Here is a 61419-nt window from a genome sequence, read left to right on the forward strand (position 1 = left end):
CTACCGGTAAGAGTATTCTTGTGGAATCCATACTTGCGAAACACCTCCCGCAACTTTCTCCGATAGTAATGAAAATTGGATTTAAGAGCCTTACTAGGAATTGGACCAGTCTATTTGGGCTTTTAAAAACCCCAACCCAGCATAACACTAACGACAATGATAACCTCAGCTCTACGGACGGAAAATAATATGTAAAAGGTGCATCAATATTCGAGAAAAATATATAAATATTTGTGAAAATGTATTAAAATCTACAAGATATGTATTAATATCCGAACTTATTTAGCATTATCTGCATATTATATTATGCCTACTAGACGGAGATTAGCAAGACCCCAAAACACTAAATATAATAGTGAGCCCGTTTTTGGGGGACCCTAGACAATGGCCTCGTGGGCCAGCCAGGCTGAGCCTAGAGTGAGTGAAAGTGGGAGCAAGAGCATGAAAGCACTTTTTGAAAACATTTCAAACTACTAAAATTTCTAAGAGCTAAGATTAGGGGTGATAAACGAGCCAAAACGAGTTGAGCAGGTTGATCAAGTTTGGTTTGAAAATTTAACGAGTTTCAAAATTATGTTTGAGCTTAGCTTGTTTATGAGATGAGCCGATCTCAAACGAGCTTTAATCAGGCCAAACAGGAGCCGATCTCAAGTAACGTGAATTTTTTTATACATAATAAGATGAGTAGTAGTTTGTTCAAGTTTGGCTTGAAATCTTGACGAGCTTCAAAAAATGTTCAAGCTCATTAACAAACCACTCTTTAAACAAGCTTTCAACAGATGAACACGAGTTTAGACTCGAGTAGCTTGGTTCGTTTAGCAACCCTAACTAGAATTGAGAGCGGAAATGTAGAGCGATATATGGTCAGGAATGGGGGAGTCCCACCAAGACCTAGGTCATGGCTAATGATAATGAGCATGGCAATTATACAAAACTTTTGGCAAAACCCAATCCAATTATTGAGACTAAGGAAAAACCTTTAGTGGACTTTGAATGGTACCTGATGGACTTTCGACTCCTCCATTATCACTTTGGATGAAATCAGTGTCTGTATGATAATGTGTTTGAATTCATAAGTCTCTACTTAGCTTAAATTTGATTTTCTTGATTATTGAACGCAAAATGTATATAGGCATTGTAAGAAAATAATATGGGGATTTGTAGGTTGAGAATAGTCCACAAATGCGAGCTAAAAACGAATAACCCATTATCGATCATAGCCACTATTGCTCATACTCACTTGATAGATTGGAGAAGGAAACAAGTACATATCATAAACGGTAAAACATTCAGCCATTTTGTGTGATATTTAGGACTGCAAAATTAGCTGAGTCTAAGTTAAGTGGTAAGTTGGTTTTATTAAGATTTTAACTTGCAAAGTTAACCCGTTCTAAACTATTTGAAGACTGTACTTAAGTATGCATAAGTTCGAGCATTTTGGTTCTTTTTTATACGGTGTTAGTTTATAGAATCTTATTCAAACCAAGTTTAAAAAATCAACGAATTATTTTAAGGAATACAAATACTTACGAATGGTATATAGCATAACGAAAACTGAGCCGCGATCAGCATTTTTAGGCTTTTCTGTCCCTTATTTATTACTACTACTATTATAGGTACTTGAGGAGGCTTTCCTATACCTCGGGAGATACATAATGTTCCTCGTACTTGATCGAATGGGGCTATCTGTCTGATAACACCTTTCAAATTTATTACTTTTTTTTAAAATAGAGATGCCAGCACATAATTAAATGACGAAAAATAAACATTTATATATCGATGGACTGATGTAAGCTCATGGTATGCAGCGAATGGTTAAATTAATAAGATATTAATTGCGGTGTAGAAGAGATCGATCAAGTGTGCGCCATTTGGCAAATTAATTGGGTCCACTTTGAAATTAAGAGCCTAAACTAATCCATTAGTCAACATATATAGATTGTCCTCGTATATATTTTAATGATGATGACGTGTAACATGTCTTGGTAAGCTACACATTCACTATGTACTTTGAAAAGTTAATCCATGGATAAATTACCTTTTAAACTGCCACAGGGTTTAAGAAAATGGTCATGGTTAGGCTCATCTAGAGGTGGCAATTAGGATCCAGTAATGTGGTTTCACCAAAATTCATCTATTTATAGTTAGCCCAAATTCACGCATATTTAATAAACCCCATTCGATCAAGCATGATAGTGCCCAATGTTCTCTATCTATTTATAGTTGGGTCAATTTAATAAACCCATTGATTTTAAGGGTCTAGATGGATTGGTAATGGATTGAAAATGGGTCAAACTTAAAAAAGTTGATAGTGCCCAATGTTCTCTATCAATTCTCCATAGCACGTCCACGAGCCAAAACAATGGAGTAATAATAATCACGAGATCATAGTCAAAATCGAGGACTAGCAGCACAAATCTCGGTCAACAACAGAACAAAAATGGTCATTTTAAGGTCTGACCGCACATTCTAATACAACCCCGTTCTCTTCAACTTAACTTAAATTTAAAAATTTTGTTCTTATTTAATTTTTTTTTGCATTTGTTAGCTTTGCGCTAAATTTTTGTTGTCTATTGAATCGTCTCGACGAGAGGAATTGGGAGAATAAATTTTTTTAATGCTTTTACCTAAATATTTTGAGAATTAACCACTTTTTAGAGCAAAAATGTCAATTTTTTTTACTAAAAAGTAGTTATTTCTCAAAATATTTGGATAAAAGTGCTAAAATTTTACTTTTTCGATTCCTCTCGTCAAGACGAATCAATAACCCATAAAAGTTTGGCAAAAAATTAACATATGCGGAAAAAATTTAAATAAGGACAAGGTTTTCTTCTTCTTTTTTTGTCTTTGTTCAATTTTTTTTGCATTTGTTAGTTTTTAGTTATTTTTTTTTGTGAATTATCCTGTCTCATGGTGAGAGAAATTAAAAAATAAAAAGTTACGATCGAAATTTCAATTTTTTGTCTTTTTCCAAAAAAAAAAAAAAAGGTTTGGATCAGAATTTTTTACTTTTTCGATTCTTTTCGTTGGGTCAGACCAATAATTCACAAAAAATTGATGCGAAACTAAACTAAAGTCCAAAATTAATAGGGGCAAAACGTTTATCGCAAAACGAATCAATGAGAAAAAATTTGAATAAGAATAAAATGAAAAAGACTACAAAATGAAATACTCGGCAATTCCGTACTCTGGGGTTGGTTGGTTTGGCTTGTGTTGGGGCACGGGAGAAGTAATGTTTTGGTTTGGAATTGAGAGAGAGAGAGGAAGAGGGGTGGGGGTTGGATTATCATTATTTTTTTACACGCTGCACATGATTATTTTTCACCTAGTTCAGTGTGGGGGAGGGAAAATGGGTTGGGTCGGATTTGGTATGGCCTAACGCATATTCGATCAACCCCGTTTCAACCTGCCTTCCACTAACCCATATTTGACCCCCCACAATCAATCCACAACCCGTTTCAATCCATTCAAATCTGTCCATTTGTCACATCTGAGCTCATCTATTACATGATACACGTTGTTTTAAGTAAATATATATATACTACTAGCATTTACACCAACGGGCTTGTTCATTTTGAGTTTTGAATGAGGTTTGAGTGGAGAGAAATAGATAGAAAAAATGTATTGAAAATAGTGCGTAGAAACTTTAAAAGCCCTCAAACGAAGAAGCCAAGGCATGTGCGGCCGCTAATCTCACCTTATACTTTATAATAACGAATAAATGATCTCTTCAACGTATCGAGTCCTTGGGAAGTCGAATTCAGTTTGGTGTACGTGATTTGTAGTTTTAAGCCTAAAATATAAAAATATATGTTATACGAAACAAATGCAATGTTTACACTCTTCCTTCATGCAGGCACAGGAGAACTGATGTGAACCGAGGGTGCACCCTTTACATGATTATTCTCCACGTGTCGCGTGTATCGTGATTTTGACTAATTCATCAGCGCAATATAGTGAGGTAATATAATATGCTAATTAGACTGCAGAGTACAATCGGCGTTGTCATGATTGGAAAAAGTTGTAGCATACATATCACTGTGAAGTGTTTAAAGGATAACAGGCGTGGATGGGGCAAGCAGAGGCCACGTTAGCTTGGAATGACGGCTCACCTAAATTGGATGGAGTAACGGGCATTTGACTACAAAATTTAACCAGGAGATATTGTCATTTGAATGCGTTTATATATTCTTTTCATGTTAAAATTATATGTTGGTGCAAAAGTCGTCGTAGCCGATGAAAATGGATATCCATAGATGCTTCAAATCATGTTACTATGTCGTTGTCCTTAAGACGATATTCGCCCTTACCAATTCAAGAGAATTCGGTGTGCACCGGATTACAGCGAAGCCGCCTCCAAGATAAATTGAAACTCAGTCTCCAACTGTTATCTAACTGCGTTATGCACAAAGACCCGAATACTTTTGAATTTTGCAAGCCCACTAAGAACAAATGTAAGAGACAATTCTAGAGAGAAATAATAATCAGAATAGTTCTGATTATCTTCGCCCTTTCAATTGGTAGAACCATTTGCCTTTTATAGGCGTAGATCGTGACCGTTGGCCAAAGATTACACCTCTTTAATTAAATGCAATAGTCATGTCTATTTATGTAATAGTCATGTCTATTCATTCTACCCTAATGGTCACACCTTTTGATTTGGTAATGTCTATTCATTTAATTTGAATAGACACACATTTTGTGCCTACATGAATAAACGTGAACGTTTGATTTAATCAAAAGAGATGGGATTTTATGAGAAAATAAAACGGACGGGACTCTTCTCTTGCATTGTGAAGAACATGAAAAAGGGAACATGACAGACTTAGGAGAAGCAAAAGGGCTCGAGTTGCTAAGTCATTTGAGACTTCATAGTTTATCTAGTTGAAGGAACTAGAGAGACTGCAGATAATCATTTTATGATTTCACTTCATGTGGAATTGAATCCCTTGACCATCGGGGAGGCTATGAAATCACAAGATTATGCTTTCTGGAAAGAAGCAATCTAGGATGAAATGGATTCTATTATGGGTAATAATACCTGGGTTCTTGTTGATTTGCCTTCGGGTTCCAAAGCCATTGGCTGCAAATGGGTTTTCAAGAAGAAAATGAAGGTCGATGGTACAATCGACAAGTTCAAGGCACGGTTGGTTGCCAAGGGCTTTACGCAAAAAGAAGGTATTGATATTTCGATACCTATGCTCTAGTGGCAAGGATATCTACAATTAGAGTAGTACGTTGGCGTTGCGGTTAGCCAGGGCACTTCAAGAAGGACTGCAAGTCCAACAAGAAGAAGGATCCAGGGGCATCGGGTTCAAATAATAACTTTGTGGCTGTCATAACCGAGATTAATGTTCTCGAAGATGCTGGTAACTGGTGGATCGACTCAGGGGCAACAAAGCATGTGTGCAATGATAAGAGGTTCTTCACAATGGAACATGTTCAGAAGTGTAACGCCCCTAATTTTAGGTACGTTAAAAGGATAATTTATTACAAAACTTAAAGAGAGTCATTGCTCATTATTAAAACATAACTCTCGTAAAGAGTATTTTAAACACAAAATAGGAAACTAGAGTTCCTAACTACTGCTCCGCTTGATCTTTCATCCTAGCGAGTTCTTCGGCTCCGAACGCCTCCAAAGTGAAGAGTTCGCCCTGTTCATCTATCAGATCTGACATATTATACCGGCGTCGCCACCCATATAATATGTCAGGGTCACCAAAAGGTAACACCATGAGCTACAAAGGCTCAATAGTATAATTCTACTTACTAACCCTTAACTTAAGAACAAGAGGTCATAATAACAACGATTCTACATAAATCAATCATATTGACAAACAGTTAATCAAATCCACATTCCTTATTCAAGCTAACGTTAGTGTTGACTTTTCTGACTCATCGTAGACCGTGTCATTATTTCCACTTTTCTCTTCTTTCAAAACTTATTTTTAACTCACCCAACCTCGGTTCTGCCGTTCCGGGTTCCCGAGTATCCTCACAATGGTTCCGCCGCACCGGGTTCCCATTGGCACATGATTGCATTGGCTCCTCTCCACGAATAACCAAGCCACACACCCAATCTCGGTTCCGCCGCGCCGGGTTCCCATTGGCACACTCACACACATCTCACATAATGCTCTCGAAATGGTCATTATGTTGTTTCAAAAATATTTCCTTCCTCGGAAAAACACATTTTCTTCCTCGTTAACCTCACCCTAAGCGTCATGTCTCTAACTTTCTTGGTTTAAGTGTCTCGTTTTCATGCATAGACTTCCGCGGTAGGACTTTCCACATAAACAAGCATTCATCAAAAACTCAAAACTATTCTAACAAGATCATCCAACTCCAAACTACTTAGCATGCTTAAATCACCATGAGCGAACATAAATCATGCATTTCCAATATTTTAAGATAACCCTATCTACTTTAAAAAGAATGATCATGTAACGCCCCGAATTTTGGGAACGTTAAATAGACAATTTTATTAAAAACTTAAATAGAGTCTGGCTCAATATTACATCATAATCTTACAAAAGTACTTTTATTCAAATAAGGGAGGGAACTAGGGTTCCTATTTACTGCTCCGCTTCCTCCTCCATCCTGGCTAGCTCTTCGGCTCCAAAGGCTTCCAAGGTGTAGAGTTCACCCTGTTCATCTATAAGATCTGACACATTATACCGGCGTCGCCACCAATATAATATGTCAGGATCACCAAAAGTAACACCATGAGCTACAAAGGCTCAATAGATTAACTCATACCCACTAACCCTTAACTTACAAGTAATAGACCAACGATTCCCACATAAGACATGTCAATGTAATAAGACAGTTAACAATATCACATTCACATTCGCTATTCAAACTAACGTTGGTGTCCAAGATTTCAGAGTTTCTCCTACGCGACTCGTCGTAGACCGTGTCATCGTTTTCACTTTTCTTTTTCCAAATCAACATTTCCAAAATAGTTTTTAACACACCCATCCTCGGTTCCGCCGCTCCGGGTTCCCGAGTATCCGCACAATGGTTCCGCCGCTCCGGGTTCCCATTGGCACACAATTGCATTGGCACCTCTCCGCGTTAACCAAGCCACACACCCCACCTCGGTTCCGCCGCTCCGGGTTCCCATTGGCACACACACACACCCCCAACTCACATAATGCCACCAAAATTGGTCATTATGTAGTTTCAAAATATTTCCTTCTTCGAACACTTTTTCCTTGTTAACCACACTCTAGGTGCCATGTTTCTAACTTTCTTGATTTCGGTGTCTCGTTTTCATGCATAGATTCCGCGGTAGGACTTTCCATATAAGGAATCATAAAGCATTCATTGAAATCTTGAAACTAAACTAGCAAGATCATCCAACTCTATATTATTTAGCATGCTCAAAACATAAGTTGACGAGTTCAACATACTCCCCATCCTTTTCATTATTTTTAGAAAACACCTTTCAAGTATTTCATGAAATTCTAACATTTTAGGCAACAGATAACCTTATATACTTAGAGAAAACGGTTAAGATCTTTGAACTAAAGACATTCTACTTTCCAACATACGATTCTATACTATATGTAGAGTTAGTAGACTAGGGACTCTACCTTTCTTCTTGACGGTAGGGTGGCTATGAAAAGTACGTCAGGGGTCGGGCGGAGTAACTTCGTACGGAACGCTTATGGTAGCTTCGAAAGAGAAAGATTTCTCTCGAAACTAAGTCTTGACTATTACTACTACAACTTTTGGATCGAGAGGGTGGTCGGGTGGCGGTTTAGTGGCGGCCTTAGATGAGTTTCTTGAAGAACACAAGAAGAACTAAGCAAGAACAAAGGAAGAATACAAGTTTTTCTAGAGAGAGAAGTTGCTAGGTGAAGGTGTGAGTTGAATGACAAGAATGGAGTGCTATTTATAGTAAAAGTCTTGGTTATTACCTAATGAATAAAATTTTCCCTCGCAATTATTATCCAATGGGTAAAGATTTTCTTAGAAAAATAATAGGCCAAAAGGTACAAAGTACTAGATTTCCAAATCAAATATCCCATTAAAGTAATCTAATTATGCACATGTTCTTATTAAACTATTGGATCATGTACTTTAGGAAATTTAGGGATTTATATAATATGATATATATGTACTCATGTCCACATAGTTAAATATATAGGTATGTACTAAGTATCCAATAAAATGTAAGGCTAGGGTTCTCTTATTAATAAAATTCACAAGGTACTAGTACTAATTTATTTATTATAGTACTTAGCAATCTAGGATTTGGATACACTCCTTTTTTTTTATGCAAAAATAAGCACATGGAAAATCTAAGAAAATAATTTATTTAATGAACCCTAGTACTTGTTGAAAGATTTATCCTATTATCCAATGGATAATAAATCCCCTAGTAATTATTGACCAATGGACAAAAGTAATAAAGAAATTTTCATAATTAAATAACCAAAATGTCCTTTTAAGCATGTATAAAAATCTATATTTAACTATATAATAGTACTTAACCAAATCTAGCAATGAATATCTTTAATAGAAAATTTAGGGTTTCTATTGTCCAATGGATAAAAGTTTTCCTAACTTTTATTGACCAATGGATAAAAGGTAATATGTACTTGAATAATATTTTAAATAACCAAATGTCCTTTAGTCATGTGAATATGAGTACTTTATCAAATCTAGTACAAAATATTTTTGATGGAAAATCTAGGTAGCAAAACCATGGTACATTTATATACATATATAATCACATGGTGGATCTAGGAAAATATTTATTTAGTACATCTTAGTACTTGCTAGTAAGACTACTCTATTATCCAATGGGTAATATCTACTCTATTATCCAATGGGTAATATCTACCCTAGTAGTCATTGACCAATGGTTAAAGAAGTAAAGTAATATATATACTTGAATAATATATACATGTACTTTTAGGCATGTGTATATAAGACTATATATAACTATATATATGTACCTTTAACAAAATCTAGAATAGTACCTTAGGTGAAAAAAAATCTAGTTTTCCTATTGTCCAATGGACAAAAGTTTTCCTAACTTTTATTGTCCAATGGGTAAAGAAAAGAACTAAAATAATAAAAGAAAATATAAAATGATTTTCTTGTCCAGGGTTGGAAAGGTTCACAAGGCTCAAAGATGGTCAAAAAGGTCCATCTAGGGTTAGAGAATTGTAACTAGGTGAATTGAAAGTTTGGTTTCTTCAACTGGTCGGTTAGAAGCTAACTAGACTTGCTAAGTAGGGTTTCTAGCCAAAAAATATCATTTTTTAAAGATTTTATTTCACTCACTAGGAAAATATACAAGTGCTTTTACAAGCATACGTGTCTTTAGAAAAGGACCATATTGTCCGGGGTTAAAGATTCAATTTTTGTAAGACTCAAATCTAATTATGACGGATGATTAGAAATTAAAAAGAAATTTTAAAAGTAATACCAAATAATTTAAAATAAAATTTAAATATTTAACGAAATTTTTATTTACCGAAAATCAAGGCCGTTACAGATCAAAATTTACTTCTTAATGACGTTCTATTCTCCAACATACGATCTTATACAATACATAGAGTTGGTGGACTAGGATTCCTACCTTACTTCTTGGCGGTGGTCGGCTACGGAGAATTTGGTCGTCGGTTTTACGATTCGGCAGCATAACGACTCCGGATTGCTTCGAAAGGAAGAGAGATGAACTTTTCTCTTTCCTAGAAACAACTTACTAACTAAGCTAAGCTACTTTAGAGATCTAGAGGTGGTTTTGGAAGTCGTTTGGTGGTTTCTCTCAAGAACTATCAAGAAACTCAAGAAAATAAGAACTTTAGAACTAAGAACACTTAGAATTTCTAGAGAGAAGTTGGAGCAATGAGAAAAGGTGTGAGTTCAAGCTTGGAGTGAACTTGCTATTTATAGGCAAGACTCACCCTCTCCCTCTCAAGGCCGGCCCTCTCTCTCTCTCTCTCCATATCTCATTTTTTTTATTCCAAAAATCAATCTTTCTTGGAAGATCAAAGTCTAGTTTCTAGGCTTGCATGGCTAGGTTTAGTCCTTAGATTTGATCTTGGAAGATTTGTGTAAGAAAAGAGAGTTTGTACATAGTTTAAAATTGATAAATGTACAAAATAGGACAATGGAGGTTAGATTTTTGCTTGGAAGAATATACAACCAAGGATTTGAAAAGATGTAAGAAAATCATGGTGATCAAGTCAAAGTACAATCCAAATCTCTCCTCTTTCTTTTCCTCTCCCTCTCCCTCTCTCTCGGCCTCTCTCTCGGCCTCTCTCTCCTCCCCCTCTCTCTCCCTTGCACTAGTATAAACACACACACACATATATATATACATATAATGTACAAGAACACATAAAATAATAGGTACTTTTGGTACTTGAGTCAAGGAGATTTTAAAGGCTAAGATTTTCCTATTAAATAATTTAATTAACACATGTGTACTAAGTCAATTCTTTAGTCATCCAAGTACACATAATATATATACATAGGTACTTATGTAATCTAGGGAAATCAACTCCCCATTAAATTAATCCAATTGGGTACAAAACCCCAATATAAAAATAATACCAAGGTACCTAGTAGATCTTAGGCTTTAAATCCAATAAGTACATACATAATATAATATAGGTACAACATCACATGGGGATTTAGAAAATGACTTGTTTATTAAACCCTAGTACTTAGTTTGAAAGACTAACCTTATTACCCAATGGATAATAAATCCCCTAATATTTATTGTCCAATGGACAAAAGTAATAAGGAAATTTTTATAGTTAAATAATAAAAAATGTCCTTTTAAACAATTATAAAATTCTAATCTTTTATAAATATTAGTACTTAATCAAATCTTTCAATGAATACTTTTAATATAAAGAATAAGGTTTCTATTACCCAATGGATAAAAGTTTCCTTAACTTCTATCGTCCAATGGATAAAGAAGAAAACCAAAATAATAAAAGAAAATAAATAAATAATTTTCTAGTCTAGGATTGAAGAGGTTCACAAGGTTCAAAGATAGGCAAAAAGGTCCATTTATGGTTAGGGAAATGTAACTAGGTGACTTCCTAGTTTGGTTTCTTCAACTAGTCGGTTAGAAGTGAATTATACACACCAAGTAGGGCTTAAAGTCAAGAAACGAACTTTGAAGGGCAAAAGTGTAATTATGACAAATTACAAGAAAATAAAAGATAATTAAAGCAATCCAGGCAATTTTAAATAATAACTCGAATATAAAATAAAATTTTTTATTTATTAAAATTCAGAGTTATTACCAAAAGAGTCATGTTACGACGTAATGAGTCATGGTACAAAAACTGGAATCTTCAAAATCTGGAGCCTTTTGCAACTTGAACAATCTGATGGAAACCGCTTTGAGTCACGTTACGGCGTCGCTTTCCGAAAACAGTATTCGCCCCCCCCAATTGGTGTGCACTGGGTTACAGCGAATCTGTTCTGAGGATAAAATGAAGCCCGATCAATGATCTTCTGCCTGCTTCCGCACAAACGAAGGACAGACAGAATACCGAGCCTGAGAGAATCAATTGAACCAAGGATTGTTAATTCCATTTCTGTAGAATAACAGAATAACAGCACAGAAAACAACGAGTCAGAGAGAGGGAGAGTTTCTGGATATTTTTTGGTGTGTCGAATGACTTAACCAATGGCCTATTTATAGACTTATAGACACCCTTACGTGAAAGGTTGTGTCTTTAGTAAACACACATTAGAAAGGGTATGCCTTTTGAAGACAATTAATCAATAGAAAGGATCATGCCTTTTAGTAGGCACCCTTTCAAGAAAATAATTAATTAGAAAGGATCATGCCTCTTGGAGGCACCCCCATGTATCACATCTCTTCCTAACAATCACACCACATTCTAATAATCACACCCTAAGTTAATAGGTGTTATAACTATTCATATAAAGTCATACCCCTTGTGAAAAGGTGAGACACCTTTTCACAAATAACCTCCCGTAATCTTTTTTATTTTGAAAAATCTCTAACAATCCCTCACCATTTTTGAAATAAAGAAAAAATTTTCTTAGTTCCTTTGAAAAGACTTATGCATCAATGAAGGTGTCTCACGACTTGAACCATTTACCTAGTGAAAACACATCAAAGTTAGTCGGAAAGCATAGTAGACTTGTCTTTGAACTAGCGATCCTTAAATGACCAACCGGACATGTCTCACGCATGCATCTTGCCTGGCTCAGGTATTCAAATTTGCCGACACATGGTTTGGCCGTGTATCTTTATCTTGAATTTCATGAGCGCTCTAGATTCCTAACCTTTGAACCCATAGAAGGAGGCACCACATTCACACTCATATAGGTAGACTTTGAAAGTGCCCCTGGAACTACAACACTTGAAACCTAACAAACCGTTAGAAGCCTATTAAAAGCTAAGTAGCTTAACCTTCATGTTTACATTACAGCTACCAAGCATTTTACCATGGGATGGATAAAATCAAAAAATACTTGCAACCACAACTTATTGTGTACTTTGCTGTCGAGTTTCCACCAAGAGTGATTAGATTTCAATGGGCTTAAGTCCCATCCCCTGTGATGTTCTCCACACCAAATCCTTTACAAGACCTTTTGTTAAAGGATCAGCCAAGTTTGACTCAACACTTGAATAACTTCAAGTCTTGGGTTCAATAGATTTTACATAATCAATGGTTATCACTCCATCTGTAATCAAGTTCCTCACATAGCTATGTCGAAGTCCTATATGACTGGACTTTCCATTATACACCTGGCTATAAGCCCGTGATAGAGTCGGCTGACTATCACAATGCAAAGATATAGGTGGCATAGGTTTTGGCCACATGGGTATCTCCCACAACATACTTCTCAGCCACTCTGCCTCTTTGCTCCCTGCTGCTAGTGCTACAAACTCAGCTGTCATAGTTGAGTCTGTAATGAGACTTTGTTTCTTAGATTCCCAAGAAACTGCTCCTCCACCAAGTGTGAACATCCATTCACTTGTTGACAAGTGATCTTTATTCTTGACTATCCAACTAAAAAAAGATTTCTGGGTATAATCAATAGAGAACATGTTCTTTACTACCCCATAGGTTCTCCTAAGTCTAAAAAAGGACTCTTCTCTTGCTTCACCTTTCTTGCAAGGTTTGATGTCAAAAACATCAAAAGGGATGGGATTTTAGCCCAATTTGTTTGATCACTCTTGGTGGAAACTCGACTCAACGCATGACCATACCTCAAGTTTTGAGTTCAATGTGCAAAGTACACCATATGTCGTGATTGTAAGCACTTATTTTTAAAATTGATCCATCCCAAGGTAAAGTGCTTGGTACCTGTAATGTTGAAAAACAAGAAAGTGAACTACTTAGTTCTTAATAGGATTTTTGTGTTGTAATTACAGGAACACTGACAAATCCTACCTATATGACTGTGGAGGTGGAGCCGCTTTCTATAGGTCTCGGGGGTTTTTGACTTTAGAGCACTCACGAAACCAAGATATAGACCCAAGGCCAATACATGGGTCGGCTTTTATGAATTACCTAAGGAGAAGAAAATTTTGTGTGTGAGACGTGTCCGGTTAATCAACAAGGATTGCTAGTTCAAAGACAAGTCTACTATGCTCTTTCGACTAACTTTGATGTGTCTTCACTAAGTGAATGGTTCAAATCATAAGATACCTTCACTTATGCACAAATTTTCCGAGCTTAAACAAGTTTTATTTTCAGTAATTTGAAAATGGTGGGGGATTGTCGGAACATTTCCAAAATATTTAATGGATATTAAATGTGAATATTGGTGAACGGTTTTAATCCAAAAGGTATGTCTATTCAGGTTAGATGAATGGACATGGTTATTGAATTTAAAGGCAAAAGATGTATCTATTCAGGTTAAATGAATAGACATGATCTAATCAAAATGTATGACTATTGGGATTAAATCAAGAGATGTGATCTTTGGCTAACAGTCATGATCTATGCCTATAAAAGGAAAATGGTTCTACCAATTGAAAGAGAGGAGAGATAATCAGAAACATTCTGATTGTTGTTTCTCTCTAAAATTATCTCCTATGATTATACTTGAGGGGCTTGCAAAATTCAAAGGTATTCGGGTCTCTCTTCGTTTGTGCATAACGCAGTTAGATAACAGTTGGAGACTAGGCTTCAATTTATCTTGGAAGCGGTTTCGCTGTAACCCGGTGCACACCGAATTCTTTCGAATTGGTGGCGGTGAATATCTTCTTAAGGACAACGACATAGTAACGTGACTTAAAACATCTCTATTTATCCACTTTCATCGGCTACGACGACTTTTGCACCAACATTATGTGCTCTCTTTTCATCTTAATTTTTTACAAGTCTTGTGAACGTAATATAATAAACATCACTTTTTAATTGGTGAATTTTTTAATTAAGAGATTGAACATAGCTAATTATTTACAAACCTAGGCGATCTATGATGTTTTAGTTGTCCATTAGAGACTTGAAACTATGTCTACCAAGCCATCAAACGACTTAAGAATAAGCAAGTAATCTTAGATAAAAATAAGTTTTTTGTAAGACTATCATTTATCATCCTCAATTCTTGCTCTATGCTGTCATTTTTAATTAATATCGCTTTTATGATTCTTTAGTATATAACTTGAATTGTATTTCAAGAATGGTTTCACGCTTTTAATCTCACTTGCTCATGCGTATGATATGTCAACTTAACCCCACCCAACTAGGGTAACAGATGGACAACCATATGAATTGTTGGCAGAATAAACCTTTCAGTAGCCCCAAAGAATTATTAGCAGAAGAAACCTTTGATTATCGACCAATTATTGGGTAGCCACACGAAATATCGTGTGGCATTGTGATGTGATACTCTCTGCAACTAGTAAAGCTTCAATTTAACATGAAGCAAGTTTTCCCCAAATTATTCTTCGTCCTCCCCTCGGCTTCTTTCTCTAGCTTGGGGGTATTGGTATTGTCGTTACAGGGGCTAAAAGTGCTTTGGTGGATGATAGATACAAGATCATCACCGCACAATGTGGGTCATCCTTTGTTTCCAATCTATATTATAAACAGAGCAGGTTTTTGTTTAGGCACACAAACAAAGTAACATCCATGGTTGCCCAATCAAATTTTCACATTAAATTGTAGTTGTAGATCACTTTCTTTTTCCAAAGATATAGAAAATATCTTTAAGGCAATGCATCCCTATTTAAATGTTGTCTCTTATATATGATCAAATAGGAAAACTTATCAAGATAGTAACTCATGCTATGTGTAGATTACATTTGTCATTAGAGCATGTAATAATTTATTTTAGTTAGGACTATATTACGTTTTGACGTGCCTTTAGGTACGTGCATCCGGTAGTTATTTGACAAAAGTGAATGGTTATGTCTATATCTATTACATAATGTAAAGTGATTTTGGCACTATATATTTAGCTATTGACACTCCAATTTTTATCCTTATCCTATGTGAAATTATTAAAATACCTTTTATTTTGCTAGTGTTCATTCACTCTAAAAGATACCGTAGTAATTTTAAATAGAAAAAAGATAAAAAATTGAGTGCGAATGATTACAAGTTGAGTGTTAAAATCTTTTTTTTTTTAAATTTGTTACCACGTAAATGATTGGGCCTGCGTGGTATTCCGAGAATGCTGCATATTACTCTTGATGATCATCCCTAATTAATTTGCCTTCTCCCTATCCACCTCTGCATAAAGGACACGTTAATTATCCGTTGAGGGCCAAATAAGCATATCCTAGCTCCTAGGGTCCTTGTCATTATTATAAGTTGCCTTCCCCCTTTCCTTCTCACTAAGGCAAACCCCTTCCCCCCCTTTCCTCAGGCAACACGTCACCCACCCACATCCAACCACGTGTCGCCGACCCCCAATGGGTCCCACATGCCATCCCCATCACCATGGGAGATCTCCTCGTCAGTATCTATCTTACTGCTTTAAAATCACGCGCTGGTCACCTGACCACGATCCAAGAAGGTTCGACCCGCCAATCCCAACCCTCCACGTGTTTCCCACACGCGTCCTATAGATTATTCGCAGCAGTCAATAAAACTCCAATCCTGCAACCCTCCACGCTCGTGGGCGCCACGTGTCCCCCATAATCCAACGCCAAAAATCCCTTCTATAAATAACACCAGAAGCAGAGCAATATAAACAGATGAGATTAGTGGGGTAATTCAAACTGAATTCGATCACGATTATTATTATTATTATTATACCAATCCATGATTCAAAAACATGACCGCAGTGACCGCCGGTTTCTGACATTCCCGGCGGTTCATCCCTGCTCGGCCGTATCTCCGGCGACCCTTCTCGACTCTCTCATCTCTCTGTCTCGTAGCATATGCAGCTACCAATCCAAGTTCTTCCCGACCCAACGAAAGATCGCCCGCGAAGCGCTCCGCCAGGTCGCGATCCTCCTCATTTTCTTCGAGGAAATCCAAGAGCGCGGCCGGCCGAACTTGTCGGACTCCGCTGTGCTCTGTTTCTCCGAGCTCCACCTCGCCCTGCAGAAAGTCCTGTTCCTGCTCCAGGATTGCACCCGGGAGGGCGCCCGGCTACGGGCCCTGACGAAAGCCGGTTTCATTGCGACCCAGTTCCGGGTTTTGATTCGGACAGTCGCGACTGTTCTCGATGTCCTTCCACTCCGCACAATCGACGTGTCATGCGAAGTCAAGGAGCTAATCGAATTGGTTGCCAAGCAGGCGAGGAAGGCGAAATTGGAGATCGATCCGGAAGATGAAACAGCGATGAATCGAGTTACTTCGATATTGGATGGATTCGAGAACAGAATCAAGCCAGACAGGAGATCTGTCGAGCCAGTTCTCGATTACCTCGAGATTAGAAGTTGGAGCGAGTGTCAAAGTGAGATTAAATTCTTGGATGACGAAATTTGTTTACAATATCAAGATGGTAACGAGAGAGAGCTTCCTCTGTTGAGCAGTTTAGTTGGATTCATGTGCTACTGCAGGGGAGTCCTGTTCGATACAGGGGAGTACGGGACATTCGATCAAACAGATCGCATGTGTAATTTGGAAACGATTCCGTTTTTAAATCCGGAGGATTTCCGGTGCCCAATTTCCCTCGAGCTGATGAACGATCCGGTAACGGTATCCACCGGGCAGACTTACGACCGGGTTTCGATCCAAAAATGGTTACAAGCTGGAAACCGCCTCTGTCCCAAAACAGGGGAGATTTTATCAAACACAGAGTTGGTGCCCAATTCCGCTCTCCGGAAGCTAATCCAACAGTTCTGCGTCGATAACGGGGTTTCCCTCTCCAAATCGAGGAAGAAGAATCGCGACATAACGAGGACGATTGTCGCCGGAAGCCCCTCGGCAGCCGAAGCAATTAAGTTCCTCTCCGTGGTCATTTCCAACAGGATGTACTTCGGAACGGAGGAGCAGAAAAACAGGGCGGCTTATGAGACCCGATTGCTAGCAAAATCGAACACTTTTAATCGGTCTTGCTTAGTCGAATCGGGCACGGTGCCGCCTCTGTTAAACTTACTCAACTCAACCGATCCGTCGGTTCAAGAGAATTCGATTTCGGCGCTGCTGAAGCTCTCGAAGCATTCCAGTGGCAAGAAAGCGATCGTCGAAAACGGAGGGTTGAAGCCAATCCTGAGAGTTCTCAAGAACGGATTGAAGTTGGAAAATCGACAAATATCGGCCGCAACGTTTTTCTACCTCTCCTCGGTTCACGAATACCGCAAATTGATCGGTTCGACGCCCGGTGCTATACAAGCTCTGGCGGATTTGATCAAAGACGGTACGAATTGCGGGAAGAAGAACGCGGTCGTGGCGATTTTCGGCCTCCTGTTACACCATTCCAACCATCAAAGGGTGCTCTCAGCTGGGTTAGTTCCAATTCTAGTCAACATCCTAGCTTCTTCAAACGTAGATGATCTCGTAACAGATTCATTAGCCGTTCTAGCGACGTTAGCAGAGAGCGTGGAAGGATCGGTTTCGATTCTCCAGACGTCGCCTCTTCCGATAGTAATATCCACTCTGCAGTCCTCGACCTCTCGGGGACGAAAAGAGTACTGCGTCTCGATTCTGCTGTATTTGTGCATGAATTGCGGCGTGGACGCAATGTCGGATCTGGCGAGAAACCACCCTTCGCTCATGCCGCTGCTGTATTCGCTCACGACGGATGGGACTTCCCACGCGAGCAAGAAAGCGCGGTCGCTCATCAGAATGCTCCAGAAGTTCCAAGAAACAAGCTCTTCCGGGTTAAAAAACAGTGCAGTTCCACAGGAGTGCTTCATCCATGTCCGTTGAACCCTAATTTTTTTTTTTTCCCTTCATTTTCTTGATGACATTAGTCTTTGTATGTAAGATACATACATATATTCTTGTATGTGGGGTTTGATTTTTGGGTAACCCCTTTTCTGTTACGAGGTTGGGTGTGGTTAGCTCGAATTTTTTTTGAAGAGCTGAACTCCGCGCTCGTGGAGCTAGATTGTAACATACATTTGTTCAATACCATGATTTTGGTAGTGATAAATAAGACAATGTGATTGTATTCAGTTTTGGTTCAGCAATATGGCGAATTGTTTGTTAGTTTTTAACTTTTAAGCCTGGTATTTTTGTTGTATCATGTCAACATTTCTCTTGGATGAAGAGTTCCTGGAGTCCTGCCAGGGCTAAATGGATCTTTCCTCAAACTTTCTGACCGAGGCTGGAACAACGACTACATTTTGCAAGATATGTTCCTCATCTTCCTGTCTAATACATTGAACAAAGAGGCCTCATAATGGACATGCTTAACATTGCATTATAATCACTATAATGATTATAGTATTGTTTGATGGGATGTTAGTCTAGGTGTGCATATACTGGCCCGGACATTTGAGTATTGAAAAGATAGAGTTATGGACAACTCTCGACGTACCTCTAGTGAGATGTTAAGAGTTGAGAAAATAAAGTTTTAGAAAACTTGAAGTAATGAAAAAATAGAGTTCTGAAAAACTTGGAGTTACCCTTGATGATGAAAACACTAGATGGAAATTAGGACACGGGTTTTGGCCAAGTATGTATTAGAAAGTAAATAAGTGTTTGTCCTTTATAATGTCGCACGTTTGAATTTGATGGATACCAAACATTCGAAACCTTGAGAGGCTATTGAAGGGATTGACCGGTTGTTAGCTTTAGGATTCTGGAATTAGTTGACGTGCATACAAGTTAACCCTTAGTTATTAATAGAAAACGATTACTTAACACAATTCCAAGGTTAAGGTTGACTTAATAGTTAAGGTCTGAGACTCCTTTCTAAGACTTCAAGTTTGAATCTTCCAAATGCTATCAATTCCTTTGGGACTGTTGAAGGTTTGCCTAGTCGCTAATTTTAGAGTCTTGAAATTAATCAAGATATGGACAAATTGGCCGAAGACCTGGTCATCAAAATAAAATAAAACAAAGTATAAAGATAAGTGAACACAAACAAAAAGAGAAAAGCTTAGGGGGGAAGTGTGGAAGAGTGTAGATAGGGGTGGAAGTGCGGAAAAGTGTAGATAGGGGTGGAAACGAGGCGAGCTTCGTAGTGTTTGAGCTCAGTTTGCTTGTAAACTAGCCGATCTCTTAATGAGTCGAGCTTTTGAGTGTCAAGCTTGGTTCGTTTAGTAAGCAAATTCAAAACTCGAGCTTGAGCTCAGCTCGATTAGCAAATGAGTCAAGTCAAGCTTCACAGTGTTTGAGCTTAGCTCGTCCAGTAAACAAATTGATAACTCGAGCTCAAATTCGACTCGATTAATAAATGAGTTGAACCGACCTGAGAAAGCTGAGTTACGAGCTGATTGCGAGCAGCTCGGTTCGTTTGGCAGCCATACGACAGGAGTGTAGATGAAAAAAAGTGTGGAAGTGTTGCATTGTAGCCGCATCCCCAAACGTCGTCCAATAATTGGATTTTCTCTTCCTCGTTGCCCTTTCCCCACGAGAAGTATCTTTTTCTTTCTTGGACACTCGAAAGAAAGCCTTTCACAGATTATTACTAGCAGTAGCACGCACAAGGATCGACGACTAATCGGCCACCGACTTCCGGCAGTCCTTCTGTTACTTGTAGGGCGGTTCCCTCCTCGTCGTCTATCATTTCTATACATATACTCACACATGTGTACACAGATTAGGGTTCTAGACTCATTAATAATTTAGGTCTAAAGCGCTTAAACACTTCTCTCTCGATTTGAATCGATTTTGTTATCAAAAGCAGGGTTTTGTTAGGGATTGGCAATGGCAACGGAACCTAAGGCTGCAACTGAAGAGCCAAAAATTGACTTATTCGAAGACGATGATGAGTTCGAGGAATTCGAAATCAACCAAGGTAAAACCCCCCTTTTTTTCTTCTTTTTGATTCAAGTCGTTGGCCGTGTCTATTCAGGCAATGGTTAGCTTTGTTTAGAAGTTTCTTTTGTTTAGGGTTTGTTTATTAGAGTTGGTATTTCAACAATCGCCCAGAGGGTTAGATCAGGTGGGCAAGGAGGGCGGAGGTAAGGGTCGTACAAGCACAAGTGTCTCGATGTATTGTACTCCCACTAAGAGCAAAATTCTTTGCTTTTAGCCTGCCCGCAAGCGGAAACTTGTGCAAAATAGCTATGGAAGTGGCTGGGTTTGCAGTGTGGCCACTCGACCAATGCAGTTGGGTAGGATCGTTTCCGGATTACAAAAAAAAGAACAAAAAAAAAAAAAAAATCACAGAAGCATGCAAGGCAAATTTGAGCTTGTTTAAAGCCATGTTGGGGTGATTTGTCTTTCCCGGTGAATGAGTATGAAACTCTACAAGATTACTGTCAAAATGAATTATACAAGGCAGTTTGAGCTTTGTTTAAAGCCGTGTTGTGGATCAACCTGTTGGTTATATTATAAGAGTAGTATCAAAATTATTTACGTATGTTAGTTCCTGTCAAGCCGTGTTGTGGGTTTAGTATCAAAATCCTGCTGGTTGCAATTTCTAGGCTGTTTCAGTTTGAACAGTATAGGGACACGGGATTGATGAGGAGAACTATGTAATTGGTTAGTGCAATTTAGTCAAGTTAATATACAATGATGCTGGTGAATTGAGCTTGGCAGGGCGTAGGCATTTTTCAGACCATATTTTATGTTCTCTCGGTTTTTTTCTGTATCACAAATACAATGTCTTGCCCTGAAATACTGATTTAACCTTTCCATGTTCTTCATTCTTACCAATGTTCAACACATGCTGTTTTTGTTGCGGCCATATCTTAGCTAGATTAAGATTTATTTCACATGAGAAATCTTTATGGACACCTTTCCTTAGGATTCAACTTTAATATATAACTAGTTTCTTTGTTGCCTTTGAGTTTGGGGCTTGGGGTTGGGAGGAGGCGAGAAAGATGTTATGTTGAGATGTTTAGACAGTATTGATTTAGAACTTGCATAAGGGCACAGTGGTAGGTTTGGATTTTTGAAAGTTTTACATTTTGCAACAGTCAATCACTATAAGTAGATTGCTTTGAAATATTCACGTCTTCGCATAGCCGTGCCTTGGGAGGGTATGTTTTTCTGTTTGTACTCTTTTTTCTTTTTTGAGTACGCAACTCTATTGTTCTCTAGTCAAAAGAGCTTATGTGATCTCTGAAATCAGGTCTGCAGAGGTTTTTTGTTTTTTGTTTTTTCTATTTGTTCGTTTATTTATTTCTCTCTTTGTTTTTGGGCGGCTGTCTCTATGCATATCTCTGCCGCATAATTCTTGGTGTTCAGGTACTCTTAGAATACTTGTTATTCCAGTGAAGACAATTTCTAGTGCCATTATTAGATAATATTAATCATTGTAAAAGTCATCTGAGGTTCTGAGAATTACTAGCAGATAATAGAGCCAATGGTAGTAATATGCTTTATGAAATTAGTGAGGTTAGGGTATCTCCAATGGCATAACCAAAATTGGATAGTTAAAACTTGCCGTCTCATTTGTTGACTGTTGGTTATCCATTTAAGGGTTTGCTAAGATTAAAAATGTGGAGTCTCACAATGGTCCATAATCAAAAACCCATTTTTAGTAGAGAGAGATAGGGAGAGATTGGAATCCATGTAAGTGGGTGGGTCCATTGATAGTGATGGGAGGAGAGAGAAAGGGAAGAGAGTGTGTGGTTCCCATTAAATTTGGTTATCCAAAGAGAAAATGTTGCTAGTTTTGGTTATCCAAAGGCCAAAATTTGATTATTGGTTGAGGGGTTCCTAAGTTTGGTTATACCATTGTGTGCTATATTTTGAATCAACATTGTAACGTTAGAAATCTTTTAGTTTTGGTTATGCCATTGGGGACACTCTTAGAGCACAAACTAATTATAAAGTAGACAAAGTTTGAAAATTTGATGATTGGAGGATTGAGCTGCAGTGGTGTTATTACTTATTAGTCAATAATTTAGTTAAATTTTTTTGACAGAAAGTGCATTTTTTGTCACTCATTTTCTTAATCTTAGAGAGTCAGAAGAAGGTATTCAAATGGGATGATATAGTATTGCCTGATTTGTGATGAAAAATCTGTATATTTTCTCTCCGATATTAGACGGAATAAGGCACTTAATGATTGCTATCAACGTTGTTAACACCACTCTTTGTCTAGCAACGTTTCTTAAGCCACATGGAAAGAATTTCATACTAGCGATTGGTGCACAAGAGCGGGAGCATGGAGTCGAAGACAAGCTCGTCTAACACCACGCGTTCTGGTATTTGGGAGCTTGCTCTTATGTGCTTGGTGACTAAGGGACAATAGTTTCAAATCTCATAGGCGTCGTTTAGGGAGACAAATGCTGTTTATCCTAGGCCATTGGCTTCTTGTCACCATGCCCTAGGTGGGCTGGTGTAATCAATCCTGTCTTGAGGATGCTGTACCTCCATGTTGCCGGACCTGTCTAGGTCCCTTTTCTATCATGCTATGGCTCCTCAATGTGTAGGGGCTCCTTTTGGTTCAGCAAAATGAGAGTTACCATGCAAATGTTTCAGTGAAAAGTAGCTGTTCCCATGTGACTGTGTGAATATCAAGAAGGCAGTATCTTGCGCATGCGCTGATTCACTGAAAGGAAGCTGTTCCAATTTGACTACGTGACAATCTCAAGAAGGCATATCTTGCGCATGGAATGCATTGAATTCTTGTGCGACTTTACATATCCTTTGAAATGACGACCATTTGCATGTGTTATTTGGGCGGAACCAGTGGACGATAGCTATGTTGTGCAAAATGCTATTGCTATGGTGTAGGTGTTAATGATTCATGTTCTTTTGCGAATACTACTCCCTCCATTCCTAATTGTTGGTTTTGGTCCACTATTCCATTTTGGGATGACATCCAAAATGTTAGTCCCTCTTAAAAAGTTAAAAACCTAAAATGGGCAAGTTTGACATCTTGAGATTTGATGTTATTGTAATCATTACATGTACTTTTGAAAAGTTGGAAGCCCTAAGAGGGACTAAGAATTAGGATCAGAGGGAGTTTGATGCATAAATACAAATGATAAAATAAGATTGGAAAAAAAGAGAAATTTCATGATAAATTGTAGATCTATGAAAGTGTTTGGTTGATTTGTACAGAATAGATTTCAAAGATTCCAAGTGTTTGGGTTAAAATCTATAGAATAGGTTTTGACATGGTTTATTGACAATATTACCCTTCCCCAAAGAGTGGCTAAAAGGGTATGGCAACATGTGAGGGGCAAATTTGTCTTTTCATCCTGGATAAAAAATGAGAATTCCAAAGCTCCTGGTTTGATTATGGGATTATGCCTCTTTATTGCCATTTTCATAATGCATTACCTGAGAATGGATTCTGGATGCTGGTAGCCAAACACCCATAAGCTGAAAATGAAACCAAACCAAACTGTGCCTCTAGTCCCAATCAATTGAGGTCGGCTACTTGAATCCGTCGTGTTTCGTAATATCTAGTAAGCCTAGATCCTTGCGCACTACCGCTTCTAAGGTCAATTTCGGTCTACCTCTCCTATTAGTGCTATCATCTACTGTAACCATATCACTCCTCCTAACTATTGTGTCGACAGGTCTACGGTAGACATGACCAAACCACCTTAGTCTATGTTCTCTCTTCTTAGCTTCTAATCGTGCTACCCCTACCATTCCACGAATGTTTTCATTTCTAATTCTATAATCTGAAAATGGATACTCCAAAATCCAAAAAACAGGTATCCAAACACCCCCGCGGAGAATAGTGAGTGACGAAGGAGAAGACGACAAAGTAGGGACGTCAAGAGAGTTAAAGAGAGGTCGGTGAGAGAAGTGGTAGGTCAAAGAATCAAAGACACAAGAGTGAGGAGATACAAATATTTTGATCAAGGTAATTAGATATTGAACTTGTTGCACTGCTCCCTTCTGCACGTAAGAATATATCTGGTTGGCTGAGGGAATTTTTGCATTGCACAAGTTATTTGTTTTCTATGTTCTCGTATGTTTTTCTAGAGGAGTATGGATATTGGTAATTGACCTTACTACCATAACATTCATTGTTCTTGTTGTATGGTGAATTTGGATCTGAGGCAAGATCTAAGATCGATGCATTTACGTTAATCATGTCTGGTTTGTGCTTCATAATGTGAACATCAAGAGTCATTTCTTCTAGTTCTGTTCAAGAAAATCGCATCAATAGCTATTTCTCTTCTGATGGTGTTGGAAACTGCATGCAGCAGCACTTCTCATATTTGATTTCACATGTCTAGTTGCCTGTTCATTGTAAATTGTTGTTACTCTTGTCATTTAACCTGAGTATTACTGTTGATCCGTTGGAACATGTTTGGCTATATATTGATCCATTTGTTCTTCGGAAATGGCAACATTGGCAGAGTGGGATGACAAGGAAGAAGGAAAAGAGGTAACGCAGCAGTGGGAGGATGACTGGGATGACGACGACGTCAATGATGACTTTTCTCTGCAGCTGAGGAAGGAGTTGGAGAACAATACAACAGAGAAGAAATGACGAATCAAAGTCTAAGCCTTCGTCAGTGGTTCTCGTTCTTGTTCTGTGCACCATGGCCTCGTATTGTCAAAAACTTTTGTTTCCTTGTTTACGTATGAACTCCAAAACTGCTTGAATTTGTTTGACTCTTCTTGAACTTTCTAGATTTCCGAAACTTGCCTTTTGAAGTGCACCTTATCCATAATTCTTACCTACTGGGACTTGTGTATTTATAATCTTTTACTTGCATTGTTTGTTTGTTTACTACGGTACAGCTAGTATTCGCAGTTGTTAGACTCAAAACCCAGAAACAAAGGTCATATTTTTGAACCGTTCTGGGTTAGTCTGAAGAATTGTTCCAGAAGCCAATATCTTATCCCTTCATTAATCCAATTAATGAAATGATGGTTGGATATGTCTGTAGATTCTTTCTTTCCACAATAACTGTAATGACTAATTTAAGCCTACATATAAGGAATTTGCATCTAGAATAACCCAACATATCTGACATGTTAATATAGCTAGGTACGTAAATCAAAGGTTAACCTCACCATGCTAGGAGATGCTTTTAAGGAGCATGGCAGCAAAAGTTATTCACACTAAGGGGTCGATCGAGTGAGAGCATTTTGCAGCAAGGGCCTTACTCTCCTAAGCTCGCAAGTTCGACTCACCTTGTTAGTAAAAAAACCTTTGGACTCATTGGAGGTTTGCTTGATTGTTATCTTTAGGGATTCAAAATTGGTTGGTATACATAAGATGATCCGAACACCCGGTTATTAGAAGGAAAAATGTTGGCTTCAACCCCGTGTTTTATAAACACAAAGGGGTTTAACCGAAGACTATATAACGAACTCTTGAATGCTCACTTAATTTGTTGCCTATTCTTTTCTTCTACCACATATATCTTCCTCTTCATGTTTCATTCAGAAATGGGTAACACGGAGACAGTGCAACTGATCATTGGAGTCATCGGTTAGTCTAGTTTTTTTTCCCCCAATATTGTAAGTATATATCAGTGGGGGTTAACGGAAAATTAGTGCGTAAACAATCGAAGGGGTTCGAGTCTATGATGTCTCTCCATAGACTCGAACCCTAGACCTTCCTTTTGCAAAGCAAGAGGTACAATGTTAACCATTATTAGATGAAGAACGAAAGCTAATTGTTTTGGAGTTAAAGTGTCCGGAGCCATGACTGGAAAGGGTTAGCCCTCTGGACAGTTCCAATAATATCAAGTCCAATTCTGTCAAGCCTAACAATTTGGAAGCAGGCCAAGTGTAGTTTTAACTCTCTAGAATGGGTCCAATGTAGTCCTTCCAATGGATATGCATTTGAAAGTTTTCATGTGTTTGGATGTGTTTCTTTTGTGGTAACAATGTACTTCCAAAAGCTCAATGCTTGTTTGGTTTGATGAAAGGGTGACGTTTATCAGGGACACATGACATTATAAATTTTGTTGGGCCTACGTGAATATACGGTGGAGAATGGTGTTGGACACCCGTGGCAGTACCCCAAGAGTACCCAATAATTTTTCCCATCTTAGAGATAGAGATGACGATTTCAAAAGACAAATTTTCACTTTTATCTCAACTATTTCATATTTGTTTAATTTGTCTTCAATCTATCAATTTAACCTATTTAATCCTTGAACTATCGAAATTGATGTCTATTGAATCTAATTTGAGACTGTCCATGAAATTCATATCTCATTCATATTAGTAAAATTAGTTAATAATTTATTTCAAATATTCATGGTTCAATGCAATCTAAAACTAGTTCGATTTTAAAACTACTCAAATTGCTACTCGTCTCGTTATGTATACAAGGTGTATAACAAAGTTATCTTATTTGAACAATCGTAAATTATTCCTCGTGATATAACACCTCGATGAAAGTTCATTGAGATCGATGTCATGAGCAAATAAAGCTTAAATATTTTCAAAACCTTCTCTAATTTTCTAGTACAAGCTTGGAAGAACTCATTGCTTGAGGTCCAAAAGTTCTGTTATTAATATTCATCTAATAATGAACATCAAACAAGAATTAAGCAATTAGCAATAGTGGTAGTAATTATGAAATCAAGGAATATTATCACTTCAAAACTAAAAAATGCTTGTATAGAGGTGATGACATTAATTAAGAACCAAAGAAGAGACTGACATGTCTTTTGGTGAAATATCTTTTGGAGAAACATTATATTATACTCTATATTTTGTGGCATAGATGTCAACCAACCTTGAATAATGGTCAAACAAACGAAGTGATGATAATCGACATTCCAATTGATTGTTATTCAATCATTCGATCGAAACTGTTTAATAGACTTGTAATCAAAGTCCTCAATCATTCACAATTTGGTTATACAAATAAATTTTAGTATAATTAATTCAGAATTTTTTCTGCAGACGTAATCAATTTGCGAATTGATGGTTTTATAATAGTAAGTTTGATTATATTAGATTAGATAATGCAAAATATTGCACAAAACAATTTAATTTCAGTTCTCTGATTAGAGAAACATGAGCGCATAAAAGATTCAATAGATTGAAATTTTGTGAATGGGCTGCCAATAAAAAATTATTTGTGAAATTCATCACAAACTTCACGATATTCGATTCTCAAATTGATTATTAATATGTGGAAGATACCTTAATCAATGTTGGAATTGATTGCAGGACAAGAGTTGATCAACTGTAGAATCTATTTAGTTTGAATATATCACAATAATCGTTTCTCAAATTGACTATTAATATGTAGAAGACACACTAATCGATTTTAGAATTGATTGTGGGACAGGATTTTATCCAATGTAGAATGGATTTAGTTTGAATTATTGGTTACAGACTTAGTTATTACTTATTATAACATAAATTTATGATCATTAGTGGTGCTAATTATGAGAATATGAGTCCAAGCACTTATAATATGGTGTTACGAATCTTTGTGGACTTATTTATGGTTGCTTGTGGCTAGTATTATGAGATCTAGTGACTAGCCAAAATTTAGAACTTATGATTTCCTGCTTATGAAAATTTGTGGTACATTTTCTTTTTCTTGTGGGATATTGTGGTTTTCTTATGATCGTGCCTTATTATGAGTTTGTTATGGCTTGTTTAATTTTTATTTTTTTTGTCAAAGTTTAGAGGTGTTTTCATTGATACGAAAATTAAACCAGACATAAAAAATGGGTAGCCACCCTCAATGAGGGAGGAAAGCAACCATAAAGGAGGCCTAAACTCATAAACGATCATTCAAGACCTCACATAGACAAGATTCGCCTCTGACCATGAAAAGACACCAAGACGATATAGAAAACCCACCACGAAGAAAAGCAAACAAAATTTGCAAATAAACAATAGATCCACATCAGACCCCTAAGTCCAGCCGTCCAAAAACGTCGACCAAGACCCTTACTGCCGCCGTCATCGCTGCCACAAGGGCGGCCGAGACACAGCAAAGACCACGGAACAGAACCTTCATCATCACAGCAACCACACCCCAGCGTACAACATCACCAATTGCTACCTCTGTCCCAAGAGACATGGCTTGTTTAATTTAGTCATGAATAGTTTTATGAATGTTTGTGGTCTAGTTTATGAATGTTTGTGGCTAAAGAATTCTGCATGTACGTCAGAATAGCATACGTACTTGCCCATTTCCGTTCTTTCGAATTGCAGGTCTAAGAGTTGAAGGGGTACGTACTGTGAGCTCTATGTGATAAAAGGCAGATAATCTTATTATGTCATAAATCTTTGAATTTCAAAATTTTGAATCATGCCCAATCAAATCTCTAGCATTTTCATTTCCTTAAAATAGAATGAAGACCTTTGAAATCTCGATTTATAATATATATATATATATATATATATATATATATATGTATGTGTGTGTGTGTGTGTGTGTGTGTGTCTAAACCGAGAGGAATTATCTCTCCTTATTCTATATTACGTATTTGTGTCTTCCATTGAGCTATCAAAAGCTCGACCTAGCAAAGAGTGCAAAAAGAAGAATCACCCCATTTGGGCCAGTGAGGTACGTACTTTGTTTTGCCTTCTTTATATATTTCCGCGTATGGTCTTCTTCTTAGAATTGATATGAATTTATATTCGTTCCGGTAAGGGGTTGATTTAGTGGTGGAAACTCGAACTTGGTTAGGCGAGGCCTTGGTTTGAGCCACCGTAGATTTTTATTGGGTCTAAACATACTTCTGAAAGCGGATCAACAAAAAAAACATACTTCTGACACCATTTACACGTTATGGCAACTTAGGTTCAGTTTTCATGTAGGTGTGGTGAGATTTCTACAGATAGTGGTGTGGTGCGACAGGGCAATAAGCCAATCGTCCGTTGGGGACGTGATGCGATATCATTCATGCAATTTCATTTTTGGCCCAAAGAAAAGTATATTCGTATGTTACACAAACAAGTCAAATGGAAGACAAAACAATCCATGTGATGCCACAAGGGATATATTTATGCCTCTTAATGAGTATAATTTGGAGTGGTCAGGCACTCCAAAAATTAAGGTTTTTATCAATGTCATGTGTTTGGCAGTAAAACTTGGTCAGATTTACTCTTTAATTATTTTTCATGGAAATTAAAAGCTTTACCTATTTGTTAAATCTAAATGCAAGTTATTTTGTATGAACGGATCCAATGATCAAAGCAGCAAGCAACTCTTGGGTTTTGAATGGTGAAGGAATTCTTTAGATCTTTGTGCCAACCAAATAAAGCGAGGTTTTGAAATATCGACTCCGGTAATAGTAACTTTAAGTTCAAATATGCGTAGACCCATCTTAATTTATTTTATTTTTTTGCTGTAGAACAAGAATTATCCGTGATTTATGTACTATTTACACTATAGTATAAGTTTATAACGGAAGATGAATTTTGCTGGGAAGCAATTTCAATAGTATATGAAGAAAAAAAAGGAAGAGCCAAATCAATCATAAAAAAGTAAGCAAGACTATTACCATAGTTTATGATTTTCAAAAAAGAAGTTTTTAAACCTCCAAAAAGGAAATGTTAGCTTGATTTCTCACGGTTTATCCATTTTAGAAGGAAAGCTACCATGGGTTTCAAAAAATTGCATCTGTTTCAAAATTTTCTAATTGTTTTGAGTCTTTTGACTATTGTGTTCTACACCCAAGGACGGTTACCTTCACTAGCTAGAGGGTTTGTTAGTGTTCTAAAAGGCGGCCGATTAGTCCCCCCTAGGAGTTAGGCGGTGGTCCGATGCCTAGATTAGACAGCCGACTAGTCGGACGCCTAGGCACTAGGTGGCCGACTAGTCAGCGCCCCTTTCCCACCCGACTAACTGTTAAGAAAATAGAGTCTCACATTGCTTGGGAGTGGAATGGGTGATCACTTAATAACATTTGGGACCTCTCCACTCATTGCCAATTGGTTTTGAGATGGATATAAAGTTTCTACATGGTATCAGAGCGGGGCCCGTTCCACCCCACATTTTATAAAATTCAGAATCCACACCCTACGATGACAGACCAGCAGAAAGGCTGCATGATGATAGAACCCAAAAGTGGTCACACACGTGACAGACCTCAAACGCGGCTGCACGTGAGGGAGGATGTTAAGAAAATAGAGTCTCATATTGCTTAGGAGTAGAATGGGTAATCACTTAATAACATTTAAAGTTTATACACTAACGCCAAGCGATTTTTAGAACATTGGGGTTTGCTCTCACCCTGAAGGTATGTGATCGATCGTTGAGAGGTAGGCTAACCAGTTGGAAGGTGAAAGTCCATATGGATAGTCTCATGGGCATGTCTAATAGCTCCCCCTCCTAGTTGCTTCTAACTGCCTTCCATGAGAGAGAGAGAGAGAGAGAGAGAGAGAGAGTGTGTGTGTGTGTGGTGTTCTATAAGAAAATTACCACAAATCTTTGTATGTATGTTCTTTATGTTGCTTGGATGCCATGTAAAAACTGTAGGCATAATTCTTTTTGTCATTTTTTTTTAATCGGCGTAAATTTTTTTTTTCATTTTCTCATTCCCTGTTGCGGTGTTTATTTAAGAGATGCAGTGCGGATATTTATTTGACAGATGCAGTGCGGATATTTTAGAAACTGTTTTATACTTTATTTGACAGGTACACTCCATTTTGCACCCGGCGAACTCATAATGTCATAATTAGCAATCTCTCCGGTACTAGTGCGAACGTCATTGTTTTTTTTTTTCTAATCACGTGTCCAGACAAGTTTACACGTACACATGTATGCATGAGGCGAAGGGAGAGATTAAAGGATCAGCCCTTTGCGCCAGGCCAAGTTTTAGTGTTGAGCAAATATCCATATGGTGGATTTATCTCTTTATCCACCACACACACACACACACACACACACACACACACATATATATATATATAAATAGAGAATTAGGGTTGATTATCTTCAATTAAGAATAGGATCAACCAAGACCTTTCAACAAATTCTTGATTTCTCACTTAATTTGTTGGTTCTTCTTCTTCTTCTTCATATCTCTTCCCCTTTGTCTTCACATTTCATTCAGAAATGGCTGACACAGAGACAACGCGAACGATCATTGGAGTCATCGGTTAGTCTAGTTACCAGGAACTAAACTTCATTAATATCGATCTTAATTAATTACTTCGTGATCCATATATGCGGCTAATTATTTGCTTACCATTCATTAGCTTGTTGCATTGGCTTTCGATTACCCTAATATTGTTTCAGCAACGCTTATGTGATATTTAAATGGATGGACGAGACTGGACAATTGTAGAATGCATGTGGAAAACATCATCATCTTTTTCCATTTCCATCTAACGTTGAATCGACTACCTATGTATTCTGTAATGTGTGAATTACGAAGAATTTTGCAATGTTTTTTTTAAGAATCATTCACATAATTTCAAGCTACGGAAATAACATGTATGCTTGCTGTTTTTTTTATTACAATAAAGCCCCTATTCTGAACTTTTTTTTTTCATGTTATCTTTAAATGCAAAAATATCATCACCACATCCTTCTGGTGAACAATTCTGCATATATGAAAAATTATTTGGTGGCCGAAAAATTATACGAAAGAATATTAGCTTTAATCCCCATCTCGCATTGCACTTTTTTTCTCCCTCACATTTGATTTCGGCCGCTTGTACGTGCAACGAAAACCATTTCCTATTTCATACTTCATTTCATTTTTTGCCTATGCCCTAGGGCAATTTTTACTTAATTGAATTAAATTTTGATTAAAAAAAAAAGGCCATTCTGCTGTTAGTAAGACAAAAAAATCTCACAATTAATAAAAAAAATTTCAGGCCGCGTTTCGTATAAATCAAAATTCTTTTCAACATAGTTGAGTACCGAGTGGACTGTTTTTAGCATTTTTCGCTAGTAATTGTTTACTATGTCGTATCCCTCCTCTCCCCTCTTAGTTGGACAATTTAGCACATCATATTTTTCTTTATTCCAAAGCGCAAAAAGGGAAAAAAAAGAAAGAAAGAAAGAAAAAGGATGGATGCTACAAAAAAAATAAAATAAAATGCTTGGAGTCCAATTCACCTAGATGGCCTTATATATTAACTATAGCAATTAAAGCTATGAATAATCTCGTTTATTACCTCAATGTGGTGTGGAATGGGATTGCATGAGTTCATTTTTCCCGACCCGTACCCATGTTATATGTTATGATACTGTGTTCTAAAAGTTGATAGACGCTAATCGGACGTAAGAGGGTGCCTATGGCAGAGAACTGATGCCTAGCTAGGGGCTTACTAGTCGGGCACCTGACACCTAGCAGTCGACTACTCGACCGCTTGAGTCATTTTAATTTTGATGTTAAACCTCCGCCTAGCGCCTAGGCCCTGACTGATTGGCCGCCTAGGCCGACCTTCCGAACAATGCTAATTTCTTTTATAGCACATTCTTTAAACATTAACATGTAATAGCTTTTCTACTTTTTGCTATGCCCTCTTTCTCTCATCATCTCATCTCAGACCTCCAGAAAAAAAGTGACTTTCTATTCTTTTCCAATGTGCGTGCAGGAAATGTCATCTCTTTCTTCCTCTTTCTCTCCCCACTGTAAGCTCTCTCTCTCTCTCTCTCTCTCTCTCTCTCTCTCTCTCAAATTTTCCAGACAAAAACATTTATTTTTGACAACCCATGACCAATAAAAACTAATGGTAAAACTCTCGAGTAACATACTTCATTTACGTACGTAAATATGCAGCCCAACATTCGTAAAGATATACAAAGCAAGGTCGGTGCAAGAGTTCAAGCCAGACCCATACGTAGCCACCATACTCAACTGCTGTATGTGGGTTTTCTACGGTCTACCCTTCGTCCATCCCGACAGCATTCTCGTCGTCACCATCAACGGCATCGGTCTGGTCATCGAGATCTTCAACGTCTCCGTCTTCCTCGCCTTCTCTGACTGGCCAAAGCGCGTACGTTCTCTAATTACAAGATGCGTCATCTTCTACGTCTGCTGCGTTGCGACGAGAAGTAGTAGTACTCTTTACTTACGTTTTCATTTTTCTTCGTAATACAATCGCGTAATTAACTGTATGCAGTGGAAGATCATCATCGCTCTCTTGGTCGAACTAGTCTTCTTGGCCGTCGTGATCTTCATCACCATGACATTTCTGCACACCACCAAGTCGAGATCCATGCTCATCGGCATACTCTGCATTGTCTTCAACATAATCATGTACACTTCTCCATTGACAGTAATGGTATGTATCTATGTCTACATATGCTGATCTCTGTGTTATTTAGTTGTAATACCTCTTTGATCTCTCTCTCTCACATCGACATTCATCTTGACAGCGTATGGTGATCAAGACGAAAAGCGTGAAGTTCATGCCATTTTATTTGTCGCTGGCTAACTTCCTCAATGGCAGTATCTGGCTAGTCTATGCGCTCCTTAAATTCGATCCCTACATCACCGTAAGATATAAAACATTCGATTTTGATCGATCGAGTCAATTATTACTTATATAACTCTAAATCTACCTTCTTATTTTTTCCTCTGTTCCTTTTTGGTTAATTTTTTTTTTTTTTGGGTGACAGATTCCAAATGGTTTGGGGGCGCTATCGGGTGCGGTTCAGCTTATACTATATGCAACCTACTACAAATCCACCAGATGGGACGATGGGCCGAGCCCTGCTTCTGAGGTTCAACTCTCCTCCAAGGACAATCCCCCCAACTTAGTTTAGCAGTACTACTTCATTTGTTGTACCTACCAATGTAATTACCGTTCTTTACAAAAGATGGAGCGGATGAGAAGAAGTTTGAGATTTTGCGAGTGGCAGCAGCAGCAGGAGAGTCATGTGCACTTCTTGAGGCTCTCTCATAGCTTATCTTTTCCTATTGTACATATTTCATTGTATAATCCTTGTTGTGAAGACCACCACAAGGACCACAGCTGATCACAGCTCTTCTACAGCTCAAGAAGAAGCCACGTCAGCTGCTGTTAGTTAGTTAGTTTAAGTGGGTTAACTGGTGTTTAGTTAGTTAATGATGGGTTAAATATGTACTTACCCCTCAAACTATTCCGATTTTAGTTATTTCCCCCTCTAACTACCAATTGAAGTTGCTTCCCCCTCCAACTTCCGAAACATTAGCAACTGCATCCAATCCCCCATTTCCATCCAAGAATTGGACGGAAAACTCAACACCTAACCCCAACTGGTATCATTGAAGGCTATTTATGTCTTTGACCTACCAATATATGTAAATGTATGTATACCCTTTCTTCTGCTTTCCCTGTAACTCACAGTCGAGATCATCTCTCACTCTCAACTCTGTTCGTCTCTCTCTCTCTCTCTATCTCTCTCTCTCTGTGTCTCCCCCCCCCCCCCCCCCCCCCCCCCAATGAGACAATGAGCAGTTCGGCTGGCTCTCAAATATGGCTTCTAGAAGTTCGGTGGTCTAGCAGGTCCAGCTGCAACAACAGGAGCAGTGCATTGAAAGGCCTTATTTGTTGTGCCTTATCCCTTATTCAGCCATTGCAAATATTCTCCTATTTAGGCTATATAATACGATGTACTCATCTCTTGTAGTGGCGTGGTAGCAAACAATGAGGTTGAGAGAGCAATTTGTTTGAGTGTATGTGAATGAGTGATTGTAATCCTCCTACATATAGTGAATCCGCCCCTGCCCCCGTGGATGGACCCCATTTTGGGAAACCACGTAAAATTGTGTCTCTCTTTCTCTGTGTTTGATTCAATTCGCGTGTGTGTTTGGTTTGCCGATCGTCTTTGCACAACAAATTGTCCACATAGAACCAAGAAGCAACACCTATCCTCAGTTTGGAGTTGAATTAGAGAGGAAACATGACTGGAATTCCCCCAAGTAGATCAGCAGAGTTGCAAAGCCATATTGAATGTCTAAAGGCTAATTGATCTAGGAATTTGACAGCAATAATAGACCATGAGACCAAATGGCAGATTTTTTTTCAACAGAAACAGCAACAACTCCCAATTTAACAGCTTGACAGTCAATATTAGTGACCAACAAGTTGATTTTGGTATTCTGATACGTTTCGGTTGTGAGACCACAGATGAACAAATTCCACAACAAACATATAAAAAACTAGCATTATCAGTTCATACCCATATACTAATTCAAAAAGTTCTAAAGAGGTAGGATTATAATATAAAAAAGAATACTTTGCAATATAACAACATGCAAAACTCATTAGCTTGTTAAAAAAAGTCTTACATTTTGGTGTTCTTCCATTTGGATCTCTCACGATCCAAGCCATTGTAGATCTCTCTCTCTCTCCCCTCTGTATTTGATGATCCAAGTAGTAGGTTTTGAGATTATAAGGAGTTTCAATGGGTTTTGTGAATACACGTTTTAGGGTTTGAGCTGGAATGTTCAGATTATCCTTTTATTGGCGCCAAAACCACATTTCATGTTAGGTGTTGAGTTTTCCGTCCAATTCTTGGATGGAAATGGGGGATTGGATGTAGTGGCTAACCTTTTGGAAGTTGGAGGGGGAAGTAACTTCAATTGGTAGTTGGAGGGGAAGTAACTAAAATCGGAATAGTTTGAGGAGAAGTAGATATTTAACCCTTAATGATGTAGTTAGCCTGAGAGAATAGATCGATCTGGCGTTTATATCAAGCTGGACTTGATTCATTGTAACACAACAGAATGAAATGAAGTTTTGAGTTCCATCGCTCTCTCTCTCTCTACTTCTTGGTTGTGTTCTTGAGATTCTAGGTCAGTATTTGTACAGAATTGCATAATTCCATATGGTATCAGAGCTTCAGCGACGCAAGTCCTAGTCTCGATCCAAAGATTCTTTCTCTATTCTTCCTCGCGATTGATTTCTCAAGTATTCTTGCCAAGAGATGTCGTCGTCTTCCGCTTCCACTGATAATGGAGTTACGATGCCCGCAGCTTTGGCGTTTCTTGCGTCCAATTTTCACTCGCTTGTGACAATCAAGCTTACCTCAGACAATTATCTACTCTGGAAAACTCAGGTACTGAATGCATTGAGGGCAAATGGCTTCCTCGACTACGTGAAAGGTACAATCGGACCACCTCCTGTCCAAATTCGAGATACAAGTAATAATTTGGTTACCAATCCTGCCTTTCTTGCGTGGACACTTATAGATAATCGATTGCTATCATGTTTGACTGCCACTTTATCATCATCAACATTACCTTTTGTTCTAGGGTTAGAACATGCCTCTAATGTCTGGAAAAGTTTGGAAGATAGATATAATTCTCTGTCTAGGTCTAATCTTCATGAACTCAAACGAACTTTGTTTAACTTCACAAAGAATGGTACGATGGAACAATATATTGATGACATAAAAGGTCTGTGCACAAAAGCTAAGTGCTGTAGGATATGAGATTGATGATGATATGGTGTTTCACACCATCAATGGTTTACCAGAGGAGGAGTTTAGCTCACTAAAGCAAACCTTGAGAACTCACGGAGATCTGAAGTTTCATGAACTTGTGTCCATCCTAAAGGCAGAAGAACAACACTCAAGAAAGTCCAAAATGGCAGTTGGAACTAGTAGTGTGTTTGTGGCAACACAGAAATTGCAAGATCTAAACCTGTCTGGTGCAAGTACTTCTTCCCATGGATCTTTGACACAGAATAATGGGAACTCGGGCAGTTCTAGCAGTGTTCATGTTGCTTCTCCTATTTTGCCCACACCTGTGATTCAGAACTCACAATCACAGTCTTCTCCGTCCTTTTTGCCACAAGGAACACAGAGCTTTCAACCATCCCAAAACTTTCAAACATTTCAACCCTCACAAGCATCACAGAACTTCCTCCCTTTCCAAGCACCAATGTTTCAACCACCACAGAATTTTCCTCAAGCATCTTATTTTTCTCAGCCAAGCAACAGGTTCAATAATAACAATAGAAACAAACAAAGAGGACAGGGGTTTGTGTCTTTTCCAAGGCCAGCATGTTAGATTTGTGGTAAAGATAATCACTCTGCATGAACTTGTTATTATAGAAGTGCTCAGACTTGTGGTTTCTCTGGTTATCCTCCTGGATTCTCAGCTACATTTTCTGGTTATCCTCAGTCAGGGATGTTTCCTCAGTCTGGCATGTTTCCTATAGCAAGTTTTCCCCCTTCTCCTATGTGGAGGATTGGAACTTCTTCTCCTTCATTTCACGGGTCATATCAGATGCCAAATGCTTCATTTTTTGGTTATCCTCAGTCTCAGTTTGTTTCATCTGGTACTGCTAATACAACTGGTTATGGTAGTGGAACTGGTTATAATGGGGCCTTGATGTCACCTGGTTCAGGATCTGGTATGCATGGGGGTGCTTTTCCTCATGCTTCAACTTTTACTGCTTCTTATACTTCTGGTTCAGGTTCTGTTCTAGAGCATTCCAACACTTCTACTGCTCAGAGTTGGTATCTAGACAGTGGTGCTACCAATCATGTGACTTCAGACCTCAACAATATCATCTATTCACAGCCCTACACAGCAGGAGCCGCTGTCATGGTTGGAAATGGTAATTCTTTGCCTATCTCTTGCACTGGAAATGGTAATTTACGCACACCAACCACTCAGTTTCATCTTACTAATGTGCTTCATACTCCTGCCATCACACATAATCTGTTGTCAGTCTTTCAACTTGCGAAGGATAATAATTGCACTCTAATATTCAATTCCACTAGTTATGTCATTCAGGACAACCAATCTCATCAAATTCTCTTCAAAGGGCCATGCCACAAGGGCCTTTATCCTATCCAAAGCTGCTTTCCAGTTATTTTTCATACAAATAAAACTGTGTCCGCTTCTTCTGCCATTGTGGCATCCGAAGCTTGGACATCCTAGTCTTCCTCTATTTCAGTCTCTTGTTAAACAGTTTGACTTGCCTGTTTCTAAGCCCTATGAGGTTCAGTGTTCTAGTTGTAATAAAGTCAAGAGTCACACACTAGCTTTTCATTTGTCTGTCACTAAGTCAGCTCAACCCTTTGATTTGCTTCATATGGATATATGGGGTCCAGCACCCATTTCATCAGTCAAAGGATATAGATACTATCTTCTTATCATAGATGATTGCACTCGTTATTCTTGGTTGTTTCCTCTGTTTTATGAATCTGAGGTGAAAACAGTTCTCACTCAATTCAAGGCTTATGTTCAGAATCATTTCAATATCACAGTCAAAATAGTGAGATCTGATAATGGCAAGGAATTTGTTAATGATGTAGGACAAAAATGGAGAGTTTTTGTATTTTATTTTTATTGTTTTAGAATAAGATTTTGGCTAGGAATATTTTCATTTAGGTTAGAATTATTAACTTTCCGTATTCAGTTTGATTTTGATTTCTGCCTTTATTAGGATTCTTGGTCTACAAGAATTAAGATTTTATTTTAATTAATTAAGAAATATCTTTTATTTAATGCCGCTTGTTTTGGCATGATTTATTATTTCTTTTACAGTAGGATTTCTAGGGTTAGGGTCTTATAAAAAGGGCTGTAACCTATTCAATTATTAAACTTTTATAACTTTTAAGCTTTTTGATCAATAATATTCAGAGATTTTCTCTTTCTTTCTTGTGCGCAAGAATTGCTCGTTGCGACGAGTTGTTTATCTCGTTTGGACTAGTACGCTAACTAATCTCTTCGTGAATTCCGCTGCGTCAAGTGGTATCAGAGCAAGGCTTTGCCTGGTTCGATGTCACCAAACAAAGTTGAAGACACACCCATTGACGTTGGTCGTGGGCTTACTGACCTAAGGAAGATGATGGAGGATACCCGAACACAAATGCAGGATCGAAGCACTCAGTTAGCCGAAATCCGTCAAGATACTCGCACTCAGTTTGCAGAGATCCGTGATTTACTGCATGGGTTGACTCTACAAATTCGCCAAAGGCCAGAAAGGGTTGAGAAGGATCGCGCGTTGGGATTTGCCCATCGCCAACCTCCTAACCAGAATAGGAACCGCGTTGAGGGATCTGCCCGCAACCAGCCTATTCACCTAAACGTCTCCGGAGGATATTCTTATTATCACTACGATAGTAGGAATAAATTTGAAGGCGAGTTATTCGAGGGCCATGATGATTATCAGTCGATAAAGCGACAAGCAAATTTCAGGTATTACAATAAGTTGCCAAAATTTAGTGGTCTTGAATTTTTTGAAGATCGTTTGGATTGGATATTGGACATTGATGATTTTTTTGAGTATACGAAAACTCCTTTTGAACAAAGGTGGAGGTTTTTATTATTGAAGCTTACGGGCCCGGCGCTACAATGGTGGTTAAAATTACAATCGTCAAGAGATCGATTGGGCAAGCGTCGAATTCATGCATGGTCGAGAATTAAAAAACTTTTGGTGGAGAGATTTTTGCCCTGGAACTATGAGGAATTACTGAAGGAAAAATATGGGCCAAAGCAACAGAATACAACCATTATTGTCAAAGATGTTGAAGAAGTTGCAAAAGAGGAGGGAGATCGGATTGAACTTGGTGACGAAGAAGAAGCTGGCGATGAAGAAGTTGGTGGCAAAGAGGAATGTTTGAGTGCCCCTATGCTCGAACATCGGTTGGATTTAGATGGAGGTGCAACCAATGAGGTAATTGCAAGCAAGGATGAAAATATCGCAACATTGTATCAAGTACGAGAACCAAAGGAAGAGGAAAGTCATAAATCAGAACCTATAATTTCTCGACATGATGATGTCTTCCCTAATATTGAGCCTTGTGAGCCACACGGAAGTATGAGTGGTTCCAATGGTGAATTTGGTACAAGATCTCTTAATGCTACATCATTCATACATGATGTACCAATTAATTTTGCGATGGATCAACATAAAGAGAAATTGGAATTTCTGCATGACGTTCAATTTATTGATTTTCTTGGGTTGGAGCAGTTTGAGTTTTCACTCAATTCTCGTATTGTGAAAATTGTCAATCAATTGAAGTGTGCAGAAAAACTATCTTGGCAAGTGTACTTTTATTGGAAGACGAGTGAGAAGTTGAAGTATTCCAAATATTTATTTATTTGGAAAGGCAGATGGCAAGTTTCTAATGAGAACTCGAGGGCGAGTTCTTTTGAAGAAAAAGAGACTGATGTAGGACAAAAATGGAGAGTTTTTGTATTTTATTTTTATTGTTTTAGAATAAGATTTTGGCTAGGAATATTTTCATTTAGGTTAGAATTATTAACTTTCCGTATTCAGTTTGATTTTGATTTCTGCCTTTATTAGGATTCTTGGTCTACAAGAATTAAGATTTTATTTTAATTAATTAAGAAATATCTTTTATTTAATGCCGCTTGTTTTGGCATGATTTATTATTTCTTTTACAGTAGGATTTCTAGGGTTAGGGTCTTATAAAAAGGGCTGTAACCTATTCAATTATTAAACTTTTATAACTTTTAAGCTTTTTGATCAATAATATTCAGAGATTTTCTCTTTCTTTCTTGTGCGCAAGAATTGCTCGTTGCGACGAGTTGTTTATCTCGTTTGGACTAGTACGCTAACTAATCTCTTCGTGAATTCCGCTGCGTCAGTTAATCACTACTTGATTGATTTGTTTCTTAACAGTGGTATTTTGCATCAAACTTCTTGTCCATATACAGCTGAGCAAAATGGTATAGTGGAAAGAAAACATAGGCATTTAGTGGACACTGCTCTTACTTTACTTGACCAAGCAGGCATGCCTACTCATTTTTTGTTAGAAGCATTGGTTACAACTGTCTTCTTGGCCAATTGGCTTCCTCATTCCTCTTTAAATTTTCAAGTTCCTTATGCTCTCTTGTTCCATACTAAGCCTGATTATTTTTCTCTTAAACCATTTGGTTGTGCTTGTTTTCCTTGGCTTAAACCATACAATTCACATAAGTTGATGCCTAAATCTACCACTTGAATTTTTCTTGGTTACTGCACTACCTCTAAAGGATACAGGTGTTTTGATCCAATCACTAATAAAGTATACATCTCAAGGCATGTGAAGTTCTTTGAGAATCAATTTCCTTACTCCTCTCTTCTTTCTTCTGTTCCTTCAACTGATTCTGATTTTTCTTCGTTTTCTATTCCTCTTGCCTCCTTTCAAGATATCATAGTTCAGGCATCTCCTCCTTCCGCACCCTTATCTGTTCTAGTTCAGTCTTCTCTTGTTCCAGTTCCTCTTTTTTAGACTATTCCCACAGTTCTTTTTTCTGTTTCTCAAGGTTCTGCATCTCTTAGTTCTTCCTCCACCAATGCACCATCATCTTCTCTTCCTTGTGCTTCCTGTTCTGCACCTCCTCCACTTTCAGCCTCTTCTCTTCCTTTCTCTTCTGCTCCTATCACAGCTGATCACAGCTCTTCTACAGCTCCTTCTCATTCTATGAGGACCAGGTCTCAATCTGGTATTTTTAAACCCAAACATCCTTTTACTCTGCTTGCTTTTACTTCTTCTTCTTCCTTGCCTTCTACTGAGCTTAAACATTTTTCTGAAGCTGTTTCTCATTATGTGTGGCAAAAAGCCATGGCCGAGTATGAGGCCTTGGTAAAACAAGGCACCTGGGTTCTTGTTCCACCTCCTTCTCATGGACATGTCATAGGGTGCCAGTGGATTTACAAAATCAAGAGACATTCAGATGGCACAGTGGCTCGGTACGAAGCTAGGCTTGTAGCTAATGGTAATCAACTGGCAGAGGGCATGGATTTCACTGAAACTTTTAGTCCTGTTATTAAGCAACCCACTCTCCGAGTTATTTTGAGTTTGGCAGTTCATCATGATTGGCCTCTTAGGCAGTTAGATGTCTCTAATGCATTCCTACATGGAGTCATTTCTGAAGATGTTTACATGCGACAACCTCTTGGGTACAAGGATTCTTTTCACCCAGAGTATGTGTGCAAGCTTTCAAAGGCTCTTTATGGTTTAAGATAGGCCCGTAGGGCTTGGTATGCTATGTTCTCAAGTTATCTTGTTGCACTTGGTTTCTGTTCAAGTAAGTCCGATACCTCCCTCTTTATCTTGACCTAAGGGCATCATCTTACTTTGTTATTGATTTATGTTGATGAAATAGTTATCACTGGTAGTGATACTTCTTACATTCAATCACTCATTCTTCAACTCAGTAGCAAGTTTGTCATGAAAGACTTGGGCTCCCTCAACTATTTTCTGGGCATAGAAGTTGTCACTTCTTCTTCTGGTCTGTTTTTGTCTCAATCAAAGTATGCCGTAGACCTTCTTACCAAGGCTAGCATGATGGATTGTAAGCCTGCAAGTTCTCCTGCTTCAATCAAACCTGGTCTTCCTGATCATAATTCTCTATTTTTAGATGTTCAGTTGTACAAAACTGTGGTGGGTTCTTTGCAGTATTTGACTTAACAAGGCCCGGGATTTCCTACTCTGTGAATGTTGCATGTCAACGTATGCATGCCCCTAAGCTAAGTGACTTTATGGCAGTAAAACACATTTTTAAATATATCACAGGCTCTGTGCATCAAGGTCTTCATTTTGTCCCAGGGCCATTAACTCTGACTGCCTTTGCTGACTCTGACTGGGCTGGGGATCCAGTTGATAGGAGATCCACCACAGGTTTTGCTATTTTCATGGGTCATAACTTAGTTTCTTGGTGTGCAAAAAAAAAAATAGCACACCGTGGCCCGCTCATCTACTGAGGCTGAGTATAGGGCCATGGCTCAAACAGCCACAGATTTGGTTTGGTTACAGCAGTTGTTTTCTGAGTTGCTTATCCCTTCTACCACTCCTCATATTCTCTGGTGTGACAATAAGTCTGCAATTGCTCTTGCTTGTAACCCAGTTTTTCATGCTAGGACCAAGCATATTGAGATCGACTATCATTTCATTCGAGAACAAGTGATGAATCAACATGTTACTGTATGTCATATCAGTTCAGAGGCTCAGTTGGCTAACATTTTTACCAAGGCTTTATCTGTTTCCAGATTTAGTTTTTGAAGTTCAAACTCATGGTAGGTAACCCTCCCATGAGTTTGCAGGGGAGTGTGAAGACCACAGCTGATCACAGCTCTTCTACAGCTCAAGCTGGCGTTTATATCAAGCTGGACTTGATTCATTGTAACACAATAGAATGAAATGAAGTTTTGAGTTCCATCTCTCTCTCTCTCTCTCTCTCTCTCTCTCTCTCTCTCTCTCTCTCTCTCTCTCTCTCTACTTCTTGGTTGTGTTCTTGAGATTCTAGGTCAGTATTTGTACAGAATTGCATAATTCCATACTTGTGATAATGAAAATCAATAATTCTAGTACAACATACACTTACACACCCAAATACACACCTTCACTCACATGAGTGGTGGGACCTACACTCACATGAGTGGTGGGACCCACACACACTTGCACCAATGAAAATTCTCTTCACTGTTCGAAAAAAATCAGCCAGAGAGAGAGAGAGAGAGAGAGAGCATCCTCCTTGTATCCCTCCAGAAGTCTGGTGATTGGTTGTATGCGACGTGTTAAGAGCAGTTTTTTTTTTTTTTTTTCAGAGCAAAAGAAATTTATTAATCTTTATAAAGAATTACAAAGATTAAACGCATCAAGGGCACATCGGCAAGAAGCCACCCGGGATAGCAAGGAAGGTAAGATGCCAACCAAAACACCAAAAACCCAAAGAGACACCGCAGACATGTTATAGCAGTTTTATTTAGTTTCAGATTGTACATCTTAGCTTCAGTGTTACTTTGTGCGGTTTTTTCTGTATTAATTTTCAGGGTCACTCTTATTGGCCCAGCAACCATCTAACACTGCTGCTTCTGGCTTTGAAAAGCAAAAAATGCAGCTAGATCACTATGACAGTACAAGAAATGCAGGAAAGCTACCAAAATTATCTTCCTTAAAATTCAGCTTCTCTTGAGTTGATTGGAGGGTCCAGTCCAAAAGATATGAGAGGCGTTCGATCCTAAAGATATGAGAGGCGTTTGATCCTGCAATAGCAGGACCAAAGCTTTCTCATGTGTTTTGGATGGACCGTTCAATCTACTGTAGAATCGAAGCCCTTCACCTAAGCAATACGCACAAATGCGTGTGCATTGTTATGCTGACAAAGGGTAGGAGAATTGAATCCAAAACATTCACATAACGGATTTTCTATGACAATGAGATGACTCAATTAGAATAGGAAATAAAGATCATGCTCGAACATGTTTCGGTTACTTCACATCCTAAAATCACGCAAACCGACTAATACTACGTGGTAATGCCGAAAGCACCTTGTTATGATATGACAAAACAGTCTTCAAGATATACAGAATGACAAGTGTTACTGAAACACAAATGAGCAAAATGTTGTAGTACAACATACAGGGTCCAGAAACAAAATTCAATGACCCGGACGATATCATAGAGGCAACAGAGCTATACTTGAGCAAGCAGCTACCCTCACAATCCCAGTCATCTGATTGTATTGCTAGTAGAATATTAAGTGTGATTTTATAGAGGATATGTGGAGCCAGTCAATCAAATACACATTTGCTAACTCAAAAAAAAAAAGAAAGAAGAAGAAGAAGAAGATTAAGAAAGAAAAGGCTTACAGTGTCCAACAAAGAGATATGTAGCAGAGCTCCCCAGCCTATAATCACCTCCGTCAGCTCCGAAAATCCTCACTTCTTTTTCCTTCACAAATACCAATATGTATCTTCGGACGTTGAAATATACCATATTACTCATTTATGAGCTCAAGTCAAGGCCCTCGGTGCTTGCGGAAGCAGAGACAACTTTGAGCCTGATCATGAGGAATCATACCTCCGCCCTTTGTTGTGTTGATGGCCTCCAACAGTGAGACTACCTCGTCCATCTCTGGCCTTTTGTCGGGGTTGGCATCCCAGCATCGTTTCATTACATTTGCCAGAGAACTCGGACAACACCTTGGTATCTCTGGTCTCAGATTCTATGCATTAAATTCTAATGATTATCCAGATGATGGAGAGGAAATACATAGTTTACATAGGGGAAAAACTTCAATGATGAAGTGTTTCTGGAGAGTGGGAATATGGTCGGATTAGGAAGTTAATACCTGGCGGACCACGGCTGATGTCACTTCTGAGAAACTAAGGTCTGGATATGGCATGTCGCAGCAGTATATCTCCCACAAACAGATTCCAAAACTATACACGTCGCATTTCCTGTTGTATGGGTTGCCGTTTAGAACCTGTAATTTTCACCCGTTAACTAGTCATTAGAAATATCTCATGGGATAACGAAACAAATTTCTTCTTTTGCCGACAATGTCCTTTCCAATATAAGCAAATTCGAAAAAGGAAGTATTTCCAAGCCATCGTTTCGTTACATGGTCGAGTCAGATTAAGACAGGGCCTTGCGAGGTCAAGAAGACTTCACTTCATCAAACTAGTAAATAAATGACACGTATCTCCTAAACAGAACATTTCCTCTCTGTTTTTTTTCTCAACAACTTCAGAAAAAAATGGAAAGAATGGGGAACTACGACAAGAGCTATACGCTAAGTCTTCTGGAGTATGATATCCTATATTCCTATTAAAGAAGAACGAGATTACTACCTCAGGAGCCATGTAACCAAGAGTCCCAGTCTCCCCGGTCATGTCATTAGGATTTGAGGCCTCAACGCGAGCAACCCCAAAATCAGCAATTTTTACTGTTCGTGTCTTGTCTAAAAGCATATTCTCTGTCTTTACATCCCTGTGAACAATCTTCTGGGAGTGGAGGTAACTCAACCTACAAAATTTTAACAGTTTGGCACTTACTACATAAACACACTAGTTATGCATAACTATAAACTATTGAACCTTACTACTGCGCCACAATACAAAAACTAAATCACAATAAGAAAGATATTACCCTCTGGCGAGATCAAGTGCCATCTGTACAACTACTTTGAAAGCTAGCTTCTTTCTCCGGTTCTTTATGAGGTAAGATTTCAGCGCGCCGCCCGCGAGATATTCTACAACAACGCAACAGAGATTACTTGGCATGCCCATTTGACCATTTTCTGTTTGTATGCTCAGGCTTGAAGAGCCCATTGTTGCCCCTATAAACTGCAAGTGAGAAAACACATGAACCGCCAAGAAATGCATCTTGTAACTCTAAAAGCAGCAACGACAATCAGCATGACAGTAAGGTGTTAGAGTGCTATAATACTACCATGCATTGCTTTTCATAGATTTATGCCACTTTTTGACGTGTAAGTATTACTCTATTTTCTTATGACCATTTTGACAATAAATAGAGAAGTCAAAAATATACTTCACAACAAATGATCTTTTAATTGGATAGGGAAGCTGAGGTAGTGGTAGCTTGAACAAAAGTCGAAGTAGTCCACTCTTTTTATTGCGAGCAAGATGAAAGAAAAAGTAAATGAGTACGCGGTAAGTGCAAAAATTGACCACGATGCAAGGAAATAACAAAAAAGATGTAGAAGCGAACCCTAAAGTTACAATGTACAAACTAGACAATGACAAATAAGTTTTCTCCTTCACAAGTGTTTAGGCTTCTCATACATGAACACAACTTCAAAGTTATACAGTACTCAAAGTATTTAAACTAGTCAAAGTACTGAAAGTTCAAATATGAGGAGAAGTCCAGCAAATCAATGCGAAAACATTCTGCACATGCTCTTAATGTTGAAGTTTATGCTATTTGAAAGTGATCCATCAAAAAGACGCCACAGAACACCCCATGCCAAAACAAACTCAAGGAATACAAGACAATGGCTCAATTTCTTTACAAGTCAGGTACAACATGGAACTTGCTTCTTGTCTTTTTCGAATGAGTGAATCAACAAGCATTTAGTAAGTCCACATATTTAACTTCAAAACTCAAAATACATATTGAAGTCTACATAACTAACTGCCATGAAACGTACATATTGAAGTTACCAACTGCCATGAAAGCTATATATTGAAACTAATGCCATGAAATCTACATATTGAAGTTTTTTTTTTGTGGTAAGTATCTACATATTGAAGTTACCAAGCAGGATACGGCTATAAAGAGGCATAGTCTATTGCATAATCCTGCACAACAGAATGTAAAGGTCTAAGATGATGAAGTCACCTTAGTTACGTTGGGATGGTCAAGCTTATGCCATACCGCAACTTCCTGTGTAAACGCTGCCCTCAGTGATTGTATTTCAGCTTCTGTCCTATGCCCCTCTTCGCCCCAGTCTAGCAGTTTAACTAAGGATTAGGAAACAGATAAAAAATGTTTCTATTAGTAAAAATGCAACCCTTGGCACAAAACAAAAATAAAAGGTCTAAAAATGACTTTTCTTTGAGTAAAAATGCAACCTCTTTGCACAAACAATATAAAAATGTCTCACAATTATCCCAACATCTACAACATGAACATTAGAAAACGAGGAAAAAAGAAGACGAAAAAATCAAAGAAAGTTACGACTTAGGTTTGCCCTTGTTCTCTTTCTCGTGTTCTCTCTGTCCTCTTCATCTTCTTCCAATTCTCTCTTCCTTGCAATACAATAACCAATGTATTTTTCGCCTCCTCTGCTCATGCTTATGTTTTGTCTTTCTCCCCACTCATGCAAATTCTTTCTACTGGGATCGTTACTAGCGAGAACAATGAATTTGATATTATAATAATTTGGACATGATTTGAAACAGCTACTGAATATATAGACCCAATCTCTCTGCCCCATGCAGCCGCACACAAGCTAATCAAGACCACAACCTTCTTCTTGACTCGATTTTGATGGCGATTGCTACCATTAACCTTCGAATCGAGCAGACCACCGCAACCATTGATCTATTAGACTATTTCTGTAACTGAACCCCCTATTATCTAAATCAAACATGCATGGGGAGAGAGAGAGAGAGAGAGAGAGAGAGAGAGAGAGAGAGAGAGAGAGAGAGAGAGAGAGAGAGAGAGAGAGAGAGAGAGAGAGAATGCTTGTCATTTTCCTTTTCAAAACTGAAATCTGTCGTTGCTCCTTTTCTAAATCTTCATGACACGGGTTGTGGGTTGGGGGAATCAAAGGGGTAATTTGTTGTGGGGTGGCCATGGCTGCTTCCTGTTGAAAGAAACTTCAAAAGGACATTGACAATGATGACAAGCAGATGAGGCACAACTTAGAAAATCCCGTCTCTAGCAGACGAGGGTACAAACTGTCAGTACACACAAACTATCGTGGCACTATAAAAATCAGTCGTGGCAATAGCAGCCACCTTGTTGGATTATGAAATATGATTAGCAATAGTGATGACGACGACTCTACCTAACGACGACGACTCATACCCACAAAAACAGCTGACAGCGAGTCGTGATCCTAATTTCTAGCCAACTGTTCATGCAAATTAATACTTTCTCCACTTTATGATGACCAAGTTAGATTAGATATCACATGAAAGTACAATAATAAAGCATATCATGAAGTTATTGCAGTCACATGGCAAGTTGGCAACTCAATCCAACCCGTGCAGTCACAGATTCCATAAGAGTAGACTTATCCCCATTCAGTAACGCCCCCTCATGAAATTAATTGCATAGAAACAAGGCAAGAACCCCAAGCTCAACCCCATCCAATACCAGTTCCACTCACCCATACAAAAAATTACAACAACTAATCTAATCCAGGCATCTCGATTAATCCATGGCAAATTCCATAATCCAAGCATCAACTAGAGGAGATCCATTTAAAGCCGGGCCATGGCAACTCGTATGGGTTACCCCCACAAAAGTTGATAGCACATACGAGATTTTAAACACGAGACCTATGAGGCACCAAACCCTGAGTCTCTGGCTGTGGCCACCGAGCCAATCCAAGAGATGGCGAAATGGGTTATATGTGGAACGAGAGCTGCATTATACCCGGGCAATAGTCGGGGCGAAGCTCTTGAACATTTGGGATTATTCGTTTTGGGTCTCAAAATTCTTGCGTATGGTCCCTATATACATCTCTCTTCATTTATTACTCTCAAAACCCAAACGGGACATGGTTTCAAAGAAAAAAGTGGGTATGACCCAAACATGGCATCTCACTAATTGAAGCAATGGGATGGTAGGGGGCAATAAATAGACTGTGACTAAGGACCACCGTATCCACAACTGGACCGACCAAATCAAAGTACACCTCACTAAAATTGTTGTCTAGCAGAATTTCTGAAACCCAAATTCAATGCCACATTATTCTAACACCCTTTTATTCGTGGAAACAAATTTAAATCAACAATAAAGCCAACTGGGTATCATCTACAAATAGCCTAACTATTCAAAATTCCAAACAATAAAAAATGGCCTAACTATCATTTACGTGAAAGACCACAATACCACAAAATAAAAAAATAAAAAATAATCCCACAATTGAGAAAATACATGAACATGCGCAAATTATATACGTAGATTTCGCCACGCAAAGGACAAAGGGGATAACAACTGGATTAGCTCAGTTGACTTTCGCACACCCTCAGTCTTAAGAAATAAGGGGATAAATGTCGGTCAAAAGGGGGAACTGATTATTTATTTCTCTCACCATGGACTGGTTCGATTTGTTTTTTTTTTTTTGGTTGCAATTTGTGGTTATTGTTCTCCTTAGAATTGTTTGGGTAATACAAGATGTTTCGGGACAGCTTGTGTGCACAGACTAATCCTTACAACTCTTCCCACAGCCGTCGCATATGTTTACACGTATAGATGAGGTGGTTCTAAGAATTGTTGGCGAAGAGAATCGAACTTAAGAGCTAAACTTAGAATGAAACCGAACACCTAAATCTCAGACTAAGACCACTTGGTCAACCCTTGGGCTCTCTCGTGAGTATATTATTATATATACTACTGAACTCTATTAAGTGGTGAATTGTTCGACCCAAATATAATTTATACTCGTATAAAATTCTTTTTTGTATTACCCTCCAAACGGTTGAAAATTAACTTGAAGGGAAAAGAAGAAAAGGGTATCACGGAAAATGGAATTTCAGAACCGAGTATTATGGATAATGAGTTTTTTTTATAAACGCATTCTAAAATTCGTAATTTTACTGTTTAAAATTACATATAACACAAGCACGCGCACGCGCACAAAATAGAAATTTTGAAATGCATTTATAAAAAAAAGTACAGTGTGAAAATCATTTTCCAAAAATCTAAACGTATTTTCAAAACGGAAAACGGGGGAAAACAGAGCAAAAAAATTAAGAAATAAAGTGAATCGAAAGAGGAGGCGTTTTTTAAGAGAGAGGGAGAGTGACCGGCGACGTCTTGGCCATCGTAGACGCCACGGTGGACGGTGCCGAAGGTGCCACGTGCGAGGACGCCCTTGATTATGAGCTTGGTCGGGTCGATTTCCCAGTCGTGCCTCGGCCGCTTGACGGCGGCGACAGCGGCGGCGATGGAGTCGGAGTCCAGCTGCTGCTGCTGCTGCTGCTTTTTCTCCAAGGTCCATGCTCGGTTGAGGTGCCTCTCGAGTTGCTCGTCGAGTCTCTTTAGATCAATTTGATCTGCCCGAACAAACCCATCACTCCCTTTCTCCATCTCTCTCTCTCTCTCTCTCTCTCCCTCTCTCTCTAAAAAATTGAAGAGAGACAAGTAGGCTAGGAAGAGTAACTGAAATGGGGTCCTGTTGCTCTTGTATGTTTGTTTATAAACTCTGTAGTCTACTACAGTATCAAGGTGTGTTTATATATAGGTAGGTGGTTTGTACTTTGTACAGTTGTAGGAGGAGAGATGGGGTTGGTTTTTTTTTTTGTTTTTTTTCCTTCTAACACGTCTACAACCACGCACAGAATAAACACACGTATCTACACAAATACACACATAATACGTGTAAATATTCAAGCTAAAAGTGCATGTGATCTCACACGTTTAGGCTCCATTCCGCAAAAGAAAAGTAAATATTTATTTTTTGAATTAAAAATGATGTATTATGAGAGAATGATTTGTCTCGTAAAATAAAAATACTTAAAAATAAAAAATTTAGCGGAACATGATTTGTGTGTGCACACGCTTTTGCGTGTGTATTTTGGACGTGGTTGTAGACTTCTTGTTTTCCTAAAATCTCTTTGGGGAGAATTGCGTGTTGGGCACCCATTATAGGGTTGAACTGTTTATTTGGTTCCTTTACTTGAATATGTAGTCCACGTAAATATTCGAAGTTATAGGGTATTGGTAACTATTTATTCGGTGAACATTACCTAATACTCCCTCCAATCCATAGACAATCAATGATTGAGAGTTGTTTATTACCAAGATGGAATTTGAGTTGTCGGATATACGATCCGACAACTCAAAGATGCGCAGTACGATGTTACACACACCACTGCACAGGACCATCTCCAATTCCATATTGCTCGTCTTGTGTTAGGAATCTGACTTCTTTCTAAAAGAACATGCAACGCATCTCTCCTTAAAGTTTGGTTAAATTTCCAAAGCTACCCCTTATTCTCTTTATTCAAAACTACTTTTAATCATTTATATGGAGGGGTAATTTGTGGAAATTTGCACAATTATATAATTTGGCTTTCAAGATGACAAGTATTTTGGGGCATCCGAAAATGGACTATAGGACAAGCAATATGAGAAGTAAGAGCATCTCCACCAGCCTCGCTCCAGCTCCGGCGAGGTCAAAGTGGCCAGCCAAACTCCTCTTTTCCGGTTTCCAGCAGACTCGGCAGCCCCTCGCCAGTTTGCTCCCTCGCTTCAGCCCCTCGCCTCGACCAGCGAGGTATGAAAGGCTCGCTTGCCCTCTGCTCCTTTCTCTCTCCCCCAAAACACACCGGCGACCACCGGCGACGAGATTTCCTACTCCCACGAGTCAGTGAAGGCGTGATTTCTCATCGTCGTTGTTGTGAAGACTAGTGAAGATGAACATCTGATCTGCAAAATCCAAGGTCGGTTCCTGTTTTTGTAGCCCAAAATCAAAATTGACTGATCTTGGTGGCTTTGGACGCTCGATTCCTTTCTTGTAGCTTGGAAATTGAGATTAAATTCGACTGATTTTCCACCTTTCTAGATTTGGGTTTGGGGTTTCGTTGGAGAGAATTGGGAAGTCCATGGGAACCTCAACCTGAGAGGCGAGATCTGGGAAGTCTTGGGAAGTCCTGGTTTGACAGCTGTGTTCACTTTTACTGTATTTGACAGCTGTAATCTCTTTTGCCTTGGCTGTTGGATGTCTCAACCATTTGGTGGCTATCTAACTCATTTTTCCTAAGCAAAATGGCTAGAATTTTGATTACTCTGTTGGAGATGCTCTAAGGAGTAGGCTTTTTAAAAAAAATTCATTGGTAACTGTTTTTTTTTCCCAAGAAAATTGCACTCTAAAAAACATAGATATAGATTTCTAATCAACAACTAGACGAACAAAATGGTTGATTCAGATTAAATAATGAAATCTGAGGTGGGGCTCACAATCCGTGCACGGCACCTATACCATGCATAGGTAAACAGGAGGGATTTTTCAGTGGCGAGCGAGTATAATATCCCACGTGGTATTCGCTCGGAGTATCTCAGCGGTCCGACGCATTTTTGGATGGCTCAGATTGAAACTCTTTCTCTCTCCTCTCACCCCAACACTTTTTCTTTCATTTTTTTATGTCCAAATCCGAGCCGTTCAAACACGCAATGGACGACTCGGATGATGCGCGAGCGGACATCACGTGGTACCCACTCTTTAATAAACAACACTGACATGGTGTTATCGATTTTATTAATGATGTGTTGGCTGAATTGACAGTGTTGAGTGATTTGCCTCCTTAGATATTCTTGCGACCTGCCTTGGGCACACACGATCGAACATAAATATGGCGATAACACCACGTCAAGGTGCTCCGTGTAACCGTGTCGTCACCATTTCATGAAATCCCGTTCTCGCGCGCGTGTGAGAGATCAGTGATCAGAGAGGAGCTCGAGGAGACTCTAAAAACAGGGCCATGTGGGCACATGGAATTTGCCTACAACTCAACGTGTGTTTCTGCCCCACTTTATTAGGCTCTCATATTGAGATTTTTTTTTGAATGGTGGCTTTCACATTAATGGAATCCCTATTTTGGCGATTTAAATGTTCACGTCTAAATAAATTTAAGCTAAACAGAAAAAAAAAACATTTGGTTGATTCGTTTTGATTGATAGGACTAGCATTAATGAAATCTATACAATCTCGAGAGCTGCTATTCCCCCCTCCCCTGACACACACCCCCCCGGCCCCACCTCCCCTTTTCCGAAATTACCCCCCCGCCTCTCTCTCTCTCTCTCTCTCTCTCTTCCTTTTCTTTCTTTCTTTCTTTCTTTTTTTTTCTTTTCTTTCCAGTTTGATTTTTTTTTTCATTTTATTTCTTTTTCTTTCTTTCTAGTTTGAATTTTTTTTTCTCTTTAATAATAGGTTCAAGTCTAATTCTAAGCTTTGTAAAGTAATTAAGAAAAAAAAAAGTGTTTCAATTGATCATATTTATACGACTGTTTTATTTTTATTTTTTGTCCTTTATAGATTAAAAAATATAGTTATGAAAATAAGTGTTTCAATTTTTAATCCATTTGAACCAGTGCAAAGATGTTATTTTTCTGATCATTTCATCTTAAATGGTCGTAATAATTTTTTGGTTCCAAGGCATTTCAATGGACATCCTAAGAGAGTCTTAGAACTAAAAAATAAGTCGTAGGGTGTTTTGTTGAAAGACCTTAAAAAGATATGAGTAATTAAATAACGAAATAAATTAAAATAATATAATCAGAATAAAAAAAATCTTCACATCCGTTCAAATGCATTAAAAATTGAAGCACTTAATTTTTCATTCATATTTTTTAATATATATAAACGGTCTAAAAAAATTAAGTGGTTAAATTTTCACTCCGTTTGAATCAGTGCAAAGATCTTGTCAATATAATCAGAATAATAAGATATTTGCACCGATTCAAACGGAGTGAAAATTTGAGCACTTAATAAAAAATTAGACTCTTTATATATTAAACCGTTTATATATTAAAAAATTAGACCGTTTATATATTAAACCGTTTATATATTAAAAAATATGGTTAAAAAATTAAGTACTTCAATTTTTAATGGGTTTGAACGGGTGTGAAGATCTTTTTATTTTGATCTTATTTTTTTAAAGAGACATAATCAAATTTTGTCTCTAAGGCTCTCATAATTACGCTTCTGGTCCATAGGATTGCAAATTGATAGTGAGAATTTTTTTTAACCCAAACGTTGCCGTTTATGGGCTAGCAGAGCCGGGGCCAATTAAAATGGCGGAAGGAGGTAATTAAAAGGGCTGAGGGAGGGTAAAAGCGGAAAAAGGGTGTGGAACCGGGAGGGGTGTGGTGTCAGGGGGTGGGAAAAGCAATTTACAATCTCTACTTTGGCGATTTTAGAATTTTGACCCTTTGTTTTTTACTGAGATAAGAATGTCTAGTGATGTGATGAAATTCCACAGAACACATCTAATCAGAGAAAGTCTGGTGCCAAAGACTTGGGCATCTATATTTAGGAGAAATTTTTCACTGCTGAGCGGGCACCGGCCACGTGGTGCCGAGCACGCAATTAGGCCGTTCAAATATGTTTTGGACGGCCCAGATCTGTTTGGGTAAATTTCGAGTGTAAAATTATCAAAATACTCCCTCAAACCCAAACAGATCTGGGCCGTCTAAAATACGTTTGGAAGGCCGAGATGGTGCTTGGCACCACATGGCCGGTGCCCATCCGGCACTGAAAAACTTCTCTATTTTCGGGGTTAAGATCCTTTTCATAGTAATTTTTTTTAGAAACATGAAAATGCAAACATGTTACTCTTTCCGTTCCATTTTAAAATATCTACTACGGTTTTGCGTATTATTTTTTGTTGTCTACATATGTCAATGTATAGTATTAAAATATGTAATATGGATCTTGTTTGATGAAGTATATCTCAATAATTTCTATAAGATGACGATTTTAAAAATATAAAACGTAACATATGTTGAGAGATATAAATCATCGAAAATACACACGGAACTGTAATGGACAATTAAAAATGGACAGAGAGAGTAATATACTACTACAAAAGACAACAACGTCTAAGCAAATACAAGATAACTGAACCAAAATGCAAAGGGGAAACACCCCAAGAAAAAAATAGCCACACCCATGTGCTTGTTGAAGTGGGTGGAAAAATTAGTACTCCCTCCGTCCCTTTTAGAGTTCAGTATTTCATTTTTTACTATCTCTTAATAAGTGTCCATAAGTTGGTGTATTTTCCATTTTGACCCTAAAGTTAGATTATATTTTGAAAAGTTAGTGATGAGTAATTAAAAGTGTAATAATGATGTTTTTATAGAGAGTAAGCAGGAAAAGTGAACGTAAAAATTGATGTGAAAAATGTAATAATGACGTCTTTTTAATAAGTTAGAGTTATAAAACTGAACACTTAAAAATGAACGAAGAGAGTAGTTAATTTGGCATCAAATTGAAGCCCATACCGTTGCTTACATCCTCCTGGACCTTCTCTCTGTACCAACACAATGGATATATAGGTCCATTGCTCACAGAACAGAAATCTGCGTTGACACGTCATTATTATTATAAAAAATACACGGTCGAGATATACTAACCTATGTCGAGTATAGCCACATATTATTGCACAGATTAATAAATTTTTTTTCTGATAAAAAAAAGTATGGCCACATATTATAAAAGTGTTACTAATGAATTACATTAGATATGGCTAATTATGACCAAAGCAAAGATTGTACATAAATGGAGCTTGATTAAAACGTCATAACTACATTTCTCTCTCTCTCTCTCACTCTAACCCTAAAGAAGTCGCCGCTGCACATCTCTCTCCTTTCCCCCGGGTTTTATGCCCCAATGGGTGACGAGAGGGGAGGGATTTATCCCCCTTTGGGATTTTTCAATCTCACAATTATAGATTTCGGAGATTTTCTCTCTTTCCCCTTTCATCCCCATCCTCCTTCTCTCCAAACCGTCATCCGCAGCCCCTCTTCTGCCGTGCAGTTCGACGGATTTTGGATGAAGTGGCTTGCAGATCGTGGTTGCCAGAGGCGTCCTCCTCCCGCCGGAGTGGGAGATCTAGGTGAGTGGATGAAATCTATTCCGGTACAGCGGACTCCGTCCAGTTCAGTTACCAGTTGTTCTCTTCTTTTTTTTGGTGTCACCAGTGTGGGATTTCTCCCTATTTGTGAGGCTTCTACCACCATTGTGTAGGTATTTTTGGTTGTTTTCTGCAGTGCTCCATCTGTTTGGAGTGATGGGTTTAGTTGGAGTTGAGTGTAGTCCCCTCATATTTAATTTCTTGATCTCTTATTTAGGGATAGAGTTTTTTCTTGATATACTGTTTCTTGGATCTACAATATCGCATTTTATCGTTGTGGCCAAAAAAAAAAAAAAAAAAAAGTGCTTGATTAGATGATTGTTACTCTTCAAATGTGGAGTCCCATTTTGTTCATCCACTCGTCAAGGTTATCAAAAAAAAAAAGGCGTTCACTCGCTATTCTTATTGGTAAACAGTGTCGGTCCATTTATTTGAACAGAATCCTATCCAATTAATATTGTTCGCCAATCACCATCTTGTCAGGAAAGAAGAACAAACTTGTAGTATTCCTTGATCCTCAATTTCATAAGCACATATTGTGCCGCAAGTTTTTTGTATCCAATTTTCTCTGTTTTCAAGTTCTAATGCACTCTCAATCGTTACTCCCTCCGTCTTCATTCTTTAGTCTGTTTTGGGGATTCCAACTCTATAAGGGAACACAATCATTACACATTTAAAATTTTATTTTTCTCATTTTACCTTTCAATCATTACCTTTCCTTACTTTTTTGTACTACGAATTTAAAAAATGGAAGGGTAAAAAAGAAAATCCATTATATATTATTCATTTAGTTTTGAAGTGGATAATCTTTCTTGGGATGAAAAAAAGCGCTAATTAAGACCAAAGAATGGAAATGTAGAGAGTAGATCATGTACGTCTTTATATTCTTGTGCTTGGATATTCTCACAGCATATCGTAAGTACGACTAAAAGTGCATTACGTACAAGTTACAAATATTATGTTCCAACGCAGAGGTGAATGGGTACCCGATACCCTCCGGAGTACATCAAGATTTTGCCTATTCAGCTCATTAGTGCTGGAACCCATTGGGGAATTGGGAATCCTATAGTGCACTCTCCAATATGTTTAACTTTTATCGGTCGTATCAGTAATCAATGGTTCAGATATGTTTTTTTAACTTTTACCGGTCAAAATTATTCTTACCAGTAATAATTACTTTATTACGTTCGTTTTGGGGTCTCGAAACTACTGCTCACGATCTCCAATAAATTTTCTCTATCTATCTCTCTCTCCACTCATTACTTTTAAAAATCCAAACCGAATAGGACAATGTTCCCATTCTAAACTTCTTTGTTCTCTTGTGATGAATTTATGCCCGTTTGTAGCGAATAGCGAATGTTATAACGGAAGATACCCGCAAACTAAATTTTGAAAATATTATCTATCATAAGTAGTTTTTGTCACGTACGTCTTTCATGTTATATACTACATTTTGTAGGGGAAGTCAATTGAAAACCCCAAACTAGAATGCTAACTCAATATTATATAGAAGCTCCCACCTTTTTTTTTTCCACTGTTTTTGATAAAACTGATAAAACCTAATTTGTGGGTGAATATGTTTTGTTTCTCATTACCTTTCCAAATGCATATTACAAGCATTATATAAGAAAGGATTACAACTAATTAGGAAGGGATTGATTTGGAAGGAGAATAACTCTCCTACAATTGTGGGATTGAGTAGTGATCCTAATTGATTAATTGCTGCGTAGAGTCCTTGGAGATCTTGGACCACTAATACTCCCCCTCAAGATGAAGCATGAAGAGACGTAATGGCCAGCTTGGATGTCAAAATGCAAAATTGTTCGACACCTAAGGCCTTGGTGAAAATATCGGCTAACTGGTCAGTGGAGGCAATGTGATGAAGCTGAAGAAGGCCTTGTTGGACTCGTTCACGAATGAGGTGACAGTCGATTTCAATGTGCTTGGACCGCTCATGAAAGACTGGATTCCGTGTGATATGCAAAGCGGCTTGGTTGTCGCAATAGAGCTTGATCGGTGAGGATAGAGGGACCGCTAAATCACTGAGTAAATTCCGAAGCCATAATAACTCGCAGGTGGTGGAAGCCATGGCCCGATATTCGGCCTCGGCGGAGGAGTGGGAGACAACACTTTGCTTTTTAGTACGCCAAGAAATCGGACTGCCACCAAGGGTAATGAAATAACCAGTAGTTGAGCGACGAGTCATTGGGCAACTAGCCCAATCTGAGTTAGTGTAACCGGTGACCGTGAGTTCCGAACTAGAAGGAAATAGTAAACCATGTGAGATGGAGCCCTTAAGGTAGAGAAGGATACGAGTGGCAACATCCAAGTGCGGGACCCGAGGGGTATGCATGAACTGGCTAAGCAAATTGACGACAAAAGTGATGTCCGACTGAGAAATAGTGAGGTATATCAGGCGACCAATGAGCCTGCGGTATGAACTTGGATCGGAGAGGGGGTCACCAGAATCAACATAAAGCTTGAGATGTTGCTCCATAAGAGACGAGGCAGGGCGACAACTTGATTGCCCTGCATCCGTAAGGATGTTAAGAATGTATTTGCATTGATTAATAAAAATTTCTGCAGTAGATCGAGCCATTTCGATGCCCAAAAAATATTTAAGCTTCCCAAGATCTTTTAACTGAAATTTACTGGATAGAAACTCCTGTAAGCAATGGATAGAGCCCAAATCATTGCCTGTAACAAGCAAATCATCAGCATAAACAAGAACAACCAGTATAGTAGGACCAGTTTGCCAAGTAAATAGAGAATGATCAGCTTGGGATTGTTGAAAACCAGCGGATAGGAGAACGGTAGACAGTTTAGAGTACCAATTACAAGATGCTTGTTTGAGCCCATAAAGTGATTTTTGCAAGCGGCAGACACGCGTCTCCCCCTGTCGGCCATATCCCGGAGGAAGGGACATATAAACATCCTCGTCGAGGTCACCGTGCAAGAATGCATTGTTAACGTCTAGTTGGTGTAAATGCCAGTTGCGAGTGGCCGCGATAGCAAGAACACAACGGACAGTGACCAACTTGGCTACAGGCGCAAATTTGTCATGATAGTCCAAACCCTCGACTTGAGTATAACCTTTGGCCACCAAGCGAGCTTTGTAGCGTTCTACAGATCCATCTGTTTTTAATTTTGTCTTAAAAACCCATTTACAACCGATTGGTTTTTTGCTAGGGGGAAGAGAAGTAAGAATCCAAGTTTTATTGTCTTCAAGTGCATTGATTTCCTTAGAAATGGCATCACGGCAGTGAGCATGATTGATGGCTTGACCATAGGAAGTAGGGTCATGAGAATTAGATAAAGCCGATATAAATGCAAAATGAGACGATGAAAATTGTGAGTAGGAAAGGAAATGACTAAGCGGATGGACCGTACTTGAAGACTGAGAGGAAGCGAAGGTGGATGCTGTTGTGGTGGATGGAAGAGTAGGGCATATGTAGTCCCAAAGATAGTCCGGGGGGCAATGGTTGTGGGGTGGCCGATGATAAGCACCCGTTAATGCAATGCAGGGTGCGCTAGTATCTAGTTTTAGTTAATTTCATCGCTTAATTAGTTGCTTCTTAATTGCGTTTACTCATAAGGTATGTTTTTAGTGCTTTCAGGTAAATCGTGTGAATAAGGCATATTTTGACATCATCCATGGCCCGAGTGCGTCCAAATACTCGAGGAACTAATGAAGACCCTGTTGGCCCCTGAAAATCTGTCTAAGTATGGAAAATTCACTTTTCGAAAAAATATCGATTTTCGAGATAAAAAATGGCGGTAATTGATCCTTGAATTTTTCTAAGAGCAACTTCAAAATTGCAAGGTTTTATTCAAAGATTAAGTTCATGTTTTGAGCCATTTATTCGATAGAAAAGTGTGCTGTTTTCTGTTTTACACTAAAAGCTGGGGGTCAACATTTTGATTGGATTGAAATCTCAAAATTCTGGTAATGCCATTGTTTCCAAATGGGGGGTACTTCCTTATTTTCATTAAATAAATTAAAGTAAAGAAAAGGTAAAAGAAAGGTTTAAAATGCAATCTTTACTTTAGTTTAGAGAATAAAAATAAGATGCTGTAGAGATTTGCCCGAGCAGAAGCAGAATTGCCCGAGCAGAACCTGTCATTGCCCGAGCAAGAGGAAGGCAGCCAAGGCAAAATTCTGAGCTATTGAGCTCGGCATCGATGGGATGCCATTTGTTACATCGATGCCGAGCCCCTTAGTGGTCCAGTCTCTTATCCATCTCGACATCGATGGAAGGAAATGCTTTACATCGATGCCGAACCCCTTAGCAGAGCACTCTAAGGCCATTGCCATCGATGCCGAGGGGCTTAGAGGTGGATTTTCAGAGCATCTAGGGAATATTCCAGGCGCGGATCTTAGAAGTATAAAAGCTTATTTCATTGTTTTGTACAAGGGTAGATAGAAAAGTAGAATTAGATTTGCTTACCTAATTTTAGATCTAGATCTAGATTCAAGTTGTTCTTGAGTGTTCTTGTTGTTCTTCATTTTTTCAGCACTTATCTTTTAATTTTTCTGCCCTTAATTGTTACTTTTTGTTATTGTTGTCTTTATTAAAGTTGTTTATCTTCTCCCGATCTATCTTAATCTCTAATTTTCTTCTAGTCTTGTTATTTCAATTATGTTGAGTAGATTTTTGTTTGCTTTTATCTCTCTAGATATGAGTGAGTAGTTTCAAGGGTTAGGTCATGGGATGATTAACATCTCATGACTCGGGCGAAAATTGCATTTTGCACCTAATAAAGCTTTAAACTTTGATTTGAAAATTGATGTGGGGTTCGGGTTTGTTTGTCAAATCACCGAGGTGTTAACCTCTTTGATCATGTGTAGGTGGTTAACCTCTTTGATCATGTGTAGGTGGGAGCTTCGCCTACCCACCACACATGATGCTTAGAGCTCTGTCGCACGAAGTATTTGCCAAATGAACTCTAGAGCTAGCTTGGTTCTCAAATCATTTTATCTTCCGATTTGAGAACTTTAACCAAGTATCTTAAATTGTGTAGTTGGGTGGAAAGTGTAATTTAGCTT

The 61419-nt window shown here is 38.4% G+C and overlaps 4 protein-coding genes across 4 annotated transcripts; 3 read left to right on the plus strand and 1 right to left on the minus strand.

Moving 5' to 3' along the window:
* Positions 1–16150: 16150 nt before the first annotated feature.
* Positions 16151–18547, plus strand: LOC131298121 (U-box domain-containing protein 19-like). The gene has a single exon (XM_058323429.1). The coding sequence runs from the start codon at positions 16242–16244 to the stop codon at positions 18297–18299; it is 2058 nt and encodes a 685-aa protein (XP_058179412.1). The 5' UTR covers positions 16151–16241; the 3' UTR covers positions 18300–18547.
* A 1334-nt stretch (positions 18548–19881) lies between these two features.
* On the plus strand, positions 19882–25149 carry LOC131298122 (protein DELETION OF SUV3 SUPPRESSOR 1(I)-like). Its single transcript, XM_058323430.1, has 3 exons — positions 19882–20077; positions 20225–20337; positions 24821–25149. Exons 2-3 carry the CDS (start codon positions 20247–20249, stop codon positions 24952–24954), a joined length of 225 nt encoding a protein of 74 aa, XP_058179413.1. The 5' UTR covers positions 19882–20077; positions 20225–20246; the 3' UTR covers positions 24955–25149.
* A 6211-nt stretch (positions 25150–31360) lies between these two features.
* On the plus strand, positions 31361–34418 carry LOC131298123 (bidirectional sugar transporter SWEET5). Its single transcript, XM_058323431.1, has 6 exons — positions 31361–31501; positions 32952–32988; positions 33137–33353; positions 33480–33641; positions 33736–33855; positions 33979–34418. Exons 1-6 carry the CDS (start codon positions 31459–31461, stop codon positions 34123–34125), a joined length of 726 nt encoding a protein of 241 aa, XP_058179414.1. The 5' UTR covers positions 31361–31458; the 3' UTR covers positions 34126–34418.
* A 10149-nt stretch (positions 34419–44567) lies between these two features.
* Positions 44568–50949, minus strand: LOC131298124 (serine/threonine-protein kinase STY13). Its single transcript, XM_058323432.1, has 6 exons — positions 50544–50949; positions 47401–47522; positions 46186–46382; positions 45888–46062; positions 45386–45520; positions 44568–45259 (listed from the first exon to the last, which is right to left on the minus strand). Exons 1-6 carry the CDS (start codon positions 50824–50826, stop codon positions 45053–45055), a joined length of 1119 nt encoding a protein of 372 aa, XP_058179415.1. The 5' UTR covers positions 50827–50949; the 3' UTR covers positions 44568–45052.
* Between the last annotated feature and the right edge of the window lie 10470 nt (positions 50950–61419).

This window comes from Rhododendron vialii, chromosome 8a, assembly GCF_030253575.1.
Source record: "Rhododendron vialii isolate Sample 1 chromosome 8a, ASM3025357v1".
In the NCBI taxonomy this organism is placed as follows: domain Eukaryota; kingdom Viridiplantae; phylum Streptophyta; class Magnoliopsida; order Ericales; family Ericaceae; genus Rhododendron; species Rhododendron vialii.

Bases quoted from the DNA above. Each gene is read 5' to 3' on its own strand.
- LOC131298122 (XM_058323430.1), top strand. From the start codon at position 20,247: ATGGCAACGGAACCTAAGGCTGCAACTGAAGAGCCAAAAATTGACTTA. The intron at 20,338-24,820 runs GTAAAACCCCCC...CAACATTGGCAG, and splicing joins GGAATTCGAAATCAACCAAG to AGTGGGATGACAAGGAAGAA.
- LOC131298123 (XM_058323431.1), top strand. From the start codon at position 31,459: ATGGCTGACACAGAGACAACGCGAACGATCATTGGAGTCATCG. The intron at 32,989-33,136 runs GTAAGCTCTCTC...GTAAATATGCAG, and splicing joins TTCCTCTTTCTCTCCCCACT to CCCAACATTCGTAAAGATAT. The intron at 33,642-33,735 runs GTATGTATCTAT...TCATCTTGACAG, and splicing joins CTTCTCCATTGACAGTAATG to CGTATGGTGATCAAGACGAA.
- LOC131298121 (XM_058323429.1), top strand. From the start codon at position 16,242: ATGATTCAAAAACATGACCGCAGTGACCGCCGGTTTCTGACATTCCCG.
- LOC131298124 (XM_058323432.1), bottom strand. From the start codon at position 50,826: ATGGAGAAAGGGAGTGATGGGTTTGTTCGGGCAGATCAAATTGATCTA. The intron at 45,521-45,887 runs GTAGTAATCTCG...TGAAAATTACAG, and splicing joins TTGGTTACATGGCTCCTGAG to GTTCTAAACGGCAACCCATA. The intron at 45,260-45,385 runs GTATTAACTTCC...TTTAATGCATAG, and splicing joins CATCAGCCGTGGTCCGCCAG to AATCTGAGACCAGAGATACC.